Source organism: Fistularia commersonii, chromosome 10 (assembly GCF_037954325.1).
Source record: "Fistularia commersonii isolate RoL2024-O1a breed Wild chromosome 10, RoL_Fcom_v1.0, whole genome shotgun sequence".
NCBI lineage: Eukaryota > Metazoa > Chordata > Actinopteri > Syngnathiformes > Fistulariidae > Fistularia > Fistularia commersonii.
The window spans coordinates 8,213,480-8,264,564 of record NC_141293.1 but is presented as its reverse complement, the minus strand read 5'-3'; the positions used below and the strand labels follow the sequence as shown (position 1 = coordinate 8,264,564).

The following is a 51,085-nucleotide window of genomic DNA, read 5'->3' as shown; positions in this document are numbered from 1 at the left end:
CAGTCGGTCTGTCCGATCTGACTTTTTCTGACAGAGGCATCACTGCGCATGTGCACACAACAGCGTGTTCTAGCAAGCTAGCAAGTTAGCCTCCGGTTTGTGTCTTCTAAACTTATGGGTATAAAAATGAGTGGGAGACCTGGACCGAGTAAAAAGACTAAAACATATCACTTCCATACAGAATGGGAGGTGGATTTTTTTTCACTGTCATTTTCAAAGTGCGTTTGCCTCATCTACCAGTCTGCCATTGCTATACTGTAAAACTTCATAAAGACTACAACACTGATTTCCCTCCAAAAACTGATCTGAGAAGGAGAAAGGTGAAGGAACTAAAATCCCAGCTGTCAGGAGAGCAGTCATTTTTCTCACAGCCAACTTCAACTATGCTGCTGACTACATTTAAGTCATCAGAATAAGGTATTTACCAAAAAAGTGCTCTGTTGTGGTTTGCCATAAGGGTTCTTGCAAGACCCATAAACATTTATTGTGTTAGGTATACTCAGTAGATATATCAATAAATATATATTCAGCATTTTTAGTGGAGGTACATCATTTTCACATGGTCATTTCAAAAAGTAGCTCACAAGGCGAAAAAGTGTGGGAACCCCTGATTTAAGATAACAGATAAAATTAAATCTGTACAGTTTATTTCATCTATTCTAACAATAAATTATTGTCGTTGATACGGACAAAGAAAATAATCAAATACAGGGTACCTTACTTTTTACAGTGGCACCATCTTTGTCCTGATAAGGACTGTCAGTTCCTTCCTGATGCTCCCTGAATCTCTCCTCACTCATTTCCCATTTGATGAAGACGGTGTCAATGTCACATGGTTCTTCTTTGACGAGGATACTGCAGGGGGATGTTGTTGTGTTCCTGGCTGTGTCCGATAGACCGAAGGCCTCAGCGGAGAGGGAGGTGCGGGTCAAGTCCAGTTCCACCTTGCTGGGGGAGGAAGGGAGGTCTGGCTCCAGACTTTGAGAGGAGACGTGAGAGGGTGTTCTGGTATAAACACCTACTGTGAGAAAGGAGACAAATGACGCAGGTGGTGGGTTTACATGACATCCAGTCACTGCTGCTCAAATGTTTGTTTTAAATTAAATTTCAAAATAAAGTTTGATTATATCCCTATGTCACTGTGACCAAAATATCCAGCTTTGTAATTTGTGTAAAATAAAATAAAATGAAATGGAAAAGACAGTTCCGAGATCCGAGCATTTGGCCTTTTCACTCAGCTTGGAACGGATTCTTTTTTCAAACATAATAAGCCTGGGAGAAAGATATTTTATCCTTTAATATTTGTTAATATAAATAAGCTTTTGCTTTAATGTCAATCACCAAACAGATTGCAATGGGTTAGAAAATAGCCTGTACTAGGAGTAAAACAACAACTGACAGTCCCCTACATTTATTATTATTATCATCATTGATATTAGCATAGTTGACATTTACCCACTGTGGGACGATTAAAGGAATATTCTATTATATTCTATTGTGGTGGCTGTAGTAGTAGTTGTAGTTGTAGTAGTATATGGTGGATATAAGATTTTTTTTTTCACTTTTTGAAGGATATAACAGAGGAGGGCTCATGTCACTGTTGGATTTGAGTTTTACAAAGAGGGCTCACCCAGCACACCTTTCTGACCGTCAGTGTTGCCCTGGTGGTGAGGTTGAGCAGCACCAAAATTGGCAGGTGTGCACATCAGAGGACATCTCCTGGTCCATGAATACTGCGTCGCCAAGAAAGCACATCACCAGCGTCTCTACTTCTTCCGCATACTGAGAAGAGCCAGAGCCCCATCCTCCAATATGACAACCTTCTACAGGGGCACCATTGAGAGAAACCAGAGCAGCTGCATCATATTGTGGTGGGGCCCCCGTAATGCGTCCTGCTGTAAGGGCGCCCAGCGCGTAGTGAGAGCAGCTGAGAAGATTGTTGTTGCCCTTCCCCCCTTCCTACAGGCTATCTACACCACTGCCACACTCACAGGGCCCTTTTTTGTAGTCATGTTGTTTCTGTACTTGTCAAGACCTCGTAAATCTCCAGCAGGCTGACCATGCCCACTTACAAGTCACGGCCCGTCTCCAGGTCTCCAGTTGATTAGGGACTCACTGTTCGACTGCCCACACTCCCTTTATAAGAACCCGAGACCAGGTATACGTTTTCTGGACGAAGAGACACCCCTGAATCTCTGTCTCATGCATGAAGCTACTGTTTGCTGTTTAGAGCCCGAGGGGCTATTTTGGTAGAATTTTCTATGAAAGTGAAGGAAGGAATGTCTCTGAGTGCCTGGAGGTCCGTCAGAGAACATAAGACCACATAAGACAATGGAGAGGCCGCAGGCTTCCAAACCAGACCCAGTCACTGAACCAATGGCGGAGCTTCGACAGATTCAGCTACAGTCTGTCCACTCTATGAGCCCTTGTTAAATTCAGGGACCCCCTCCCCCTGGTTCCCGCACCCTTGGAACAGCACCACTGAGCCAAGTGCCAATTTGACCTCTCTAAGGTGGAATTTTTGGGTTACTGGATAGGCGTTCAAGGAGTCTGCATAGCTCGCCGCAAGACTGAGGCTGTAGTAATCAGGCCAGAGCCTTGTAGCTTAAAGGAACTCCAGCGTTTTCTTGGGTTTTCCAACGTCATTTTATTCAGAATACCAGCAGGATTGCCGTCCCGCTAATCTCCTCACTCCGAAAAAGGCCCAAGACTCTAGTTTGGACCTCAGAGGTGGACACTGCACGCGACTCCCTGAAACAGGCCTTCACCATAGATATGATTCCCCAAATTCTCAGTTTAAGGAGCGACTGCAATAGCTTATAAGAGAAGTGTCTTCAAACGCGCTTTTAAAAAATCATGCCGGCGCGTGTCCAAGCTGTAATCAAGGTGTTTTCATGAGAAAAGTATCGCCTATGGTGTCGAGTGTTGGTAATAATGATCAAGCGTGTCCAAACCTGTTGCCTCAGAAGATAACATTTCGCATTTCCACGCAATACCCATTCCCTTCTCCCCATTCGGGCGCAGTAGCCCCGCAGTAGGATCTACAGGCAGAAGAATGCCTGTCACAACATCTGTTTGCCGTGACCACGTATCAGTCTTGACCGTTTGTTGTAGAAGTGGATGCTTCAACCACTGGCGTTGAGTCGGTCTTAACACAGGGCCCCTACAATAGGTCAACCTTCTTCCAGCTGTGTGCGTGCTACTTGCAGAAACTGAACAAGATAGAGCGAAATTACAGTGTGGGACGAGGAACTGTTGGCCATTAAAGTGGCCCAGGAGGATTGACATCACTGGCTGGAGGGAGCCACCCATCCTTTCATTGTCCTTACAGATCACAAGAATCTAGAATACCCCAGGCCCGGAGGCTCCAGAAAAAAAAACCCCGCCAAGGCCACATATACATTCCAGAGGTCATGCGAGGGGTTGCTCACTGCGGCCCATGCCACTCCTGGGACTGAGCATCCCCGGGGTATGGTACCCACGACACTCTGCGTCATCGCTAAGTCACATCCGACGGTTTGTTGCATCTTGTAAGGACTGTGCTATGGCAAAGAACCCCCGACAGCAGGTAAACTTATGTCCCTAACTACAACTATGTGACCGATTTACCCAGATCAGAGGGCAACACCTGCACCCTCATGGTGGTCGACCGGTTGTCCAAAACCTGCAAAGTAATCCCCCTACAGTGGTGGAGACTGCTGAGCCCTCTTTCATTAGATCTTCCTCAACCATGACCTACTTGAGGACATAGTTTCTGACACAGGGCCGCAGTTCATCTCCAAGTTCTGGTAGGCCTTCTTCAAGCATCTAAAACTAACAGTCAGCCAGATATCATCCACAATCAAACAGGCAGGCGGAGCACAAGGCCTTAGAAATCAGCTGTTCCCGCATACCTTCCACAACAATAAACAAAATGAATGTGCAAAATGATTTCCTTGGGCGAAATAATAATGCAGAACTCCCGTATCCAAACCACGACTGGCCTGACTCGGTTCCAGTGCATATTGGACTACCAACCTCCGCTATTCCCCTGGTCAGGTTAAGAATAGGGGGTTCCGTCCGTAGACCAATGGTTCAGGAACAGCAAGCGTGCCTGGGACCAAGTCCACAACAGCCTAAAAGAAGCCCGCAGCTATCGGCATAAAAGCTGTCCTCAGCCCCATCCTCTACAGCCTGTTCACCCATGACTGTGTCGCCTCCCGGGAGGACAACACCTTTCTGAGGTTTGCAGACGACACCGCAGTGATTGGACGCATCACTGGCGGAGATGAAACGGCCCACAGGATGGAGGTGGCCAGTCTGGTGTTTTGGTGTGACGACAACAACCTTACCCTCAACACAGACAAGACCAAGGAGATGATTGTGTACATCAGGAAGGAGACCTCATCTGAGGTCTTGAGAGGATCACCAGAACCCCACTGCCTTCTCTGCAGAGCATCTACTACCACAGAGTCCACAGGAGAGCTGCCTCCATCGCCGAGGACCACGCCCACCCTCAACATGGACTGTTCGCACTCCGACCCTCCAGGAGTGTGACTGAAGAACTTGTTCGACCCCACTGCCATCAGAATCCTACAGAGCTGACACTCATTCTTCTTTTTTCCTGCACTTTACATGCAGCACATATAATTACTGCCCATTTAAACTGCATTCATCTTTGCACCTGCACTTTGTGAGGTGCACACCGAGCTGCACTCAAATGTCTTATCTGCACTGCCAACACTGTTTATATTTATAATAATGTTTACACTGTCATTATTTCTTATCAATACATATCTACATGCACTGCAGACAGCAAAGTAAGAATTTCACTGTACAGGGAAACATGTTTCTGTGACAATAACAACTCTGAATCTCTTCAAATCTTGAGCTCCACCAGTGAGTTCCACCCAGTTTCTATCATTTCAATAACAATGAAGAAAGTAATGTCTCTGAGTGTCAGGCAGTCTGTAACGGTGCTAAGCTAGCAAACATGTTCAACCAGGCATTATTTTGTAGTTCTGCCAGTCTAGACTCTGCGATGGCAACCACAAAGTCAGTGATGGGCAAACTTTTTCGCTGAAGGGCAGCATTGACTTTTAAAATTTGACAGACGGGCCGGGTCCGCACAAGATACGATACATATAAAAGAAAAAAAAAAACGCATTTGTTAACAGTACATATCAGACTCGTCTGACATTTGTCTGAACATTGTCTGACATTTGCTTTGAAAATTAAACCAGCTTGGTTTTGAAGGTTCTGACGGTTGCTTGCATTTCATGCACAAATCGTGTTTTCCCCTTGTAGTATTGAAATTATTGATTTTGGCAGTTTTATTATGTATATGACATTAATGTACCACTGATCTGAAGTATTGTCGGTGTGCTGATTTGCAAAGCTAAGACTGCTAATAAATCACTCGCAATTGATATGAACAATTCTGATATGTTTGACTGGAATATGATTTACAAAGATTCAGAATATCACCTCTTTTGTGATTTACATTGGGGGTGGAAAGCATCTGTCTCGATGTAAATGTATTTTTAATTTCGAAGAATATTTGTGGTGCTTTAACTAAAAACATGTCTTCTTTTCTGATCCAATGCTCTTTGAGAATTTTGCAACAGGAAATCTTTCTGCCCCTGGTTACCTACAAGAAATTAAACGTTTTTAAATGAACTCTAATTAGATTTAAAACTTTGTCTCGATGTTAAGAGTAAAATGATCCGTTTCAGTTTGATATTTTTAGAGAAAAAATAGTCTTAAGAGAAAACAGGATTTTTTTCTGCCAGTTAAAGAAAAAAAAAGAATATTATATATAATTATCATCATTAAAGAATAGATACACACACACCTTTAGACATCTTGTGTCCATCGTTTTTATAAAATTCAAAGATATATGCGTGATCGCCTTGAACTTACAAGATACGTCGATGTCACACTGCTGCTCCCCGGGCGTGAGGTCGCCGTCCCCGCACTCCCGCAGCCTCTGGCCGCCGTGCGGTGGATCCCCGGTGCTCTGTGACCCGAGGCCGTGCTCGTTCCCGAACAGCCCGCAAGCGCATCCCTGCCGGCGGAGAAGCGCCAGCTCCTGCTCGATCTCCCGCAACCTGCACTCCAGCCGCTGGATCTCTTTGTCCCTGTCGCCCACCATCCGCTGATACTCGCGGTTCCTGGCGTTGTTCACGCCGTACAGAACATTTATAATAGAATCCATCGCCAACCGGATTGCGTTTTCCACCACGACGGCCTCCTCGTCGAGCAGGTGCGGGTGCACGGATGCGTTTTTCACCAAATTCATCTTCGGGCGGAGGTGAGAATCGGATAAGGAGGCTGGCGGACGCTCTCCGGGGTAGACGCTCATGCAACAGACAAATCAAAAAAAAAAAAAAATACTGTATAGTCTTGAAATTCCCGTCGTTTATTGCCCGTTTATTCCCCTTCCACTTCAGAGATGCAGCTTTGTTTCCTGGCTCCGTCTGTCACTTGTTCCCAGGCTGTCAATGCTGGTTGACGCAGCGCCTCCCGGTGGCCTGAATGACTCCTGACGCACAAATGTGCCCGAATCAATTTTTTTTATTTATTTAATTTTATTTTTTTTATTGAACATAAAGAGTATTAACAAATATACATACGTAAAAATAAACATGACAAGGTAGAATCTATTGTCAATGAAACAAAACCGGGGATGAGGGAGTAAAGGACATGAGGACATGTCGTTCTGTATGTAATCAGAAGTTAATAGTGTTAAAGGTTTGGGAGAAATGTTTCATCCTAGACAAAAAGAAAGTAAAAGAAAATAATCAAATAAATAGATAAATAAATAAAATTCAAAATAAATTGATATATTAAAAAAAAAAAAACTTGCAAGGGGAATATAATATGTACACTGCTCAAAAAAATAAAGGGAACACTTAAAAAACACATCCTAGATCTAAATGAATGAAATATTCTTATGAAATACTTTGCTCTTTACACAGTTGAATGTGCTGACAACAAAATCACACAAAAATGATCAATGGAAATCAATTGTATCAACCCATGGAGGTCTGGATTAGGAATCACACTCAAAATTAAAGTGTAAAAACAAACTCCGGGCTGATCCAACTTTGATGTAATGTCCTTAAAACAAGTCAAAATGAATCTGTGTTGCTTCCTGAGTGGACACTATGATTTCACAGAAGTGTGATTGACTTGGAGTTACATTGTGTTGTTCAAGTGTTCCCTTTATTTTTTGAGCAGTACATTTCACTTGGTGGTTCACAAGAAATCTCAGACATCAAACTGCATTTTTTTTTTTTTTGTTTTTGGATTTTTCCATAAATTTTAAGGATTTTTTTATATAATTCAAAATCGTTCATAAAGAAGGTAAAATTGGGGGAACACTTTTGCATTCTGTTTTTGTGAATGAAGAACTTGGCCAGGCCTAAAATAACATCGACACATAGTTCATCTCTTTTGTTGCTTAAAAGTAAACCAAATAAGAATAAGAATAAGAATAAGAACAACTTTATTAATCCCGAAGGAAATTGCAGTGCCAGAGTTACAGAAAAATGTAAATGTCGTCTCTTGAGAAGGAAACTGGTGACGATGGAAAATTGTCTTTAACCCATTTTTGAGTTTTAGCCCAAAAGCCCTGTACTTTTTTGCATGAGAAAAAAATATATGGTCAGTGGTTTCAATGTTGTCTTATCAAAATGTACAAATATTATCGTCAATATTGAAGTGTATCCTCAATAATTCCTTAGATGGGTAGATGCCATTCATAATTTTGAAGTGGGTCTCTTTTGCCTTGGGGGGTATGGGTAGAGTCAGATACATAGTTTAGGGGGGCGATCGTTTCCTCATCAAATTAATTTAAAATGTTATTTTTGTTTTGACGTCCAGGGAATAAGTTTTCTGTAAAACATTTCCCAATAAAGAAGTTGCTGCATTTTCTGTCCAGAATTGAGATTCCCTGGAGTGATAGTGGGGGTAACTGTGGTTGTATGGTTTGGTGCGTTATTATATTTTTGGTCAGGAATACAAATTGTTGAGGTGGTGCGTTACGTAACTTTATGAACTCTAATATGGGAGGGTTAAAGCTGTGTTTAGTACAGAATTGTTTATAGTCTAAAAGACTGCCATTGTCATCCATCAAGTCAATTATTGACCATATAGCTTTCTCAAGCCATTCCTTGTAAAATAGAGATTTGTTGCGATGCAGTACATATCTATTGTTCCATATTATTGTACCATATGGTGAGAAATTGTTTACATATATAATTTTCCAGTACAATAATATTTGTGTCCCCGAATCAAAATGTAATCCTAATTTCTCTTGTCATATCGATGGCTGGAATGCAAAACCTCCTATCTGAAAAAAAAACAACTTTTTTTCAGGAAATGAGAAAAATGTATCATTTGATTATAGTATGGTCTTTGTTAAAGATATTCAAGAATATTCTACTGTACACAGAGTAAATTTCTATGTTATAATTTAAAGATACATAGCATGTATTTTTACCACTGACAATGCAGATAAGTGTTTTTTTCCTAATTTTTTCTGCTTCATTGTGCACATATGAGTTTTGTCATGTGACATTTATGTCAAAAGAAAGGGCGGGATTACCCAAAATCGAAAAATTTGCCGATCAGAGGTTTTGCATTCCGGCCATCGATATGGATCATTATCAATGCAGAAAATGATTGTGTTTAATTTCGGCATGACTGGTCACAATTTGTGTGCAAAAATTCTTGTTTTACAGCGACACGGTTCACTGAAGCATAACTATAAGAATTAAGTTATAGACAAGCCCTGTTTCACATCTAATCAGCCTTTCTCTTGCTCCAGACCTGGAATATGTTTGCTGAACTCGTTTCTCTCTTATCTTAGTCAGGCCTCATGACACGAAACTGTAATTTCTCAGTGAGGAAAACAATTACCTAGGGTGAAAGGGACAAGGTAGTCAATGTCAGGTGTGGGACTTACGTTGCATTATTTCATGGCTTGAGATAAGAGAGCAAACATCTTACTAATCTGTAGTTTGTTGAGTTGGAGGACATTATGAGATTATGTGAAATTATGCACAGGGGTTGAGAAACCGTGCCCAAAAAATTCTGTGTAAGAGTTTTTGCAAAAGTTTTTCGAACAAGATGTCAATCTTCGGGTTACCTTTTAAAGTGGCGTCACTCCACCGTCAACCCGTGCACCAAAATTCAGGAGGAGTAACAGCAGTGATGGCAGACGCTATGCACAGGACAGTGACAATGTCAGTGGCTGGTTTTACCATCATGATTCTGCCGTTCAACACTAAAAGGACATCATTTGCACAGAGCATTAGGTCTCAAAGCTGCCACCCCTTTCTACATTCAACTGGATACCCCCTAATGCAGGGGTCAGGAACCTTTTTGACTGGGAGAGCCATAAAAGCCAAATATTTCTAAATATATTTCATAGATGAGGAAGGACAGGATGAGTGTCAGTAACTTTTCATGACCACAGATGAAAGCGACAGATCTGTAGTCACTCAGACATGTTATCCTGTGCTTCTTTGGAAGCGGCGCAATGGTGGATGTCTTGATCCAGGAAGTCTCCCAAACCTGGCGTAGAAGGTGTTCAGATCATCAGCTAGCTTTTTCCTTTTTAATTGTTGATAGTGCTGACAGCAGCAGGATTGTTAGTGACCGAATCATGCTCCGGTCTGGCTCTGTAGAACTCCTCGGCAGATTGAATGGCATTCTTGAGGTCCAGTGTTTTGAGATCCAGCAGGGCGCCACCTGCTCGTAGCAGCTCCTGAGACAGATTACACAATTTAAACACTCCAATAATGAGAACTACTGAGTTTGGCCGAGTCCTCCACGATGGCAATCTGCTCAGCCAGCCGCTGCGGTGCTTCGTGGGCGGGGGCTTGCAATGGGACGTAAACACCAGTGAGGTTAACGGAGAATAGCTCTCTTGGGGAGTTGTACGGTTTACACTCAATTAAAAACTGATTCCAGGATAACACAACAGTGTCTGTGTTATAGTGCTGCATTTGTGTGTCAGCTATTACCGTCATTTCCGGACTATTAGCCGCGACTTTTGTCACAGGCTTTCAACCCTGCGGCTTATGCAATGATGCGGTTAATTTGTGCATTTTTACTAACGGCCGCCAGGGGCGCTCGAGCAGAAAAGGTAGGAGTGAGACAGGTGGAATATATGTGTCGAGGAAGACGCAAGTTTAATGTAACTTCGCGTTTTGTGCATGAATAAAATTAGCATGAACAGACTCTCATCATGGAGAATGCAAGAAGAAATGCAAATGACGCAGCTTTCAAGTTAAAAGCAATCGAGCTGGCCGAGAAAGAAGGAAAGAGAGCTGCTGCACGTAAACTTGGCATAAATGAATCAGTGATGAAATGCTGGAAACGGCAGCGGGAGGAACACAGGAGGAAGATGAAGACCCCTCTCAGTGACTTTTACCGGTATGTTTTTTCAACCAGCCCTGTTAGTGCTGTGTTACTGCCGCGTCACAGACACTGTTTGGAAAGAAAAGCTAAGTCATATTATCAAAACTTTGAAAACTCTTTCTGTGTTCCGTCTTTCTTTGTGAATATCTCATGTTTCAATGTGGGCACATGCGCCTTATAGACAGGTGCGGCGTATGTATGTACAAAATGGTTATTCCTTTTAAAATGTACTGAATGAGGTTTATTATCAGATGCGCTCTATAGTCCGGGAATTAAGGTATTAAGGTAAAAGCATGAACCTTCTCCCTTTAATATCCCACCGGCTTCTTTATCACAGGCCGCATTTCATAAGCCGTTATCCAAGTAAGTCCATCATGAAGCCACATTTCACAAAAAAAGAATGTAATTCTTCTGAAAGTCCCTAGAATTCCCTGACAATGTGTTGATTTTGCATATTTTATTGTGAAGAGATCGCATGTTGGACATGCAGATAGCGTCCTCTTCTACTCAATCTGCGCTGGGCACCGGCCCACTGCCCCCTGTAGTGCCAGAAAGGACACTTGTGTGTCAGCCTGAGTTTGGTTGAACACAAAGCTGATATTCTTGCAGGAAATGAAGGATTTTGACACACATGAAGATGTTCCTCGACTGTTCTGAGTCTCTCTTTTTTCTCCGAGCATTTTTTCTACAATGATTTTGCAGACGGGTAGTATTAATGTCTCTAATGGCTGTTTGAATTTGAGTTCAACAATTTTGTGTCTATCTTTCAGAGCTTTCTCACTCACCTGGTGGTTTTCTTCAACAACCCTAACAGTTTCTCTGTCTGATTATGCAGATTAACAAAATAGTCCTGATCTTATCTTGAAGTGAACGCTGTTTAGTTTGGAGATGCTGTTTAAGTTTGCTTGAAATCATGGCACTGGTGGACAGCTTTTCCTCGAGTCGGCTCAGTTAGTTCCCCAGTTAAAGTGAATCAAAACGCAATATAACTTTCAATTTTTTTGTCTTGATCTCACTTTTTTTTTTTTACTTTCTTCTGACCACTACTCATACTTGGGCCTTCATCATGGTCAGAATGTTCTTCAGGACAAGAAGGTCCTGATTGACTGCTTTTTCTTTTAAAATATTTATCCACGGCATGTCGCTGCCACTGTCTCACTCGAAGCATCACTAATGACTGCTGTTTTTAGCAGCTGCAGGGAGATACACAGGTTTATTCACTACCTGTTGCCATCTAGTGGAAGAGGATTTAATTGTTCTGCCTGTCACTGCATGCTGCCCAAATAGATAGACGTACCAAGACACATTATTCGTGTTGAATAAATCATTTTTGGACCAATCAGGTGTAGGTGGGCATTTTTCCATGGCACATTATGGTAGGCAAACACTGGAATCTAAAATATTTTCTCCACATAAAAACATTAATCAGAAAAAATGCTGTTCCTTTTCTGATCTTTGTTTGTGTTATTCATGTAGATTTTTTGATTTTTTTGATTTTGTAGGTCATGGAAAATTTCAAGTACTTTATGAATAATTCCTGATTTTGTGCTGTTTAAGTTTATAATCTCTGAGGTTGAGGGGGAGATACTAAGTTATGTAGATTTTATCAAGTCTGGCAAAGGCTTTTAGAATTTGTCATTTTTTTGACTTGCCTTTCACTGTTTTGTAGCGTAAATGCAGTTTGAAAAAAAACATAAAAATGAATCCTGTGCTGTGAGCTTCCAGTGGGCAATTATTTTGGCTGGCGAGCCACGTTCCTTATTTCATTTTCATGCGCGGGCCAACTAGGTATCATGTAAATTGAACAAAATGAGAATTGCTATTTCAATATTTACATTTTTTTGCTTTTTTTTTAACTTTAAAATCATTACACATTATTTTGTATTTAATCATCCATACAAAAATTAAACAAAGGGAACAAATAAGGAGTTTCTTTATTCTATATTTCTTGAAAATACTCATTAAAATATTCAAAGAAAATAGTTTTGTGGGCTGGATAAAAAAGCAAAACGGGCCGGATTTGGCCTGCGGGCTGTAAAAATGCCCAGGTCTGCCATAAGGCTACCTAAAAATTAAAAAGGGCCAGTGTGTCCCGTCACATATACATGTAGCTATGGCTCCCAGGTGAGCCTCATCTCCAGGAGACTTATACAATTGCACATGAAATGAAATCTCACAGCTGCATTTTAAAACCCTGTTAACACAAAGCCTCTTCAATATTTCTTGAAGACCCATGATGTTTTTTTTTTTCATCAAGTTTTCATGTTTAATGTATTGACATTTTTCAAGGTCAGATGAAGTTGGGAATGCACAGAAGGGATTGCGCTAGTTTAAAAAGGGTGGGAAAACAACCCTCATTTTCATCTGTGACAACAAGTTCTCTCACCCAAGCTCGCATTAAATATTGACACATTAGGACCCCTTCCTTGTAATTTTTCGACCAACCTGGGAAAGCGTCTATTTTCGGGGTGCAGCGTCAGTGGAGGAATGCAATTTCTCATTCACAACAGATAGGTTTGGAAAATACAAACACCGCTTTTATTTAGGTTAGGTTTAGATATAAATACAGATGTTGATGTAGACGTGACGCTTGAGGTTAGCTGAAAAATTAAATAAAAGAAGTGCCTAATACGGAGTAGCGCCTGTTTTCAGGTGCGGCATCAAGGAAGGAATGCAATTTCTCATTTGGAACAGAAAGATGTGGAAAATACAAACTCCGCTTTTATTTATTACTTTATTTATTTAGGTTAGTCTTAGATGTAGATGCAGACGTTGACGTAGACATGATGTTCCAGATTTGTCGAAAAATGACGAGAAAGGGGTTCCTCCTCTAAGGGAACCTCCTCTTTGTCAGGGTGTTGAGTCCACAATCTCACTGCCCTGCCCCATTCGCCGCCTCACCCATTCTCATGTCATGTCCTAACTCTGCTGTCTCTCTTATCCTTGTTTGTCCCAGCTGGCACACATTCTGCCTATTTTTGTTTATTTATTTTATTCATTGCTATTTATTTCTGTCACTCTATTTATATTGTTGTTTAGTTCTAGTGGTGTATTTTCCCCCCTCACTGTTCCTTGATGTTGCCCATTGATATCCCTGATGTTGTTGTTGTCGTCTACTGTCAATGTATCCATGGATGTCTTGCTATCTTCTGCCTTTCTATTTATATTCACATTTAAATTCATATTTATTTTCCTTTTTTTTGACATTATAACTGTTATGCTGCTGTGACAAAGGAATTACCCCTAAGGGGATCAATAAAGTCGATCTTATCTTATCTTATATGAATGCCATAGGCTCTGACGGGGAGCCCACTGTTCCCTAAGCAGACACTCAGCTGGTTTAGTCTCCCGCTGTGTACCCCTCTGCCTGACTTCCCCATCCAGGGCAGCATGCGGTGGTGGACAGTGAGGTGTAGGACTTATCGTTCTTGCAGGCACTTTACCATGATGGAGCAGAAATGAGGGCGTCACAACAGGCCGATCCGATTATTAAGCAGGTATTGGACTGGCTTAGGTGGCACGGTGGTTAGCGCTCGGCCTCACAGCTGGAAGATCCCCAGTTCTATTTGGACAAGGGAAACTTTATGAGTGGAGTTTGCATGTTCTCCCTGTGTCTGCGTACGTTTCCTCCAGGTTCTCTGGTCCCCCCCCCCCCACAGTCCAAAAAAAATGCAGGAGGTTAATTGAAAAAAAAAGGGAAAATTTTGTTGTATATCTCAGTATGCGGCCCTGTGACGGATTGGTGGCCAGCTCAGGGTGTAGCTTGCTTCTCAGCCGATGACAGCTGGGATTGGTTTCAGCATCCCTTGCGACAGGATAAATGACAGAAGATGGATGGACGCACTGGCTTTGGTTCTCGGCCACCTCAGGGGTAAATGAGAGGTATCTTCTGGTGGCTTCGAAAATTATGGACCGAATATCCGCGTCTCTCTGCTGTTAAGGGCTTTTGTATTGTGATTGACAGAGCATGTTTTTCTGTTTTTTTCTTGTATGAGGAGTACAGGTTGATGATGTTGTATACAGGCCTGGGTTTATCAATCAAGGATATCAATCATACTTTTCACCCACACATTTATAAATGTCAGTTATCTGAACCAAGGGTTAGTGACTGAAAATAAAGAGTTTCACTCCTGTTATCTCTTTTCATGCACTGGCCTGGGAGTTTTTTTCTGAGCTTGTCAAAGTGACTTTGCTATATAGACCTTTTGGCCCTGTTATCAGCTGAGTGAGATATGAAGCAGTTACATACTCTCATCCACTGAGGATGACTGTAGCAAACTCAAAAGGCTGCAACCCGTGCACCAGCTCTTAAAGCAGCACCTAGCAGGCTTTAAATCAACTTAATTTTTGCCCCATTGAGTCAACTCTGGATTAGACAGGACCGACTAGCCAGCTCAGTTCTAGGAGCCTTTTTATCATGTACAATTTCACATCTTGCACTGAAATCCTGGATAAATTTGTGCTGAGCTGTGTTAATCTGCTGCTATTTTAACTTCAGTTTTGTATTCGCCAGTTGACCTTTCTTGAAGTGGGCTCTTTAGGAGTACTGGACAGGGAGACCCTACCATGGTCTTCTTCCAGCATTTGTATCGCTGCCACTATATTTGAACCACTATCATGTACTACCACCTTCATTTTGGAAAATATGATGTAAAATTTCTGCATAGCTTCCTCTATCTATGTCCTGATAATTGAAGCAGTATGTCTCTCATCCAGAAGCAAAGTGGCAAGAATTCATTTGCCAATCTTCAGTGATTAGATGGCAGGATATTACTAATATGCGTCTATGGCAGGGGTCAGGAACCTTTTCGAAGCCAAATATTTCTAAGCCAGATACTATTTTTAATGTATAAAAAAATAAATATGTATTACTTTTAATGCGACCTCTGGTGCCACATGGATTTGTTCGAAGTGCCGCTTTGTATTGGACCGTTTCATTGATGTAATTTTATCATCGACACCCAGACATGCCCGTAATGACCGGTGAAATTTATCTTCAAAACAAATGTCTGTTTCCTTTAAAATGACACAGTATTATGAAGAAACATCACAAGTATTTTAAAATCAGTTCCAAACTGATTTTTTTTTTTCCAACTCAAAATTTTGTCTGGGAGCCATATGCCGTCACCGGGAGAGCCATATATGGCTGGCGAGCCATAGGTTTCCGACCGCTGGTCTATTAAAAGGCTGGTCCACATATCAGCTGTTGATGTGAGTTAAGAGGCTGTTAATCTCTTTTGTGACGTCTTTTGCCTTTAAAAACACTAGAGGTGACTTTAGTCACTATAGCACAAAAGCCCACACAGTGTGTTTTGCAAAAATTTAACAACTCTGTTTTAACCTTCTTCATGATTATTTACAGCCATGTTATGATTTTATTAGATTTAAATGATTTATTACAAATCTTATAACTACAATTTATTCATGATTTGTCATGATGAAAAATACATTTCTTTTGAAAGTTTATTTTCGAATAAGTCGATCTTCAAATTTTATTACACCTCTTCTATGTGTGTGTGTGTGTGTACGCGCTTAGGTGAGTGTGAGTGAGAGAGGGGAAATCATTTACTGTATGTTGGCTCGAATTTCTAAATATGAAATGGGTTCTGAATGGCAGTTTATATTCAGCTTTGAACTGGTGAATTATTTGTTAAAAAACTTCCCCTTCAGTCATGACAAACGGCCTCATGTCTTTAACCATCATGTTCAGAATTGGCTCAGCGAGGGCTGTAGCTTGTTGCGCGGCACACATCTGCTTTTTCCGCACGAAGCCATCCGTGTCAGAGCGCAAACTATCGTGTGCCTTCATGCACGCACATGCAGTTAAGGCGAGCTACCATTATGGCTAATCATCTTATCGAGAAGCATCTGAATATTCCAAAACGTGTTTCCTCTTCAAACGTTAACGCATCGCTGAAGTGGCCCTGTGGTATGAGAGACTCATATTACAGATCTCGCATATGATACTTTTCTTGATTGTATCTGGTACAAAATGTTCTTAAACTTTGGACAGTTGGTTTCGCATCAGCCTCACTTCAGCCGCCTCCATGCCGCCGCTTCTCCTTCTATTCTCCAGTCACTCATGTGTACATGTTATCATCGCATCACAGTTTGGCAAATGCGAGATATCTGCTCCGAGCTAGTTTAATTGGCTACGGTGAAACCTTGTTTAGCGTGGGTTTGCATGCACTTGGATACACGAGGACACAACTAACGTCCCGCTGACTACTAAATTAGTTGACTAATTTTGCCATTGACTATCTGCTGATAAGTTGTTGCATCCCTAGTTTTAGATAAATCCTGCGGTTGAATATACATGTTCTGACACGGAGGGCCCTGTCCAACGCTGAGTTTCAGAAGTTTTCTGATGGGAGATGTATAATGCTGTAGAATTGATCTTGCCCTGGCTTGTACTGTGGTTCGCCTTTTTTGCTTCTATTTCTTTCTTTTTGCCTTCTTTTTTCTCCCATTGAGCTCTTTAATGCCCTTCTTCTTTCCAGACTCCCTGCCTTTATGCCACCAGTCTCTCTTTTTCAAGGTTCTCATCTTCTGTCTGTAAAGCAAAGCAAATATTTATTTGTTATGTGTATAAAAACTGTTGTAATAGCTGTAGTTGTCATAATGTTGTAAAACCGTTTATAATTCCACCTTGACGTGGTAACATCGAAGATGGGGTGGATGGTTTTGCTAATATTAGCATTTATGTGCATACTGTTTATCCAATACATTTTCAATTTCTGAAGAGTTCTTACATAAGTATTTCCCCATGGCATTGTCGGCATCTTAAGCTTACAAAACATCCGTCTGCAACCACAATATGATGACATTAGTAAATATGTGTGAAGGAGTTCAGTTTACTAGGAACAGTTGCTTCAACCTCCAATGAAGAAAGACAGAATGCTGTTGTGACACCACTAATCACATCATCTGATTTCTTAAAAGGACAGATAACCCATAATGATGGGTGAAAAAATGTATATTGTTATTGTAAAAATGGAATGTAAATCAGCAAAGTTACTTGTTTAATCAAAGAACATGTGTAGAAAAATAAGGAAATATAAAGTATTTTAATATTGTGTCCTTTAACCACTTTTTTCATTTACTGAAGTTAAGGAAATATAAAGTAAAGTGAAATATACAGTGTTTTAATGTTGGTACCTTCAACCACTTTCTGTATGCAATTTCATCACCCAAAAGTTCTCATTATAGTTACCCTGAAGATAATGATATAAAATGAGGGAAATGCATTTCAATAGACTTTTCATTACACTGATTTGTGTAAATGTCACTTACCTCAAAGGTCAGAATTTTTTAGTCATTATTCCACAGTATGTTCACGATGATCAGGTGATTTTGATGAGGACAAGAAAAGGTGCATTATAGTGACACTTACCTTCAACACACAATTCCAAGAGGTATTTCATGAGGATGCAAGAATCTTTACCTCCCTTTCCTTTTCAGATTGGTAACATTTTTTACTGCCGTCTTCTGTAGAACAAGATTTGCTTCCAGGAGGATAATCCATCTTTACCCCACAGTCAGATGGAGTGTCTACAAAATATGAGTTTATTTTAGGGATTAGCTGTCAGACATATATGAAAACATGATCTATCGACAATAATATAACAATTACCAAACATATTGTATATTACAGGTTTGCTATTTTCATCATTTACAGCTATACTGTTTATGCAATGCAAATATTAATTGATTTTTATCAGATTATTGGTTGCATCATTTTATATAGGTCTTCACCATTGACGAGATAATTCTCATCTTTTAAGAATATCAGTGAATGAAAATTACAAAATCAGAACAAATATTGACAAATATTGCCTCAGGGACATCATTTACAGATTTATATTAATGTTGTAATACTGTGATGAGTTGCTGCCATATCCCAATGTTACTCACCTACTATCTATGATTATTGGGAATAGATTAATAATTTTTTTTATCTTTTTATTTTATCATTTATTTTATACCCTGGAGTTTTGTGAAATAAATAAATTTAAACATAAATTTAAGAATGAATAAAAATAATGATCAAAGAAACGAAACATTTTCTGTTGAAGCTACCATATTTCATTAAGCACTTCCCTCTGATCTCAATATAATTCTTCAATTTCCTTTGCAAGGTGTAAAGGTTCATGTATAATCTTTCTCATTAACCCTACAAAAAAAAAAAAAAAAATCAACTTACAAATATTACCTATAAGCGTGCTTGGCTGAAGTCTAATTAGTACAGTCCTTGCAGTGCTGTCTTTCCCATTTTACATCCTTTAAGTAATTTCTTTCAAATCTAATGGTAGTTTCTTCCCTTATTAAGAGAAGGTAATTTTCTTGCTGTAGTTTTATCAGTTTTTAGATAATGGGTTTGTTGTTCTTTGTGATGTACAAAAATGTTCTTACAAATATTAAGATATTAAAATGTAGCTACTAAAATATGACATGAAAAGGATCATTTGTAATACAGATATTAGGTTTTATTGATGCATCTTCTGACTGCCACATTATGATGTCAGAGCAAGTGCAGATACTTGTTTCTTTTTCCATACATTTTCTGCATAATGCTCCTGGAAGTACACCATAGTCAGCCCAAAGACTATCTGCACAGTCCCCTCTTATTTATTCCCATTACCAACTTTCCATCAGTATCAGGCCAAACAAATCCAGTTATTTTGAACAGGGTGGTTTTGATAAAAGAACTGGCCAACAGCTACTAAGAAGATGGAATATCTAAAACTTGAAAAAACAACAAAGCACAAAGTGGCCGTTTTTTTGAAATTGTAATTCATTTTAATTCTAAACGTCGTCAACAGTCTTAGGATCATATTTGAAACCACTAGATGTCCCTATTGCTCCGAGTCCTTCGGGGACTGCTGGGTTCAAACAGATTGTTTTGGTTTTGCTGGAATACATTGTGCCGTAATGTGGTCTATCTTAAAAAAAAAGGCCTGCTTACTGCTCCATAAGGATGTAAATGGCAAACATGGAATTTTCATAATAGTTGGGTGTTAAATAAACATGTAGCTCAATAATGTGTGAAATGCGTGGTCAAATCTCAGCGTTTTGTAGTTTTCTTATGTGTATCTGCTAACAGGCATCGTCTTCAATGTTAATGACACAGTCGACAGGAAATGAATCTCTTGCGTCGTGATTCCGCCATATTTTACGATGGAAACTGAATATCTTGGCTGCAGAAAAGAGCATTACAAATTAAGGTTGTGTCAAACTGGTAAAAAATTGTCGACTTCAAGTGGACGCTAATAACGTTCACAAGAAATTGTTTTAAGATGAAGGAATTCACTGTTTCCAGATATGCTTTTTTCCATGGAGTTTTCCTATGAACCAACTTTGGCCACGTCTCTTAGATGTTCAACCCTCCTCTTCTGGCGGGGAGTCGGAGGGATCTTTCCAATTTATTCCCCTGGTTGCTAAAACAGGAACGACACCCTCTTCTGTTTTGTTAAGGATAAAGTAATCGTCACAGAAACGGACTGCAGCAGGTGCCGGACCGTCCTGAGCCGGAACACTTGGTAAACCAGACGCGGAGCAGCGCAAGTCGGCGCGGTTGATGTCGAAGAACGCGTCGGCTGGAGCGGCGACGGCTTTTTCTTCATCTTCAACAGGAGTCGCACCCCAGGTGGAAAAAGGCAGCTGGGTGTAAGACGAAGTGGCCGGACAGATTTCGATCGCAGGCGGAGGGGCCTTGAGTATTTCAGGTAAGCAAACGTAGGAGGTTTGGCTTTGAGTTAACGTCAGCGGTATCACCGATAGATCGTGGATGCTTTCTGAGTCCTTCGTAACGGCTTTTGGTACGATAATCACAGCGGTGGTTATCAAAAGGTCCTCAGCTGTCTGTATTTGCTCAATCTGTTCCTGATGTGAAAGCCAGTCCTGTACAGCGAGAGTGACACGTGTCAGACATAACAGCTTTTCAATCATTTATTTCCACCCCATTTGTCAGGCTTCTACTTAGATATGGATCCTAAATAGGAGGTGTGACTTTCTGTGAGATGGTGTTTTTATTGTTTTGAGTCTTACAGGGAAGTCACCTTGAGCTCTACTTTCATTTGTTTAAGTTTTTACTGGGGTGTCTCTCTTTTTGAGTTTTGCTGGTGTGCAGTGATCCCTCGCCATAACGCGGTTTACTTTTCACGGTTTCGCTACTTCACGGATTTGCATCGTGCATTGTGTTCTGCATTCTGATTGGCTAAAAAGTCATTCCGCTTCTTCTCTACCTGTGCGTCAATAATGTTGCAGTTTAATATGTACACATACGTAAGACAGCTTGCCAAATTTACATTACGTACGTGCAAATACTCTTGCAATTTCGAGTTTCTGTAAAACCCATAATGTTGACAAAACGCTCCGGACTGATAAAAGCACCTGCGGCAGGGCCCAAAAGGCAGCGGAAGATGCTATCAATCGGAGATAAAGTTAAACTTCTGGCCATGCTAAGGGAAGGTAAAAGCTATGCGGCTGTAGGTCGGCATTACGGAATTAATGAATCTTCCGTTCGTTCCATAAAGAAGGAAGAAAAAAACATAAGGACCACAGCAGCAATAAGTTTTAATAGGGATGCAAAAAGGGTTGCAACTGTCCGCAACAAGACAATGGTAAGCATGGTGTCTGCATTAGCTCTGTGGATTAATGACTGCATTAATTGTATAATAATTGTAAAAAAAAAAAAATGTTTCTACATCACGGGTTCTTTTTGGAATGTAACCCCCGCGAAAAACAAGGGTAGACTGTACTTCCTCAGTTATTTATTTGCTTGTTTAGACGGAACAGTGGCCCCGCGGTTAGCGCAGGGATGCCCGGTATGTTGATCGCGAAGGTAACGTTGGTAGATCGCATGTCAGTCAAAGTCTGTCATCCGTCTTCACTACTGCACTTGCCAATTTATTGAAATACAGCTATGGGAAGGTGATTTCAAAAGCTTGAAACCAGCTACCAACAGCTTCTGTCCCGACTGTGCCGCTTCGGCTGACAAGTGATCGGAGTCGGATAATGTCTCAAAATGTACTCTGTTGTCGTGTGCCATACAGTTCATACAGTTATGCAAAGTGCACAAGCAGGTATTGTTTTAAGTATACTCAATAGCTATATAAATAAGTATATATTCAGCATTATTAGTTGAGGGGTCATTTTTACTCAGGGCATTTGAAAAGTAGCTCACAAAGTGAAAAAGCGTTTGCACCCCTGGGTTAGCGCTTTATAGCAAGGAGGTTTGATTCCCACAGGAGGCCTTTCTGTGGTGAGTTTGCATGTTCACACTGTGTCTGCGGGCTTTCTGGTTTCCTCCCACAATTCAAAATAATGTAGGAGGTTGTCCAAAGACCGAAAATTGATTGTGTGAATGCCCGTTTGTCTCTACATTTGACCTGTGATTGGCCAACTGTCTCGCCCAACCAAAACTCCGATAGGCTTCAGTATCCCTGCAAATCTGAGTGCAGTATAAGTGGTTGATAATGAATATTTATTTGTTTTTTCGTACACTTTGCTTATATGACATGGATGCTCTACATTTCTCTCTCTATCTAATCCAGGGGTCACCAAACTTTTTCCTGCGAGGGCCAAATAACTTTTCCCTTTTCTGAAGGGGGGCCGGGCCAGTTTGTAACAAAAATTGTGAGGATAGCAGAGGTGTCTAAACGTAAACATTTATTGTTTTCTAGAAAGCCACGCATAACCAAAAATTAACCCTTTCTGGGATCTTTATAGGAAAAAAAAAAAAAAACAGAAAATAAATAATAACATTATGAATGAATAATGTCTGTCTTATCTCTCTACAGATGAGACAAACAGCCTTTGAACAAAAAAATAATCGTTTGTTCTCTGCAGGTTAAATACCCTGCATTCTGAATCTATTTTTCTCTTACCTAATCTTTTCGCCAATATTCCGTGTTATTTGACAGTGTTGTGTCCAGGACTTTTTTTTTTTTTTTTTTTTGAGTGAGGGGTTTCAGATAAGGCACAGACTGCAGAAGGGTTGAATAGAATGATACGTTCTATGGTTGTACAAGTCACGAGGCCAGAATGGGGAAAAAAAAAAAATCATAATGCATCCCTGATTTTGTTCAGGGGCCGAACAAAATGTAGAGGCGCCGTAGTTTGGGAACCACTGATCTAATCCATCTATCTAATGATTGATTTAATAGCACTAGACAGGCAACACTACCAATACAGTGCGACTGTCCTTTGCAAGTTAACACTCAGCATACAAAGAACTTTTGTCTACCAATGATGTGGATTGTTCGCAATGAAGACAAATGAAAGGGGGAGGTGTGTTGTAGAAAAGACAATCTTTCACAAAATTTCAAAAAAAGGAAGCAGTCAATGAAAGGAATTTGGTAGAGGAAATTACAAGATCTAGATGATGCATCTAGAATGCTAGAGGATTTAGTTAAAGGCGTCACTGAGAGGAATTGGTCTTCCAAGTAGTTTTTTTAGACTGTGCCTGAGTATTTCTTTATTTCAAAATATCTACAGACTCGTGAAACAATTGCAAAAAAATCAGCTGTTGCCATAGTCCGACAGAGAGTAACTTCAATGGCTGTTTAATTGAAAAATAACGGAAAAAAATGTCGTAATTGTCATTTCCTTTCGTAACACATTATTTGCTTTGTGTGTATAGTATGTCTTTTTAAAATACAGCACGTGACTCATCCCATCACTTAATAATTAACCTTGAATTTTTTTACAGAAAATGTTATTAGAATGGCTCATAGCTGTTTAGGGTCCCTTTGCAAGTCACAAGGACGGATAAGATCGGGAAGAAGTCCATCAGAGGGGCAACACATGTTAGATATTTCGGAGATAAGGTCAGAAAAGCCCGACTGAGAGCAGGGATAGTGAATACTGTCTATTGGTAGAAGGATACAGAGGTTGGAACCTGAGAGGACGGCCGAAAAAAGACTTATAGAAATAACGAAAGAGGACATGAAGTTAGTTGCTACGAGAGAAGAAGATACAGAGAATACGGTTAGGCGGAGGAGGTCGATTTCGTGTGACGACCCCTGAGGGAAGTAGTCGAAAGGAAAAGAAGATTTAAATTTTGGTCTAAAACGATAATTTTCTGTAAAAGAGATACCTCGGCTCACCTTCATGTCACCGTCATGCTGTTGAAACAGAGGAGCTGGAGAGGGGATGTGGTACAACGTTTTCATCTTCATTCTGACATTCAAGAAATGAAAATTAAAAAAAAATAAAAAAAATAAAAAAAAAGGAGCGATGGGATCAATTCACATTTTAAAAAGATGGTGATTTGGAGCGACTTAAAGGTATGGTGCAACAGTTGGGAGGAATTACCTTGCAGCAGGTGTGTTGAAGACCAACAGCACCACTCCAACAATCACACCCAAAGGGACCAAGAATGTTGGCAGCAAGATGCTTATCTGCTCTGAAGAGTAAACAATACAGACTTGGTAAGTCATTTTAGTAAGGATGTCATAAAAGCATTCAGATTAGAAAAAAAACAAATCAAATCCCATCACAATAAGGACTGAATCAACAGTTTGGAAAGCATATATTTGTTCCCCTTTAGTCTGTAAATTCGATTCCAGTGTAAAATCGATAAATCATTTCGTTTCCACTTTTTAAGCAGAAGAAGCAATCTGAGGGTTGGTCAATGGCAAACAGGCCAAAGTGAGAGTCTGATTTTCTTGAATTTTCTTGAATTTTTTTAACCAACTCAAGTCGTCACAGGCGACTGAGCGCAGAGCATTCCTGTCAGGAAGCGTCCCTGCAACGTATCGCTCAAAGAGATCATTTACCTTTTTTGGTCTCTGTTTTCACACACACCTCTGGACTCCAGTCACTCCAGTGTCCGGCGTATGTGTCCAGTCTCGGTTTAGATCTCACTTTAATGCAGTATCTACTGTTTGGCTGGAGATTTGTTCTTGAAATAGACACAGATTTATTTTTACTCTCCTCAGCATTGGGATGAAAGGTCTGAGGAAAATATTTCAACATGGACAGTTAGATCCCATTAAAAACCCAAACAAACTGTTCAACGAGAACCGGCAAACCTACTTTGCTTTTGTAACTCTGCTTCGTGTGATCAAGCAGGAGATCGTAGTTGAAATATTGGTCGAAGTACACGTGGTTTTCGTAGCCGCTTTTCCAGGTGATGTTGAAATTCTCCTCTGTCTCTTGGACACTCAGGTTATAAGGTGGCGTCATCTTAACTGATCAGAGATCATACTGACATATTGGAATCATAAAACCAAAGCTGAAATAGTTCTTTATGACATCATAAAATGTTCTTCAAGATCATTATTAGATCAGAACAAGACTTTACATACGGTATACCTGAAATCGTACGCGGTGACTTGCAAATGTTCCTTCTGTACGAACATTCAAAGTCTCAGAATTTCCAGTGTATTTCTTGATTTCGAAACACCTTTTCCCGTGTAACTTAATGAACGTGACATAGATATTTTAACATGTTTGATATGTCTTTATTTGATACAGTAAGGATAGGTGTAGGGCAGTGTTTCCCAACCACTGTGCCTCGGCACATCATCAGGTGTGACGTGGAAAAATGCCCACGTTCACCCGATTGGTCCAAAAATTATTTATCCAACGCAAATAATGTGTCTTCCTATGTCTATGTGGGCAGTGTGCCCATTCCATGGCAACGGGTAGTGAATTAAACTGCATCTGTGTATCAGAGTGATTAGTGATGCTTTGCGTGATACATTTTTAAGATAAAGTTCTTGTATCTGCGTAAACAAACAGGCAGCATTGTTGAAAATTATCAATACGAGTGAGAAAGCAGTGAAAGCTTGCTTCAAAGTTGCTGAACTCATCTCTAAATCCAAACAGCCACACATCGTAGCAAAACATTAATACTACCTGCCGGCAAAATCATTGTAGAAGAAATGCTCGGCTCTGGCGTTGATAAAGAAATAGCCAGAGTTCTTTCAAATAATACCATTTCCAGACATATTGATGACGTGTCTTCAGACATTGAAAAAAGTGTTCTGGAAAAGTTGCACATCAGTGGGAAATTTGCATTGCAACTTGACAAATCTACAGATACTAGATATATTAGATTTCCCACTGAGTAAATTGAGACTACGGTTTAATTCTAACTCCTGAAAAAATTTTGACATATTTATTTGGTGGTGTGCCGTGTGATTTTTCTAATGTAAAATATGTGCCGTGGCTCAAAAAAGGTGGGGAAACACTGATGTAGAGGACGATAGTGGGACCAGCGATGTTATGCGGCTTAGAGACGGGATGCAGAGCAGGAAATAGCAGAGATGAACTAACAAAACGTTAGTTGTTTTTGAGATAAAGTCAGACGGAGATGGTCTGGACATGCACGTCGACGGAAAAGTGAATATCGGGTTATGCTGAGGTTGGAACTGCCTGGCAGTAGGACTAGAGGAAGACCAAAGAGGGGATTTATGGATGGAGCGAAAGAAGGGCATGAAGTTAGTTGATGTGAGAGAAGACGACGCAGAGAATCGGGTCACGTGTTGGCAGACGTTTCGCCGTGACAAGAAGAATAATCTTTGTAAAGTTTCAAAATAATTCACGCAATGTTAACAGATACACATCGTCCCGTGACGATCACCAATTACGTTATTTGAGCTTGTGATAATATCAAAGCTATCTACCAACTGAAGACACGTTTATGTTAATGGACAATATCTTGATACTCACTGTTCCTAGAAGGTATGAACTGCGTTACAAGTTGACAGTAACTGTTGGATCCGTTGCAGAGATGTATGCTGACTGTGTCCAGTAATGTTAATGAGAAATTTTTGACCTTGCAAACACAGCTGTAACTGCCATCCATCCACACAAGCGGGCAGGTGGAGTTCATTCCCTCCCTGTTAAAAAAAAAAAACAAAAACTGAAATTAGTTAATAATCTCACATTTTTGACTCACTAAAAAAAATCATACCTATCTGTATGGAGTTTTTTTTTTACTATTTTTTTCATATTAAGCCGTGACAAATTACCAAGCAAGACCGAAATGTAGCTTGTAGTCAGTGTTGGCCTTTTCCAATGGCTCACTGGTGATATTGATGAAACAAGTGATGTTGGTCCAGTAGGAGGTCTGACACAGAAACTGATCAACTGTAAGGGACATTTTAACATTTTTAGACATTTTGACATTTTACAAATAAAGATGGACTCCGTAAAGGAAAAGGAGTATGCAATGTGTGGCCTAATTGGGAAAAAAAAAGTATTAATGACCCCCTGGCTAGGCAAATTGAAAAAGGACAAGGTGGGGGTCAGATATAGATAAATGTCTCAAATCAAATAATAATAATGTTAGATGGTTATCGATAACTTAAAACATTTTCTTTTATTTTTTGATTTAACCTTTATTTAAACAGGAAAGAGAGATTAAAAACCTCTTTTACAAGGGAGTCCTGGCCAAGACGCAGCAATAAGTTACAGACAGACAATATTACAAACAGTTAAAAGGAGCAATTACAGCTTAACAAGTCTTAAAATAAGAATGAAGATCATTAGTTTTCCAGTATCCTGTTTGTTTTAACAATAGTTAGTGATTATTTTGGATGCTGTCATAACATAACATATTTTATTTAATTTTTTTAACTATAAGCCAGTGACAAGAATGTACCTCTGAAGCTGCTGGTCACCAATATTTGGGAAAACACCAGGAGGACCTGCAGGTGCTGCATCTCTCCTTAGATGCAAGTCACCAGTCTGTAGAAAAGAATATAATACTTTGTTATTCTCTTTTTTTCCTCTCTTTTTCATACCTAATTCTGGCATTGTTGTCTGTAAAAGTGATTACATTCTTTTACCGAGCAAACTTTTGCTTATTGTCCCTTATTTGGCAGGATATCTATGTTTTCTGTGTCGTGTATATGGACTTCTATCAGAGAGAATCAAGCAACACTCATAACAGGATTATAACAAAAAAAAAGTGGAAAGATAAGAAAAAGATCATGATCCCAAATGAGTCTATAGGCATACTTAAAAAAAAAAAAAAGTTATTTCTATAACATTGTATATTGTATTTTATAAATCAGTTATTACCTTGGTGAAGCCTCTGAGTTGCCGATTCCTCTGACAATCAATGAGATGTTGAGCTGGGTTTCAGGCTATCCTTTATCTGGTAGTTGCACAGGAAATGAACAATTTTTTTTCCTTCATCGCGTTCTTTTTTTTTTTTTCTCCTTCCGTTTGAGTAATAAAGGGTCATTTTGCTTTGCTTATTGGCCAAGCAATGGTTTAACGCAAATGACAGCAGAATGTTGATAGTTAATCGTGCAAATACATCAATTACAGATATTTATATGCCCAGGAGGAGTTGTTTTTGGGTTTAATCTATATATTTATTTCGATGATGAGTTCATACGTAAGTTGAAAATGAATGAATGAATTATTCAAACAATATAGTGTTTAATCCAGTGACCTTGAATTCTGCCAGTCTACTTTCAGCGAACAATAAAATGGTGTTTATGGACTTCAAATTTTTTATATAAGATTTTTTAAATTTAGTTTAAGGGCTTGTGTAACTTCTAGCTTGTTTCTATATGAAAACACGAGTAACTAACAGTGTATTACTTTCAACAGAGGGTATCTCATGTCTTCAAATAGTTATTCTTACTTGACCAACCATCAGAGTGAAGTTGAAAATAACTTTATTGAGGCCCCAAATGGACCTGTGTTTGACATGGACTACAAAAACATGAAATGAGAAGATGTTTGCAAGCAGGATTGTAAGGGTTACAAAAACATGAACGAAGAGGAAAAGAATAAGCTGAAATGGAAAAAATGGTTACAACAGACGAGAGACCTAGAATCATATTAAAAAGCAAAGAGGGTTGACGTGCAACCTTGAAATAGAAGGTGATGCGGCAGGAAGATGCTTTGGAAATAAAACGGGAAAATAAAGGTACAGCAATATAAAACGTGGTAACCAGAAACGACAAAAAAAGGAACATAAGATCAAAAATATTACATTTTTTTCTAGACTTCGATTGCACATTCCTTCCATTTCATCCATCTTTGTGTGTCTACACAAAACATGTACATTTGCATATTTCTTTCAGAGGCAGAGAGATATTCAGTCTTTACACACCATAAATTTACACTTTTTACAAACTTGCAGGCATAGAATGGATACTTTTCAAATCGCTGTATGCTTTTGCATGTAAAACACAGATTATCAGATGGCTTATATACAGCTCGATGATGATAAGGCATGTTGTCACTGAAGCTAATGTGAAAAGAGACATCCTCCCCAGATATGTTCTTTTATCAGTACTTTTAGCAAAAGTGGAGCTTTTTATTTGAAATGTAATTTGTTTTATGATGCGCTGATTTGTATTAATAGAAATTATTTGCAAATTTCCCTTTTTTTTTTCCAGAAATTAAATAATTCTACATTTTCACCTGATTTACTTTCTAGTGTAATTTTCAGATCATTTTAAACAAAACCAGCAAAACCAAACCATCTGGAGAAAATAACAGACACTGAATGCATCAAAACAACAAATCAAGAGCAGAGCATTTCAACATAAACAAAGTAAATAATACAAATTGGACTACCTCCAGTGTATAATTAATGGAAAATATACTTTGACGCATAAATTAAGGAAGTACATTTTTACGTACAATCTTACACAGCCAAAATTCACATGAAAAAATATCAGTCCAAATCTTGTTGAAATTAATACAGAATGTACAAAATTGTATAATAGTTCTCTCCTCATTTGATAGGGATGATGTAAAAATACAGTGGTACTTTTAACTCATTATATAAAAGTTTAGGTTTTGAAAAAAAAAAAAAACGTTGCATGTCAAAACGTGGAAGCTATTTGCAAGCATTGAAGATAACAAAATATGAAAACAATGCAATTAAAGGCTCAGTGCCTCAAATTTGGTTCAATCTGAAGGCAACAGCAAACAGATTTGTTTTATTAGAGGTCGAGAGACTTGTGCAATGTTCCAGGAGTGCGTTCTTTATGTACCGTATATATACAGCCTGAAGAACTCTGGAGCTAAAAATCAGATCTTGCCCAAGCATCTTCCCCTTTACTGATACAGAGCATTTTTGTGCAATAATAGTATTTTAAAAGCAATTTTTTTGGAGAGACAGGAAGCCGGCGCTGAGGTCACAGGTCCTGCTGGTTGTTTCTTGTCAGGGCTCCAGCAGAGGCTTTAGCATCTGAGCTATAATACGATTTAGTAGAAGCATTTCAACCAGAATAGGTATTAAACCGAGGTGAAATCCACTTATCGTCTACTGTATGTCCTTTCTGATGAGAGAACAGGTGTAGACCGAAATTATTTTCGGTCTTATGAAAAGGACTCAAGCTAATTTTGAACTGAATAACAGACTAAAAGGCGGGAAAAAAGACTGACTCTCGGTCACTGAGTTTTGTTGAGATTGTTCTCTTGGTCTTGAACAGTGCTGCTTATTATCCACTGCTTCACATAGTTAGAGTTGTTGTCCTCAGAATTGGCATTTAAGTGTTGTTGCTCCGCTGTGCCCGAGGCTCCAGGGCTGCTGCACTCGGCAAATCCGCTGTCAATAGTGTCCAGATCCATTTTAGGGTAGCTGTCCTCCAACGGCTCATTGGAGGTAAACGAGTCCAGGGAAGCCCTCTCCGCTTCGGGAGCCCGGACGGGAAATTCTATGTTCACCCCAGCCAGGTCGACGGACATATGGGTTTTATGTTGTGATGAGATCCCACCTTGTTTGCTCATCTGATATCCCCCTGAATCATATCTGTCTTCACCAAGGGAAAATCTAAGGCTTTCTGAAGAACTCTGTGACATCACTTCCTCTCCAGACAGAGTGACTGTTTGGATTGAAATGTGTCCAGCAGATTTACTCGTACCCTGCATATTGCAGCCATCCTGCAGGGGGAATCGCCGGTTGCAGTCGGAACGCTGGATTCGGAGGAACGAGACGTCCGGTTTCGTCTCCTTGTTTATGTTGAAGAGCTGCAACGGGAATAATTGTCTTGTCGCTCCGCTGGACCGCGGTGTCGTGTCGCACCACTCCAACACGTCCTGCCGCTCGTCCATCGCCATGCTCACACGCGTGTGGTACCCATAGTAGTCGTACTCCGTAAATGCGGAATTCACCCAGTCCTGTGACACCACCGAAAAAAAATCAGTCTTAAAGTATGATCAAAACATTTCAACATTTCAAACATTTCCAGTTTTATCTACTGCTTCTGTACTGTCTTTAATTTATAATCACATTTGCACCTGTTTTTAGTTTATCTACTGTTTTTTTAATTTGTACTGCCAATTGTACTTGTTTTTAGTTCTATCCACCCCCTTGTACTTTTTAATTTGATCTCATTTTTTACTTGTTTCGAGTTTTATCCACTGCTTCCGTACTGTCTTTAATTTAATCTCATTTTCACCAGTTTTTAGTTTATCTCCCGTTTTTTAATTTGATCTCATTTTATTGTTGTGCTGTGCTCTGCTTTGCTTGTAAACTTGTCGACCCTGAAAATGAGGGAGACCTCAGTGGTCTTACAAGTATAAATAAAGGTTATTATTATTATTATTATTTCAGTTAAGCTTTCAGTAAAACATCATCATAGTCCGGTTGCAATTGGCTGATTTGCTTTGAATGTCAAGATCCTACACGTTGGTTCACAGGGATGCTGGAGCCCAACTGTAAGCAGTCTGGAAGGGCTGCCATTCGATCGCACGGCCACATATAAACAACCAACCGATCACCCTCTAATTCAAACATCTGGCCAATTTATCCCAGTTAACCTCCTTTATGCTTTTGGATCCTGGGGGGAAACCAGAGAATCAGTAGGAAACCTATGCAGAAACGGGGAGAACGTTCAGCTCCACACAGAAAGGCCCTCTGTCAGCATCAAACCAGGGTGCGCTAGGCTTAATATGGTGTTATATCCGTGCAAAATCAAATATCTGACATGGACTTTGTTTGACTGATCCATCTCTTCTGAGGAGCTACTGCATCAAGTCTCTCACTGTTGACTCTGAAAGATCTGTAATTTCTGATACGTCGCCACAAGTTTGCCACGTCATGCAGTTGTTCTGCAAGCCATCTGTAGCTGTCATGCAAAAGCAAGACGATCTGATAGGCGACTAGGTGACCGAGGCCACAACATCCTGACAAAAAGAACTCCTCTCGCTGTCATCGTGATTTGCGATCCGCCAAAGAGGAGCAGCGCTCTGCACCACGACACTCAGATAGAATAGGAAAATTTACTGAAGGCGTGGTCACATCGAAATCCTACAAGTTCTATTTGATAAGTATATTTTTATATTCATGATAATGCTTTTTGGAATTAAAAAGCAGTTCAAAGTGAGTGAAAAAACATTAGACAATTGCAACAGGTCAATTCAAAATCAAATATGGATAGGAGAGTGCTTTAGGTAGTATTGGTCTAAAAAAAAAAGAACATTTAGTAAGATGAAAAAATCTGGAAATCTAAAGAAAGGTGTGTTTTTCTTTTTTCTGAAGGAAACAGCCAGCAAAGAGTGAAGCTCTGTGTGAAAATACAGATTGAAAAATCATCACGCTCTTGTAGAACTCACAACTTTGTTTTTTTTTTTTTTATACTTTAATAAACTAAAATACTTATAGTTTTTTTTTTCTTCAAAACTTAATCAGCCATTTATTAATGGACCTTGAATTTATCCTTCATGCCTCCATGAACTGATTTTAAAAATACATTAAATAAAAGTTTAATATTATCTGCAGTGCATCTTGAAAAAAGTACATTATGTATTTTGTGAATCAGCATGTCTGGATTTTTCAAACATTAAGATAAAGTGCAAAAGTTTTTGGGATTAAATCAGACGATATATTTCCCATTCGATGAAGTTTGCTGTTTGATTTTCTGCTCGGTGCCTGCAGACTGTTGCCCGCGGCAGCAGCTCCTTCCACTGGCCGTGAGCTGCAACTCCATGCTGAATTCAACACAAATAAAATCATCTATTGGCAAGAATTTCCCCCTCGATTCATGCTGACATTATGAACTTTCATATTTGGTCGCCATTTCTAATAATAAAGCAGGATAGGTATGAAAAGAGAGAACAAAAATGTTATAACGTTTAGGATGAATACAGTGTAAAGCATTGTTTTTCTATGCTTGATAAATTGATTAAATAGTGAATCACCTCAGCGTATAATCAGCACGGCTGTAACATCATGCATAATTGGACACAAATGCCATATAGAGGCTATTTCATTTTAAATATTTTCTCAGATTTTAGATCTATATTGTTAGGATTAGCAGTATAAATTATGGAAGAAATGGATATTAAATAATTGTATTATTTTGGCAAAACATAATTGACATAATTTGTGTTTGTTTTGACTGTTTCTAGATTGCCTTGACAGAAAATAAGGGCCCAATAGTTTATCAGTACAAAAATATGATGTGTTGGGAAAATATTTCCCAAGTATAACATCACGCTGAGGGTTCCATCCTAAAAATAACTTTTCATTTTTAAATATTTATTTTTGGCTTACTTTCCTCTGTCATTTGTTTTGAAATTACATGATTTCAGGCCATTTAATGAATGTCTTTATATCAACAAGAAAAAAGAAAATGACCAAAATAGCTGAGAAATTTCCCTAACATTTTATGGAAATAAGCAACAAACTGCCTTAAACTGACTGAGGTCATTTGTAGAATAAACTAAGAAACAAATAAAGTAAAATAGCATTAATCTTGAAAGAATACATCCTAGCAAGAAATTGGATTAGAAATTTTTGTCATTGGTCAAATAATTATGACAAAGCTGCTTGCAAAATAAATGATCTGAAATTGAAATTACCATAAATATTTATAAAAAAACAGTTCCTTAAAATAAGTAAGAAATTACAAAACAGCAAGAAAACTGAAATGTCAAACATCAAATCAAACTACTCCCAAGTATTTTGATGTGCATCAGAATATTGGGATACGATTTATTATAAATAAAAAAAAAAAAAAGTAAGGACCTATGCTAATACCTGATTATCAGTTATTTATGAGAGAAAAAAGAGAGTAAATTTCCATACTTCGAGTCACAAGAATAAAAACGTGCATTGGAGAACATAAACAACACCATTTTCCACCCTGAAGCTCATTTCAGACAAGAAAACAAGCTGCTGGTGTTTGACATGATGGCAAGCAAACATCTGTATTAACTGTGTTTTCCAGCGACAAGGATGGTTTCTGACAATCGTGTGCAAATATCCCCCCACACCATGTGATAGAATAAAAAAAAACCCACAAGAAGCCCCTCATCTCTGACACACGGATGTGACCCTTAGATGTCGTCTGACGGGGAAAACCCACCAGTGGGTGCAGGTGTGTTACCCATCTGGAACGCCTAGTGGGCTAAATTAATCCTTACAAACAGTTTCTTACCTGAAAGTTTCCCTTGTGTATGTGGTAAAGAGGTGCAAAAAAATCCTCTGGGCTGGAAACGTGAAAATATAGGCGAATCTTTTGGTGCAAAAGCCTTCGAACAAAAGGAGGGAGAAAACATGTTTTATAAGAAAAAAACAAAAAGATGAGAAACATGAAAAATGAGTGTTTCAGATGAGGGTGACAAGTCAGGAAACAGTTAAAACACAACAGGGGTTTCACATAAACAATGCCTCTTTGTGAAATCTTGTCATTTGAATTGAGAAATGTTATAATTTTGGTTGGTTTCACGATTCAAAAATCAGTGAGGAAACACTCATCTTCCTTAGATGCCCGGGACAGATGTGCCTCGATACATTTATCCCTATCTTCACACCCCCACTGGTGATTTTCTGATCAAGATTATTTATTTCTTGACCTTTCTGCATGAAGTTAAATTACTATATCATATTACATTATATATTAAATGCTGCCTGTTTTTTTTCTCAGTGCCATTGTCTCTAAACCAGGGGTGTCAAACTTTTTGGTCCCGAGGGCCAATTACCTAGAGGGTCATTACCTAGAAGTAACACTAAGTCCAATTTTTTTCCTTTGTTTTAGTGTAAAGGAGGCAAACAGGTAAATTATAAAAATCTTTATATGTAATGGACTGTTCCTCTAAAAAATACATGACTAATTAATACTAAAAATGTATTTGATGAAATTACACCCTAAAATACTGTTGAGTTAAAAGAGAAAATCCTGTCACAGTGGGAAAATTTGCAACTTGAATTTATTTGAAAATTGATTGGTAGCATGTATAAGAGGAGGTTTAATGTTAACTAGGCTGTTCTGGTTATTGAATCAATCTTTTTAATTTTGCCCTTTTTTTTCCTATTGTTTTTGTGTTTTTTATAGACGTAAGAAAGGAAAAGATCATTTTAACAACGTCACTACACATTTCTTCATCCAAAAATCATTTCGTTTTCAAATTTTGAAGCAAAAAATACATTGCAAAGTTCCTTTATAATTTTTTCCTTGCCTGTTTTTTTTTAAACCCACTGTATAAAACCCCCAGATGCATGTGAGAAAAAAACACGCGGGATGCACTCACACAAAGATTTTAGGCCGGGGGCCACAAAATATTATTAGGGGCCGTGAGTCTGAGACCCCTGCACTAAACCACACAGCATCACTGGCCTCACCACTGTTTTGTACACCTTTCTTTTCCTTTTGGCTGATACTCTTTTATCACACATTAACCCTGACAGTTCTCTCCATCCCCAACGCATTTCTTCCCATCTTCTCCACACTCTCCGTTTCTCTGGACTGTTGACTCAAGTACTTAAAATCCTCCACCTTCTTTAGCTTCACTTCCTGTAGCCTCATATACTCATACACTCGCTGACCTTCATTCTGCTCCTTTCCAAAGCAAACCACCGCCTCTCTAGATTTTCCTGCTCCCTGTTCTCACAGCAGATCACCATATCATCTGCAACCATCATGATCTATGGAAATTCCTGTCTAACCTCATCTGTCAGCCTGTCCATCACCATTGCACACAAAAAGGGGCTCAGAGCTGATCCCCGATGTCATCCCATCTCCACCTTGAAGTTCTCTGTCACACCTACAGCGCACAAAACCTCTGTCTCAAAGCTCACATAATGTACATGTACAGTTCATCGGCACCCTTTCCCCTGTCGTATGCTTTTTCTGCATCTAAAAAGACACAGTGTAGCACCCTCTGACCTTCTCTGTACTTCTCCATTATTATAATATAATATAATATAATATAATATAATATAATATAAATCATATTATAATTTATAATTATAAATTATCAGGCATAACAGGCATAATTTATAATTATAAATTATCATATAATATAGTATTAAGTTATATTATAACTTATAATTATAAATATATTATATTATATTATATTATATTATATATTTGCTGATCAGTTTAAAAGTTCAGAATTCATAAGCACACTCTTTAAACCAAGAACTTCCAGTTTCAAAAGTGTACAATATGGTTGCGTGATCAGTTTTTGGTTTCACTTTCACAATCTCAAACTCCTGCGCGATGAGAAAAAAAAAAGGAAGGTTGATTTGTTTAAAATGGAACAAAGTAAGTCGTCTAAGTCAGGCTTTTTCTCTGCAACTGCTTCTTATATTTGAATAGTTTCTCCACATGCGTGGAGGCTTTTGGCCTTTTGGCTTCCTGGCAGAGTGTATTTCCTTCAGTGTGTGCTTTCGCTTTAGCAAGGTTCTCACCAGACCGGTGAGCAGCCCTGGCAAGTTTGATTTTTATAGTGGTTCAGAGTTCAATCAGTTGGAATCTAAAGTAAAAATGTAAACTTTTTTCTATGAATTTAAATAGTTTCAGCCAATATACATGGACAGCTGATATTGATCTTTCACAGATACATAAGTATCATATCTATTGACATATATGATGTCAAACATCTGATCAGGATGTGGTATCATGTTACATCAGCAGAACACCAGTAGCGTTTAAGTATTTATAATCGGTGAGACAATAATAGACAGCAGCCGTGACGTTTCCCTTTTTTCGCATTTAGATCATGTCCGTAGATTTCAATGTCAGCTTATTTTTCTAAAATACGAGGTGGGATTTCTCCTTTCAAGTCGATTGCATGGGAAATGATTGAAAAATAGCTCAAATATAAGCTAATTTATTGACGTCATGATGTTTAACCTCCAGATTACTCTTTTTCAAGGGACATTCTTTACAATACTCACGATGTTTGTTTGCAGCACAGGGCCAGGAGGACGGCGACGATGGGAATGATGGCGAAGAGGATGTACCACAGTCTTGCATCAACATCTGGGTGAGCGACATGACGTGTGAGATACCCATGTGACCAAATTACACTCTCGCTGTTCCCGAAAGTGAAGTAGTGCAGAAAATAAAAAGGGTGATTCCGTTTCACAAATTCCTCCACCTGTTATTGCCGGAGACCGTCCCGCCGTCCTCCATTCTACCGCGTCGCTCCACTCGCTCCACTCACCATTATACTCAAAGTTAGGAAACACCTTAGCCTGCACATCAGCACTATATTCTGTATGAGGTTGTAGTTTCTGGTGGTCCAACAGCAGGTATTTTTGATTCATTGCGATTGAAAGGATTGGATCCTGTGAGAGTATAAAAATCAAAACAAATGCAACAAATAAACAAAAAGTTTGTTTCACTTCTGTAAAATTACTTACAGGGTTCTCTAGATGACTTCTGTCATCTAGAGAACCAGCAACCTTTATATGGTAAATGTAAATTTCTTGTTTAGTTTGTGGATACCGTCCCATTTGGAGAATCTGACAGGAAGTAAATTAACATTTTAACCACAGATTCTACATTAGCATTGTGATTTTCTCCGTTTTAAAATGACCTCCATTTGTCTTCATAACACTGAGCATCAAAATGGGTTTCCTACATTCTTCAGCTAAAAGACAATTTTTTTGTGTTATTTTTCAGTCTATTTTACCTTTGTCGGGTCTTTGCTCACTCTGATTCGCACCGTGTAGGTGAGCTTTAGGTGAACCCAGCTGTTGATGTCCCAAGTGATATTATAAAAGTCCACTGTGTTTGTCACTGCCACATTAAAAGGCGGCATAGGCTTAACTGTGAAAGCAAAAATCCCAATGAGCACCACAGGCGATCAATCAGCCAATCAATTGATCCAACTTTCTATGAAACTCTCCTCATATCCCAGTGTTTCCTCTCCGCAAATGATATGAAGGATAAATAAAATAGTTATATTAAAGAGACAAATTACGAAGACTTAAATATCACGCAGGGTTGAAAAAACACAAAAAAAATGTAAAAAAAAAATAGAAAATAAAAATCGTATAAATTATAAAATAAAATTGTTAAATTTTATTTATTTAAACATGTATACTGTTTTTACTGGGTAATATCAAAACACTGGATTTTTGATGAATCGGACGTTTTAAGGCCTCTCGCCTTCAGACTCACCCACGTCGCTGAGCTCGAAGATGGATGAGCCAATGATGTTTGGGCCGCGCTGGATGACAGTTGTCGTGCACTTGGTCCCGATGGATGTCATGCCGTCGAAATCTTTGGGATTCATCACACACCAGGACTGAGGGGGACTCAGCTGACAGCTGTCCGCTACGTTCTCAGACCCATCACTGCAACAGCAGAGAGCTTGCTTTAGTGTGTGTACTTGTGTGTGCAAGTGTTTTCTCTGCACTGAAACCCACACAAGTATGGAAACAGTGAATCGCTTTACGTGAAACGCAAATTTGAGGTACTTTTACTCCAATACAGTATTTCCATTTGAGACTACATCAAATCTTCCTACGCATAAAAAATAATATAAGTTGTTTTAATTCTAAACGGTAGAAGTACATGTCCTCTTTAAGTAAATTAAATTCGGTTATTTAAGTTGTAGCTTAGTATTATCATAGACTTCAGTATTTTGACTTGAACTGAGGGTCCTAAATGCAATTGTTTCAATACCTGTTTAAAAAGGAGGACTCATAATATTGTAAATATGACACATTTCTGAATCTCCACTGCTCCTTCCCCGTTTTCAAAAATATTGCATCCCAGATATCAGGTACTTTTGCCACAAAAGATAGTTTTTGAATTACATTCTGTCTATCAGAGAACCAATATGAATTTAAGGAAAATTTAAAGAAAATTAAAAATAATGATAACCAAAAACAATCCTATTAATCAAGCCTCAAGAGGAGAAAAAAGGATGTGCAACCACAAAATAATAACGACTGGAAATACAATAGAAATTCAAAAACAAAACCGGTAACACTGGGCTAAAGGAGGTGCAAAATTGTTGTTAGAACTGATTTTTTTTTTTAAATTATTTATAAAAAAAAGAGAAAAAGAAAGTAACCAGAAAGCACACCTAATCTGACAAAAGAAATTTTGAATTGGTATTGAAAAAATGTCTCCAGGAGGCCAGAGCCCGGTGTTTCACACTCAGAACAAACAACAGGTCAGACGTTCTACCTGCAGTTGACCTCAAGACGGACAGGAGACTGGAACGTGGAACCACAGCTGAAGGAGCAGTTGAGCATGCTGCTGTAGTCGGTGGTGCAGGTGACATCACATGCACGCTCCGCTGACGCCATTGACACAAAATGACTCGCTGGTAGTGGAAGAGATTCCATGCAGCGACCACAGTACAGTGTCGGGGCCCAGCGGAGAGGAAACAAACCATGACTTTCTAAAAATCCGCTGCAGGTCAGTCACAATATCATCATATCATCCAAAAAATCTGTCACATCAGGCCCCTGAGAAATGGACTACCACTTTCTTCATATTCATTTTAATTTTGAGTTTGATTCACTTACCATTCTGATGAAAGTACAACCTTTTCTCTTTAGTTAATGCTTTTTTTTGTGTTGTAATTTCACTTTATTCTCACAATACTACTTGTCCTCATAATCTATATATGATCATCTGACTTTTTCAATAATATTAAAACTTGAATCTATGAGGCCCAACATTTCAGTCGTATTTATAACACATATTCTTTTTTTTTTTTCTTGTTTTGTCCCTGTCCCCACTCCTTCATACCGCATGCTATTACACGCGTCTTGGTTTTATCGACCAGTCGGTGGGAAATTTTTACCTTTGAGGAACTGAAATAAATCAAATGTCATGAGAACTAAACTTCGAACAAACTTACCAACATAAGCGAGCAAAGTGAGGCGACGGAGGGCGGACAGGTGGACTGTTGTCAGAGCCATGCAGATTATAAACTGCTCAGCAGCTGGAGGGAAAACCACTTAGACTCATGAAATGTTAAAGGGAAAAAAATGTAGCAAATAAAAATGAAATCAACAATCATTTAAAAAAAAAAAAATTAAAACTCTTTTCATTACACATTAAATAAATGGAGTCGAAGCAGATAATTGCAACCCCAGCTCTTAAAAAAAAACAAAACAAAACAAAAAAAACTATAAAACTTAATAGAATGAAACAACTTCACCTTTTCTGCTTCAAAATTCCTCCAGCAGCGTAAGTCGCATGTAACTTTGTGCAAATGTTTGTTTGAACGTCTCACCGGGTCGTTTCTGCTCAGCTGTCGTCATCCGCGGTGTGATGAAGGATGTGGTTTCATCCCAGCGCCCACCAGATCTTCGCTGTTGCTGTGAGGAGGCAATTTATAAATGTATATTTATAAATATATAAAAAGTATATGTGAGTAATTTGTATCCGTGTATATGTGTGTATGTATGTATATGTACGTACATAAAAATGTGCTACAGAAGAATTTTCACCCTCATAAATTACAGCTTCATTACGGAGTTACCACTTTTTTTTTTCTCTTCTTTGACACCTATTCAAACATTTTGTTTCTCATTAACTCAAAAACCCCACATACAGTTTCAATACTGATATGATCAAGCGCCATTGTTGTCGGACCCTTCTCACACCTACAATGATCAGATAAATAGGGGTGTTTGCAGCAAAACCAGTCACACTTCAAATAAACTCCACGCTGAAAATGTAGAAAAAAAAAGTCAGTAGAGAGTCTTAAGTCTCAGGGGGTTTGTGTCGGAGTCTGTGAAGATGTGTTTTGTGAGTCAGTGGATGAAGAGAGCGCGATTCAAAATGTCTCATTTAATGTCACTGCAGCCACATTAGTCAGACGGTAACTTAATCAAAATGTCATGAATTTACAGCCAGGTGGCTGGTGCGGTTCTTTTTTTTTTTTTTTTTTTTTTTGATACTCAAAAGATAAGTGATGTCATTCAAAGCATTTTACTTTAAAATCTGCAGAGAAATCAGATAATCAAATAAGTTAAAAAAAAAAAAAATCACAACAAATTGACTTGAACAGCACCGGGAAAAGGAGAAATTATTTTTTTGATTTATAATATTTTGCAGACTTAAGGTCAAGTCCTTAAAAAACGTAACATTCAATCCTGGGATGAACATATTAAATATGCATATGTGAAGTTGTTTGTTTTGCAACATCCATCAGTGCCTTCAGGCCAATCCAGACTGCTTTTAACCCACTTCTTATTTGTTGTCCGTGGGAGGAAGCTAGAGAGCCTTAGGAGAACATGAGGGATCCTAAGTTACTGACAACCACACTTACTAACCACAATCAGCTCGCGTGAGTTTAACATTTAAATATGTTAAATTAATTTTGAGCTCGCTTTAGTGGAAGGAAGCTGTTTCGACACTTGGTTGCAGTTTCAAATTGACTCAATTCCAGTGCCTGCGACTAGTGGCTCGCCCGTGTTTAACAGACGCTATAAGACCACTAGAGGTCTCCATGTGTGACTATTGACAAATAAAAGTGTAGTTTTAGGAAATAGATGTGTGAAACTCAAGCATGGGGAGACATTTTATTTGTTCTGACTGATGCAACAACGAACCTGGTAAAATATTTATTCTAAGTAAATCAGATGACCAGTAAAGGCTGTTGAAAATATGTATGCACACCTGTGTGTGTGTGTGTTAAATGTGTATAATGATATGTAAGCTAATGCAAAGTTTCAGTTTCAGACATTTTCAAAACAGTAAATGATGTTGATTGGAGAAAAATGGGAAATGACATGACTAAAAATGACACTTTCACTCAGTTTGTTTTTCAGAGCAACAGTGACATCGTGTGTTAAATTACCATCAGTGCATCTTGTCTCAGGTCTGGAAGCACTGGACAAAACAAGAGGACAGAAAATGTCACAAATTTAGTGGATTTTAAAGGAATTTTGTAGGGAACTAAGCTGGCTTTGACATTTCCCCGATATCTGCACCTTACAATGGAGAAGCTTTATGTTGATTTAATTCAGACAGACTTAAACCACAGTCATCACTTCCAATTCATCAGATACATGTTATTACACAGATCTTGATAAAGTTATATTTTCAATTAGAATCCTCAAATAAACATTTTACGTTTTTCATATTATTATCATTATTATTTAAAATGATCATCACTGAGAAATGATAAGTAAATCTTTAATTTTGATGATTATTATTATTGAATACATAATCTAATAATTGACAGTGTAAATTCATTTTTTAAAATATACACATAAATATAAACTGCATAAATATAGATTTATTTATTTAAAGTGTGCTTTAATATAAAGTATTAAATATAATATAAAGTATATTTAAAGTATGTATAAATGTGTTAAAAAATTTTAAAGTGTGTTTTTAATAATACATATGTATATTTATATGCTTAAAAAACAAGCTTTAAAATTGTGAGTGAACCCATTGCTATTGCTAAGCAATTGAACGCTGTGGGCTGACAAGTGACACCTACTTGTCAGCAGAAAACAACACTTTGGGAAAAAAAAAAAAACGTAACAGCCTGTTTGGGGGTGACCTTTTGTACACTTTTGTTGTTTTTCAGATGTTTTTTCAAAACTGGTATGCGTGTGTGTGTGTGTGTAGGGTTTTTACAGTTTTGAGTGGAGGCGGCTGAAAGGTCCCCTCCCCAGTCCGAGAACAGGGTTTTTTTATCCCACTCTAGCGGCGCAGGCTCTCGTGGAGTTGTTGTGTGAAATGACCTGAAGCAAAGTGGTGGAGGTGTCTGTGCTGCGAGGGCGGGCGGCGCAGGTTTATCCCTTCAGAGGTGGTGCTGATGGTGGAAGCGAGTGGCGGGTCGGGGTGAAGAAGCCGGCGTTTTTAATGCGGATGAGGAGAAGGTACTGTATTTAAGTTGCAACCGGTAGATGCGTGTGCTTGTCCTCTTTTGGGCGGAGGGGCACGGCTGGAGGGGGGGGGATTCAGGTTCAGAAGTGTTGAAGCATAAAATCTCCCTCTCTTTCTCCCGCACCGTCTGCCCCCCCCCCCCCCCCCCCCCCCCCCCCAGTTGCCGGGGCCAGACGCAAAGCAACAGCAATTTGTGCGATTTCACAGCTCACTGGATCCCTAAAACTCTGACAGCTTTGTGCTGAGGTGGGGGGTAATGAAGGAGGGAGGGGATGGAGTGATGGAAAGAATGAGGAGGAGCACAGTGATGGAGGGATGGAGAGAGATGATGACTGGAAATTGAAGATGGAGATTAAGTTAAAAGTTTGTGAGAACTGTTTGTTTTTGCAGGAACGTCTCAATGCGATTTGGCAAAATCCCGGTCGCTCGTATTCGTCAATGCAGAAACCTCGATAACCTGCTCATTGATAAATCTATTACCCATCTTTGACTGTAAAATTTTTCAAAATGTATCATTCTGTATGTTTTTTTTCATGCAATTATTGAAAGGAACCCTTCCGGCCTTTACCAAATGATCAATAAATCGACATAAATCATAGGAAAACCAGCGATCATTTCAAGACTTTGAATCTTCTTCTGGGTTTTAAAATGTAAACCGAAATTTGTTACTCATAATGAGTTCTGCAGCTGGCAACAAATTCTGTTTTAAAATATATATTATCAAACATTTTCTTTATTTGTTGTATTTGCTAAAAGTCTTTTTGCTTTTAGCAAATAAGGCTTTGCTCTCTTGAATTTTTTTTTTTTTTTTAAAGGATGCCCACCAAAGAAGACACATTAAAAAAAGAAGGTACTGTTTGTTGAAGGTACTGGAAGGTACTTGAAGGTACTAATTTTCTTTATTTGTTGTATTTGCTAAAAGTCTTTTTGCTTTTAGCAAATAAGGCTTTGCTCTCTTGAATTTTTTTTTTTTTTTTTTGTTAAAGGATGCCCACCAAAGAAGACACATTTAAAAAAAAAAAAAAAAAAAGAAATAATGACAAAACACCTCATCTCACAGTTGAATTATCCTCTGTTGATCTGAAAAGGTCTTTCCCATTGAAAGTGAGCTTGGATGAACAAGAATAGATTAATCCATTCATTGTCTGCCGCGCAGCTCTTAGCCTCAAATAATACTGATTGGGTGGCCATTATTTTGAGTGAGACATGACTTATAGCCTGAGTAAAAAAAAAAAGGTCATAACCTCGAAGGACCATCGCCGGACCTCGTGGCAATCTCAATCCCGAGTGATTATTTCCTATTTTGATCGGGACTCGGCACCCAAAACCCCGGCGTCCGGCGTCGCATTGCCTCCTGACCTTGGTTCACCGTTTGGAAATAAGCAGTGACCGAACACTTTAGAGCTTGACAGACTAATTTCCACTCTTAAAATGTGACCGTGGGGCAGCACCGGGGGGGGCAGGTGACACCGTGCGCCCTTCCTCTTAGGACGAGGAGGAGGTCGGAAAGATCTGCAGCGCGAGAGATGAGATACTGGAGATACAGAATCAAAGAGAGGGTGAGAGCCCTTGTGATAAGACATGTCACCTGAGTGCTTTGTTTTGGTTGTGCGGGGTCAAGAGAAAGTTCGAGGAGAGGGGGGCTTATGAGCATGTGTGTGTGTGTTGGTGAGAGGTGGGTGTATGTGAGAAGGGGGGTCGGGGGGGGGGGGGGATCAGGACATCTGTGCATGCTTTGAAGAGGTCAGCCACAGGACAGGAACCAGTCTTAATCCTCCCAGCTGGGCCTGCAAGAGGATTTGGACCTCTGCTCGCTCTCCGCCTCAACCCACAACAGTAGCTAATTGAGCCGGAGCGCTCTGATCACAGCACTTCCATGTAAAGCCCTGCATGCTTTCACAGGACTTTGGAGTCTGACCAGGAAATCCCCTTTACTGTCTACCTGTGATAGATGGATGGATAGATCCTCTCCCATCAAAAAACACTTTAGACGAAAGCCCAAAAGAAGCTGTGTCAACACAAGAATTTGAACTGCGACCGAGCAGACTTGACATTTTGCCCCCCCCCCCCCCCCCCCCCCCCCCCCCCGCCTTAGTGATGTTAAATAACGCCTGTCAGCGTGCAGCGCGTTATCAATGCGATCTGTTACGCTACCGAGGTATGGTTTGTTAGCGGACGTTCGCAGCGACCGGCTCCTCCGTCTGACCTCCGCCGGTGATCGTTTTTACGTGCACGTGTGTTAGAATTCCACCTACACTGCTCAAAAAAATAAAGGGAACACTCAAAAAACACATCCTAGATCTAAATGAATGAAATATTCTTATGAAATACTTTGCTCTTTACACAGTTGAATGTGCTGACAACAAAATCACACAAAAATGATCAATGGAAATCAATTGTATCAACCCATGGAGGTCTGATTAGGAATCACACTCAAAATTAAAGTGTAAAAACAAACTCCATGCTGATCCAACTTTGATGTAATGTCCTTAAAACAAGTCAAAATGAATCTGTGTTGCTTCCTGAGTGGACACTATGATTTCACAGAAGTGTGATCGACTTGGAGTTACATTATGTTGTTCAAGTGTTCCCTTTATTTTTTTGAGCAGTATAGTTAGAATGCAACCTACACGTTGAGAATGTGTCCGTCCGACCGGGACGAGACGCCGCGTGTGAAGGCGCTCACGCCGCCTCGTGATATTCTGATATTCTCACACAGATGAGTTTGCACATTTTATATTTGAATTCTTTTTGTCATGGTGTAGGCAGGAGATGCATCATAACTAAGGGGAAAATGGAATAATAGAGAGGGAAAAGTTCATAAAAACTGAGTCATGATGATCTTTACTCCCTATCTTTACTCCCATCTTCGCACCTGGACACGGTGCGTCACCACCAGGCCACGCGGTTGCAGACGCTCCAGAGGGTTGAAGCCGCAGTCATAGAAGTTGTCGCTGCTGTGGGTAACAAACATCGCCTTTCTGTACGTCCTGGCGAACCGGCATCAGCGATCTCGCTCGGTTGTACCGCTCAGGACTCGCAACCAAAGGCGAGCGCGAAAGAAAGCATATTGTAGGATTGAAAGTTTGACCGCTTGGTGCTTATGACACAATCATTTCCTTATTTTTTAAAACAACGCTCGGACGACAAATCTCTCAAAGTCTCTCAAAGATCAGAATCAGGGCCCCGACCGCTTCTGCTATTTTAATTACTTGAGTTTCACTGTGATCGAGCTGACAGTTAATCTGTCCACTATTTCTTTAATTTTATTCAAATGATTACATCACATAAGAAGTGTTTATTCAAAATTGACATTCCTTTACAATTCAAAACTACTGAAAAATGATTTCATTACATTTTATAGCCCAGAAAAAAGGACTACAATTGGTAAATTGGTGGTTTATGATTTCCTAAACTATTACAAGCTTTTCACTTTTTGCATCATGTTGCTGATGATCACCAGCCATCTGAGAGGTTTTTTTCTCCTGCACGCCCTCTTTCATGTTAATCTTTCCCTTCCCCCCCCAAATATGACACTACCAACACCGGGGCGGCGGGTCAAGTGAAGGTTGTGACCCTGATCAGCCGACTGAAAACCCCTCAGGTTCAGAGGTCACGGGTGAGCCGCCCCAACCGGTTGATTGGTTGGACAAATCGAATGAGCCTGCTGGTGATTCTCTCTTAAACCACCCATGAAGAACTGAAAGGGGTGACCTTGCATTTGCTTTGATTCGTCCTCCTTTTTATTTCGTCCGAGCGCTTTCTTGTGTGTCGGCAAACATGTATCTTATTATTGCACACGGGATAAAAAAAAATTCCAATCTGGATGTGATTTTATAATCTAGAATGGCCCGCTGTCAGCGTGTTTTTGATGTGTTTTAGCCGAATGTGGCGGCCCCTCCTGAAGCATCCGGTCCAGGAAAAGAAGCAGAATTGGTACCAGTTGGTACAAATAATACTTGGAGACATTGTAATGTCATTTTTCAGTGTACGACGTGCAGCATGTCATGTCGGGAGTAACACGTTTGGTCAATATTCATTTCCCTCATGTTCCTGAATTTAAATTCAATCTTTTTGCAAAATTGGAGGAGTTATGCATGTGAAAGCGAATACCAGAGTAAAAAATTATGACTAATAAATGCATGTGTCAAACCAAGTGCAATGGAGACAACAAACCTCACAATATGCCTCCTCTTCCTTTAATTCAAATCCCCCCAAGAAAATCTCCCCTTCCCTCAAGGCTTTTAATATATAAGGAACGCACTGAACCCTTCGCTGACTATTCGTAGAATAGCTTTCATTAAATAATCAGCGCTTGTGCAGTAATTACAAGCAACTTTTATGCAGAAAGTGTTTGGTGCATCATCAGCATAAGCACTGTTTTTCCCTGAATTATAAAGGAAGGGTTCCGTTTCTGGTCTTTTTCGAAGGCGTTAGATAATCACATTCACCCCAGACACTGTTTGGTAGAGTTCATTGAACGAAAGAAGCCTCTGGGACGAGGGTCAAAACATCTTCAAGTGAAGAAATTCCAGTTGCCATGACAAGAAGATTTTGGCAAGAATTCACCGTGACCTGGATGACTGAGAACCTCCGCAGCTTTGTTACAGAGTTGTACTCAGCCTTCGATATTGCACAGCAGTGGACCCCAAACTACGGCCCGGGGGCCGGATACGGCCCGCCTCCACATTTCGCCCGGCCCCTGAACAATATCTCAGATGCATTATGATTTTTTTTTTCATTCTTGCCATGTAATCGCCACTTGTACATGCATGGAACGTAATGTTCTTTTCCACCCTTCTGCAGTCTGTGCCTGATCTGTTTTTTTTTTCTGTGAAAAACTTGAAAAGGATTACTTGGTTATTATTTATTTCATTAATAATATTATTTATTTATTTTCTGTTTTGTTTTTTTGTTTTTTGTTTTTTCCTGTCAAGATCCCAGAAAGGGTTAATTTTTGGTTATATGTGGCTTTCTGCAAAACAATAAATGTTTACATTAGGAAACTGGCCCGGCCCCCCCGTCAGTAAAGGGAAAAGTTATTTTGCCCTCGCAGGAAAAAGTTTGGGGACCCCTGCTATACAGCTTACTCAACAAGTTAACTTTAATTTCTGCCGGACAAAGAATCTACCGTTTTGTTTAACAAAATAACATATCGGCAATAATTGATACGCGGCAACCAAAACCCGTGTGGGTTAAAGAAGTTCCAAAATGACGGCTAATAAAATGTGAATCACTGTTTAACTCCAGAGACATAGATGTTGGCACTTATCTTGACCCACTATTGCTTTGATTTCATTTTATCCCCTTCAACAGTTTTGACCTTGCACTTGCAACAGCATTTCGTAAGCAATGGTTTAGCCGAGAAATAAATTTGTAGGCTCCACTGGAATATGTTTAACGTCTTCAGGTCATTCACTAGGGCAGAATGGCAGCTCATAAATTGAAGCTAAGCATGACTTAAGAAAGGAGATGAGGGGAGATATATAATTTTTTTTTCCTCGAGGAAAGTGGTTTTAAGATGAAAAATTTTTTACGACAAAAAACAATCAAGTGTAGACTATGGTGCAATTTTGAGATGCATAAAAGCAAGACACATAAGGCGACATCATTGGACACCTTACCTTGAGTGAGACCCGGCGCTAAGATGGTTTATCAATCATTTTGACAGTGTGAGGTTAGAGGGCTCATTTTAAAAGTGAAGGCCGGTGTCCCTCTCACGCGGCTGCGGTCGCTACTTACCTGCTGGGAACATCTACCGGATGAAGATAGCGTGTATCCCGCTAAACGTTACGTGCAGTCACGCAAAACGGCACATTATTATATAATCTGGGACCCTCAAGACTAACAACCACCATCCAAATGTTCCAAATATTATAATTTCTACATTCATTTACTGTTGTAAACGGTGGAGAATTTTGTTTTAGTCGGTAGATCAATTTAAATGGCTGTAGATCATTAAATAATATAAAATGCTTTCTTCTTTCTAGCCCAAAATTTGCTTGCTAAAAATAGATATCAGCTGGTGATTGTTTCCAGACTCGCACTTTGAACCGTGGTGAATATTTACAATGGCAGTTGGGGACAGACTCACTATGAACGACAAGGAGTCGCGTTCCTGGCGCATTCTCCAGCGGTGTGGTTCGTTTATGTTTTTCGGTGAGGCGGCTAAGAGAGAACAGACCGGGCGATACGTCGTATTGTGAATTAGGAGTCACAACGAAAACTTTCAGTTCATCTTCAGCCCACATGTAACATCAGCCGGCAGCCGCCTCCTGTCGAGCCGTTGGCGAGAGGCGGATATTACTTTTACAATTAAGAGATTCAATGGGATCAATACATTATTTGTGCTTCTCCAAGCTTGCATTTCATTCATTTTCAATTTTGCATGCGTTGCAGATGACAATTACTTCCACCCTCCCGCCCCCGCCGCAGCAAAAAACCAAGGAGCTGCTTTGCAAAGGTAAGCACAATGACAGCAAGCAGTTTGAGGATGCAGGCACGCGCACCGTGGAAGCTGCAGATTGTTGTTTCACTTGTATTGCACTCGTCTATTATGTTTTATACGATTAATAAAAATTTTATGCACTCGGAGATATAACCAGAACATTTGAACATTGTATCTTTTAATACGTTTCATGCAGTTTTCAAAAAAAATAAGCCAAAACCGCAGCCCACTCGGTGAAACAGCTCTTTCATAAATCCTAAATGCACATACAGTTTTTGAGTAATTAAAACATATGGACAACCGTTTTAACGTTAAATAGCAAAAACTGGATATTGTTTCATTTATGCCAGTCATGTACTTTGCCCGTGTCAAAGTGAACACTTTAGATGTCAGCAATGGCATTATTCCTATTAAAAATCAGAAAAGAAGGATAGGATAGGAAGAATGGGGAAAAACCGCAATTGGATTGGAAGATGGTTCCACATATAGTAGGTTACATATCATATCGTGAATTAATGCCAACCATCATTGTATTTTCATAAGATGAGTTCATGCTTCCTGCTTTGGAGAAAACAAAGGTCGTCACTGTTGTTTGCTTCTTTGCATTCAGATGGATGTTGATGACTTAATTGGACAACGTGAACACATTTTACTACCATTGATTGAACAAAACTTGGTCTCTTGCTCTGTCATGTAACACGGAGAAGAAAAAGACGACCATCTTGCATCACCTAGATTGCGTGTACAGTATACCCTTGTTTTTCACGGGGGTTACGTTCCAAAAAGAACCCGTGATAGGCAAAATCCGTGAAATAGAAAACTTTATTTTTTTTTTACAATTATTATAAAACAAATACACTATTATGAATTGCTGCTGTCGTCCTTATGTTTTTTTCTTCTTTCTTTATGGAACGAACGGAAGATTCATTCATTCCGCAATGCCGACCTACAGCCGCATAGCTTTTACCTTCCCTTAGCATGGCCAGAAGTTTAACTTTATCTCCGATAGATAGCATCTTCCGCTGCCTTTTGGGCCCTGCCGCAGGTGCTTTTATCAGTTTTTAGAGAAACTCGAAATTGCAAGAGAATTTGCACGAACGTAATGTAAATTTGGCAAGCTGTTTTACGTACGTGTACATATTAAACTGCAACGTTATTGACGCACAGGTAGACAAGAAGCGGAGTGACTTTTCAGCCAATCAGAATGCAGAACACGATGCACAATGCAAATCCGTGAAGTAGCAAAAGCGTGAAAAGTAAACCGCGTTATAGCGAGGGATCGCTGTAACATGCAAATTTCTCATAAAGGTGTTTCATCTTCTTACGTTCGCACGCTGCCAAATAAGTAACATCAGTGCTAATACATTCGGATTCATCGGTGCACATACAAAAAGGACGCAAACATAATGCACTGTTGACACATCCACATTAAAAAGCTGGAACCAGAAGCAATGTTCTATGCGAACCCTGAGGAGAAACCTAACATGAGTGTCAGCAGAATCACCAGCAGCAACAACATCCAAGTATGACGTTAACGCGCGATAGATAGCATGTCAAGATAAACCGATATGCTCTGCGGAGAGTCTCTTTAAGTCTCACAGTTACTTGCATTGTTCTGCTCATCACGACCATTGCTCCTGGGCAATGAAGTTTATGCTGCGCCAGCAACCCGTGGGAAGGTTCCAGAATAAAAGAAAAAGTCACGCCAAATGCATCAGTGCTGGGATTATTGAGCGGTGGCACCATCATCTAGATTACTGGCATATTCAAGTTTCCACCAGGGAGCTAAATACATTTTTATAGTGCGCAAGTAATCAATTATTAAGGTATCTAGTTATGTACCGCAATTATTGAATGCACCTCAATATAAGCCGCACCGGCTAGCCGGTCGCTATCTTCGGCTTCCTCCTGCGCACTAAAACCGTCAGTCGTCTTCTTCGGTGTCGAAGTTGAACGGACTCAGAATTTCCCGGTCATTTCATCGGTCCGATGTGACATGGATAAATGAGTTAGCGGCGTGAAGCTTGTTAGCCCCCCCCCCCAAAAAAAAAAATCCATATATATGCCGCATCGCTGTTTATGTGAAAAAAGTCGCGGCTTATCGTCCGGGAATGACGGTATTTAAGTATACCCTTAGTCAGTTTTCAAGGCCAAATACGTTGGAGCCCCCACCATGGGTTGGTTGTGACAC

At 39.5% G+C, this 51,085-nt stretch overlaps 3 protein-coding genes across 5 annotated transcripts in view; all 3 read right to left on the bottom strand.

Annotated features, from left to right (window-relative positions):
• The window catches only part of LOC147230260 (uncharacterized), a 7,577-nt gene extending 1,126 nt beyond the window's left edge, over positions 1–6,451 (bottom strand). Inside the window, exons 1-2 of the mRNA XM_086153551.1 lie at positions 5,902–6,451; positions 722–1,021 (exon numbers count right to left, since the gene is read on the bottom strand). Coding sequence (XP_086009677.1) covers positions 722–1,021; positions 5,902–6,343 — 742 coding nt within the window. The 5' untranslated portion in view covers positions 6,344–6,451. The remainder of the gene's footprint in view (positions 1–721; positions 1,022–5,901) is intronic.
• A 12,586-nt stretch (positions 6,452–19,037) lies between these two features.
• Positions 19,038–27,478, bottom strand: il21r.2 (interleukin 21 receptor, tandem duplicate 2). 2 transcript variants are annotated; one of them, XM_086154350.1, is made up of 9 exons: positions 27,448–27,478; positions 27,026–27,111; positions 26,394–26,511; positions 26,092–26,261; positions 24,451–24,605; positions 24,192–24,369; positions 23,728–23,818; positions 23,520–23,592; positions 19,038–20,310 (listed from the first exon to the last, which is right to left on the bottom strand). In XM_086154350.1, exons 2-9 carry the CDS (start codon positions 27,084–27,086, stop codon positions 19,789–19,791), a joined length of 1,368 nt encoding a protein of 455 aa, XP_086010476.1. In that variant the 5' UTR covers positions 27,087–27,111; positions 27,448–27,478; the 3' UTR covers positions 19,038–19,788. The 2 variants fall into 2 exon arrangements, with proteins under 2 accessions (XP_086010476.1, XP_086010477.1); XM_086154351.1 differs by having other exon boundaries at positions 20,152–20,310; positions 23,510–23,592.
• A 560-nt stretch (positions 27,479–28,038) lies between these two features.
• On the bottom strand, positions 28,039–39,795 carry il21r.1 (interleukin 21 receptor, tandem duplicate 1). Of its 2 annotated transcripts, XM_086154349.1 has the most exons (9): positions 39,757–39,795; positions 39,454–39,537; positions 38,772–38,910; positions 37,755–37,930; positions 37,264–37,400; positions 36,727–36,916; positions 36,524–36,608; positions 33,780–33,873; positions 28,039–30,516 (listed from the first exon to the last, which is right to left on the bottom strand). In XM_086154349.1, exons 2-9 carry the CDS (start codon positions 39,512–39,514, stop codon positions 29,788–29,790), a joined length of 1,611 nt encoding a protein of 536 aa, XP_086010475.1. In that variant the 5' UTR covers positions 39,515–39,537; positions 39,757–39,795; the 3' UTR covers positions 28,039–29,787. The 2 variants fall into 2 exon arrangements, with proteins under 2 accessions (XP_086010475.1, XP_086010474.1); XM_086154348.1 differs by lacking the exon at positions 39,757–39,795 and having other exon boundaries at positions 39,454–39,700.
• Between the last annotated feature and the right edge of the window lie 11,290 nt (positions 39,796–51,085).

Excerpts from the sequence above, each read along its gene's own strand:
- il21r.1 (XM_086154349.1), bottom strand. The coding sequence starts at position 39,514 with ATGGCTCTGACAACAGTCCACCTGTCCGCCCTCCGTCGCCTCACTTTG. Across the intron at positions 37,931-38,771 it reads CGTCTTGAGGTCAACTGCAG|TGATGGGTCTGAGAACGTAG; the intron begins GTAGAACGTCTG and ends CTGCTGTTGCAG. Across the intron at positions 36,917-37,263 it reads TGAGCAAAGACCCGACAAAG|GATCCAATCCTTTCAATCGC; the intron begins GTAAAATAGACT and ends ATACTCTCACAG.
- il21r.2 (XM_086154350.1), bottom strand. The coding sequence starts at position 27,086 with ATGCAGCACCTGCAGGTCCTCCTGGTGTTTTCCCAAATATTGGTGACC. Across the intron at positions 26,262-26,393 it reads CTACATTTCGGTCTTGCTTG|GGAGGGAATGAACTCCACCT; the intron begins GTAATTTGTCAC and ends TTTTTTTAACAG. Across the intron at positions 24,370-24,450 it reads AGCAGAGTTACAAAAGCAAA|ACCTTTCATCCCAATGCTGA; the intron begins GTAGGTTTGCCG and ends TATTTTCCTCAG.